The sequence below is a fragment of the Thalia democratica genome, chromosome 7 (assembly GCF_965202585.1).
Source record: "Thalia democratica chromosome 7, ktThaDemo2.hap1.1, whole genome shotgun sequence".
Taxonomy (NCBI): domain Eukaryota; kingdom Metazoa; phylum Chordata; class Thaliacea; order Salpida; family Salpidae; genus Thalia; species Thalia democratica.
The window spans coordinates 59,921,124-59,993,212 of NC_139171.1; the positions used below are offsets into that span (position 1 = coordinate 59,921,124).

The 72,089-nt window shown below is 24.6% G+C and overlaps 1 protein-coding gene across 1 annotated transcript; it reads right to left on the reverse strand.

Moving 5' to 3' along the window:
• Positions 1–23,820: 23,820 nt before the first annotated feature.
• Positions 23,821–27,738, reverse strand: LOC145841671 (uncharacterized). Its single transcript, XM_082949022.1, has 2 exons — positions 27,430–27,738; positions 23,821–26,253 (listed from the first exon to the last, which is right to left on the reverse strand). The coding sequence occupies exons 1-2, from the start codon at positions 27,736–27,738 to the stop codon at positions 24,112–24,114; spliced, it is 2,451 nt and encodes an 816-aa protein (XP_082805148.1). The 3' UTR covers positions 23,821–24,111.
• Between the last annotated feature and the right edge of the window lie 44,351 nt (positions 27,739–72,089).

Below are 72,089 nucleotides of genomic sequence, written 5' to 3' on the forward strand. Positions count from 1 at the left end.
AATTCAAAATCTGAATCCAAAAGTACAAAAACCCAATAATCCAATTACTAAAATATCCCCATAAAAGTAACATTGTAATGAAGTAGCCATTTAGTCAGGATTATTTTTTTTAATAAACCAATATCTAATTAGAATTTTTTCTAGTCTATCTACTTTAGTTTTCTTTTTACAAGTCGTTTACAAATAAAGAAATAGATCGCACACCAGAGATTTTGCTTAGTGGGCTTTATTTGGCTGCGGCCTGTACGTTGCCTAAACCAAACTTTTGACTTCTGTATTAAGTATTGTTGTGTAGTATTTAGAATATATAAAGCAACTATCTCTTTTAACTTTAAATTAAAAATCTGCTTATCAAATATAACTAAATGCAGATAATACTTGTGCCCGTTTTAGTAATTTTTCACAACTAGAGTAAAGTTTATAACTTATAAATATTTACAAGCTAATAAGCTTGCTACAAATCGGCCTTATATTGGCGTAGTGGCTCAGTAACTAATGTTAGTCGACTAACGTAAATTTATATACTATCAAATAAAAGTAACATTTGTGTGCATTAACATTACGTCAGCTGTTAGCTAAAGTACATTTGAAAAGTATGTAATTTTGATTTCATTGTATTTTGGCAGGTTTGCTAAATCTAAACGAAAAAAATTAGTTTGTTGCAATGGTTTTGAAATATACATACTTTAAACTATTTTACTTAACTTCAATAAATTTAGATACTATTTTTTATATACAACAATTGTATGTATAAAATTACTATATAGTTTTTTATTTTTCACTTAAAGTTTGATAACTGAAAAAAAAGATCTTATTTAATTTATAAAATTTAAAAAAGTTGATTTATGTTTGTTCAAATATTTGAATTTTTTTAAAACCGGTCAACTGAAATGAAATAATTTTCTATTCTAACTAAATACTTAATTTTGTGTTTTTCTACAAAAAGAAAAAGTATTAGTTTTAATGAAAGTTTTGTGAAAGACAAGAGATTGAAATATATACAAATTATAAATTAGTTAAATGCTATTAAAAATATATAAACTTTTTAAATACCAAAAATTTCAAATAAGTATAATTACTTTAGAAAAAAAAAATCTGTTGTTGAAGATCTTTTACACTTTTAGCAACTTTGTGGTGTATTAAAAAAAGCAGTTAATTTTGAAAGTGTTATTGCTTTTTTGTTGTTTAATTAAAAATAAAGTTATATTTTTAATCAACCTTACCGCTTAACTAGCTTTTGAAACTTAAATTAGGTTTTCTAAAGTTTGAAAAAAAAAACATTAAACATAATATTCAATACAACATTGAATGACATGGATATGCTCCGGTAAATGACTAAACCTTCGTAATCTTGCCTTATTGAAGTTTTTCAAGAAAATATTTTAAATTTACAGTAAAACATTCGAAAATTTTATATAAACATTTAAATGAATACTTGTCTGACAAATTTAAAGTATTGTTGAAAATTAAAACTGCTCATTGTTGTAATTAATAAATAAAACAAATTAGATGTAAAAATGTTTACTAAATACTATCAAACGCAGAAAAAACTTGCGCCCGTTTAGTAATTCTTAAAATTTCAACAATATTTTTAACTTTGAAATATTTACAAGCTAATGAGCTTGCTACAAATCGGCCTTATAATGGCGTAGTGGCTCAGTAACTTACATATGACTTGACTTTTTATGTACTAACAAGTAGAACTAATATTTGTGTTCATTTACATTACGTCAGCATTTTGGTAAAATTACATTTTTAAAGTATGTAATTTTAATTTATATTTAAATTTGCAGTTTTGCTTTGTATTTGTATAAGTTATTAATAATAAATACCTATTATATTATTGCTTATTTAGTATATTAAGTATAAACAACATTTTTAACGCGCTAATAAATAAATACACTTTTAATTAAGAATAAATTATTTTAAAAGCGAGCAAAAAAGCGAATGTTTTGCTGAAAAATAAAAACAAGCTAGATACACAAGAACTTAATTTCAATATTTTGATATCCATGCTAGCAACACTAACAATTAACTTGTATTTTTTTTATGCAAAATAATAAATCGACTTTAATTAATGCTTAAAGTAGAAAACAAATCACAAACAAATTTAAAGCATTTTAAGTTTAATCTTAGAGTTAGTTTTTATTGTGATCATAAACAAATTAAATTATAAACCTTTCAAGTGTTCATATTTACAAAACAAAGTGCAATTGAAAATGACAAGGTGCCGTAACAAATTGAAATATGTTACTAACTGCAGTAAAGGTCTAAGAAAGAATCGAAACTACAATTGTTATAAGAAATTTTTTATTTTACTTAGAATTACACTTTTACCATTACAAAAAATAAATTTAAAGTAAGCTTAGCAACTGTTTAGAAATATAAATCGAATTACAATTGCAAAAAATATCTTTTATACTTCAAATGACTACTCTTGTTTTTTTGAAGTTGTGGTGGGAAAATAAAGTTGTTTTTGACTAAATGTGGAATTTTGACTAAAGTTTTCAACACATATGATAGTTCTTTTTAATTTTAATTAGTATTAACAAACTCTGTCAGTGATTTTGCATGAAGCATCATGCTTGAGAGCAATGCATTGGTTTTACAATACTCATTTGTTACAAAAATAAAGGCTCGAGCAGTAAAATATATTTGTTATTCATTAGCCACATACGTTACAAATGTTTTGGCCAGTGTGCTAACCCTCCATTTCCAAGCAATGCCAAACACGACGTTTGCACTCAAATGTTTCATTCACATAATGTACGGTTTAAGAAATATATGCTTCAAAGATAAATAACAGTTAAAGGTCTCCAGTCATTGCTAAAGAGAATGATAGAAAATCTTTCATTCTAAGATTAAACAAGTAATAACAAAAAGCAATCAAATAAATATCTTTCAAACAAATATTTTGATCACTATGCTATTTTAGTGTTCTAAATATTTTAATGTTCTAAAAGGACAAATATAAACTACAACAGTAACCAGGTCAAAAGAAAACTATTACTAATTCTAAAACATAAACCACTTAATTAATACAGTAGACTTCCGCTTGAGTTCGCACTTTGAACGAAATCAAAAAGTGCAAACTCAGAAAATCATTATCTTTTTTTTTAGAAAATGGCAAATTTCAATATTTTATATGCAATAATTTTATGAATAAACACAAAGTCCACTAAAATATAAAATAAACATTCATTAAAAAAATAGATCTATAGAAGCTACTAAATATTATAAGTATTTTGTTTTAATAATATTTAGTTAGTAATAAACTTTATTAAAGTTGAATTTAAGAAAATATAAATTTGACTTTTTTTGAGTAAAAAGTTCGAACTCAAGAGGAAGTCTACCGTAATTAATGTTTATTCGGCATTATGCAAACCTGTTGTAGAATAAATAAATTTAATAAAATTGATATTATAAAAAAAAACTACTTAAATACAATACAAAACAGGTTTAATAAGAAATATTTTATAAAATAAAATAAAATACTTTCATAAAATAATGTTTGCTACTGAAGTCTAGTATAATGTGAAGGATGAGGTTCATGACTGCTTGCAAGTTTTCTATATCTGATTCTAGATCAATCAAATAAAGCTTCAAGTCACATCCTTTACAAATATCTAGATTAGATCTTTTGCTCAAGATGTTGATAACTGAAGTAAAAGCTTTCTCAACAAATTAGCAAAAAGGAAAAGCTAAAAACAACAATCCAACTTCCCCCCAAATGATTGGATAATTTTGCCTTAGTTTTTGTTGAGTCAAAAAGATTTCATGTCGTTCTTTGGAAAAATTTACTTTAAGTTCAAGGTCAGTTTGTAAGTCTAAGAAGGTTACCTGTAAGTCAACGTTTTCTTCAAAAAGATCTGCTTCATATAGATCCATATTTTTTTCTTTATGAAAGATTTTTTGTGTCAAATCGAAATTTTACTACCATATATGTTAAAATTGTTAAAATTTCAGGTTTTTTCAGGTTTCTAGGTAAATTGGCAATCTATACAGTTTTAAGTTTTTGTCTTACTAAGTGACTTTTCAAAAAATAATTGGAAATATCTAGTTAATAATAGATAACATAGATTTTTACATACCATTTATTATCCTAAATAGCATATATGTCAGGTTATGAAATGGTTAGGGATTCCGATCTTCTATGATCCATATAATTGTTAAATAAGAAAACATATGAATAAAAATATGTAATTAACTTAAAAATAGAAGTCATAAGCATTTAACTTTTTTTCTATATTATACAAAATCAAAATGAACTTTTTTGTATAAGTTTTACTTAAGGGTCAAATTACAATAGCAAGTTAAAATTAGTAAAATAGCAAGATAAAAAGTAAAAGTTTTATGACTGCTCAAATTTTAAAAATCGCCCCCCTTCGCTCCCTTACTAGTTATCGCCTCCCGACTCGCTAAAATATACCCAGGGGGGATATCGCCCACTTTGGGAAACCCTGTTTTAGAGTAGTGTTTATTTAATACAGAATTAAAGATTGAATTTTAAGCTTAATTTTATGAATGTATAAAACCTGACAGATATCGACAAGCTAATAACAGATTTTTATGAAAATTTGCAATCTCGCAGTTTCACGTAACTTTCACAATTTTTTTAAATCCATGCAAGTATTTGCTTATGCAGCATTTTTATATTTTTGTGCAGATCAAAAACGTTTTTGCTAAACAAAGTTACTTTGATAAACTTCAAAGTTTAAAGAAAAATTCATTTTGTTCTTTGATGCAAATTTTATATCTCAAATTATTTCCCTCAAACATAAAAAACGTTTATATTTGTAAACGATGTGATCTTTCCTCATGCAAATTTCAAAAATTAACACAACTTAGATTATAATCTTTATAATATAACTTTGTATAATCTAAAAGTTTTAAGCTAAAACATTATGAGAAAACTTTAGTAAAATTTTAAAAATTAATACCTATAAATTAAAAAAACAAAATATAGTTTTGAGAAATCCACAAATTTGTTACATATCACATTAATTCTAAACGTTTTCAGACTTATAGTTTGGCCACAGTAAGCTTATAATCTGAATAATACTTATATGTTTGTGTGTTTTAATTTTGTTAATAAAATTATATCCTTCCCATTGCAATTGACAGAAAATACTTCTAGATTACGACACGTCATATAAAATATAGAAAACAAACTGATGAACAAGATGTGTCTAAATAGAGAAAGACTGAAAATGTGTCTAAATAGAGAAAGACTAAAGATGTGTCTAAATAGAGAAAGACTGAAGATGTGTCTAAATAGAGAAAGACTGAAGATGTGTCTAAATAGAGAAAGACTGAAAATGTGTCTAAATAGAGAAAGACTGAAGATGTGTCTAAATAGAGAAAGACTGAAGATGTGTCTAAATAGAGAAAGAATGAAGATGTGTCTAAATAGAGAAAGACTGAAAATGTGTCTAAATAGAGAAAGACTAAAGATGTGTCTAAATAGAGAAAGACTGAAGATGTGTCTAAATAGAGAAAGACTGAAGATGTGTCTAAATAGAGAAAGACTAAAGATGTGTCTAAATAGAGAAAGACTAAAGATGTGTCTAAATAGAGAAAGACTGAAGATGTGTCTAAATAGAGAAAGACTGAAAATGTGTCTAAATAGAGAAAGACTAAAGATGTGTCTAAATAGAGAAAGACTAAAGATGTGTCTAAATAGAGAAAGACTGAAGATGTGTCTAAATGGAGAAAGACTGAAAATGTGTCTAAATAGAGAAAGACTGAAGATGTGTCTAAATAGAGAAAGACTGAAGATGTGTCTAAATAGAGAAAGACTGAAAATGTGTCTAAATAGAGAAAGACTAAAGATGTGTCTAAATAGAGAAAGACTGAAGATGTGTCTAAATAGAGAAAGACTGAAGATGTGTCTAAATAGAGAAAGACTGAAAATGTGTCTAAATAGAGAAAGACTAAAGATGTGTCTAAATAGAGAAAGACTGAAGATGTGTCTAAATAGAGAAAGACTGAAGATGTGTCTAAATAGAGAAAGACTAAAGATGTGTCTAAATAGAGAAAGACTAAAGATGTGTCTAAATAGAGAAAGACTGAAGATGTGTCTAAATAGAGAAAGACTGAAAATGTGTCTAAATAGAGAAAGACTAAAGATGTGTCTAAATAGAGAAAGACTAAAGATGTGTCTAAATAGAGAAAGACTGAAAATGTGTCTAAATAGAGAAAGACTAAAGATGTGTCTAAATAGAGAAAGACTAAAGATGTGTCTAAATAGAGAAAGACTGAAGATGTGTCTAAATGGAGAAAGACTGGATCAGGTATAAGAAAGGGACCAGTTACAAGGAGTAAGAGCAAGGGAGCTGATCAGAAGGTCAGAGAGGCGACCGCAGCAAAATAACGGAAAGCAGAAAGTTTTAAGAGACAAAAGCATTGGCTAAGAAGTTATTATAAATCATGCGACTTGATGGAAAAATTGTTTTAAACGTTTTTTTTTTTAATAAGTTTTATAATGACAATAAGTAGATGTTTATAGATTTAGAGCATAAAATTATTTACAAATACATCTAGTATAATAACATAAAAGTGTTAAAGGTGATAATTGAGTTTTACTTAAAACTGCGTATAGCTTGTAATAGATTTTCTGTTAATTTTTTTTTTAATTACTTTTGACGTTTATTTTTAATCTATATGCTAAGAAGATTTTTATTATAGCAGTTTTTTAATCAAATCAGACGTTGTAGATTCTAAAATTAAAATAAATTTAACTGAGAATTTCACTAAATTATTAGCATCACATTTGTTTGATTAATCCTGTTTTTATCTAGTATTTATTTACTACTGAACAAATTAATTCCCAATGAAACAAAATTAAAATAATTTTGTTTTTATACTTACTTGACAAAATTACGAAGGAAAATAGGTAGTTTAATTTTTTAAAATTGTATGAACTATACAAACAACGATTAGTGGTTTTTGATTGTTGATATACTTACAATTTAATTTTTACATTAACAGATAAGATATACATACAGTTTTTCTGCTAGAAAAGCTTTTTTTGTTAAATGTTGAACAAAACTATACTTATTTTACTGAAAACCAAATATTATAAATAGCTTTAAACTCATACTAAGTAATACTCAAATGTTATATTTATATCTCAAAAGTAAATCAGTATTTAACTTTCATTAAAAAAATATAACTATATTTTTTATTAATTTTTAGTTTTTGTAGTTTTAATTAACAATTAAGTACTTGTTTACCTGAAAATACTAAAAGATATATGTATATGAAGTTCATAACGTTATACAAACAAATAAGAGTAGTTTAGTTTATATCCAATTATGGATAATATTGAACGATTAAATTTTTGTTAGTTCTGAAGATTTTATAAATATCGTACATATACTCAACTTAAAAAGTCTATAGATAATTTGAATACATTTATAAAAAATGTAATAAATATTAAAAAAATGAGTATAATTTTTCTTTCAAAAAAATAACTTGTTATTATCCATTCTATTATGAAATTACTCAAAAAAAATGAGTAGTGAGTTTTATGCGTAATATAACAAAAGTAATATTCAAAAGGGTTGATAACACTTATTCGATTACCAGACCACAAGCTTTCGGTAGATTGAGACCGGTTTCGTCCTGATTAGGACTCATCAGTCAGTCACATGGTCTGATTATTGAATCGGTATGATTGAACCTTATTTTAAATTTGAGCTTGTCTCACGGCATACGAAAGTCCAAGCTTCTGTTCTGCTGACTTTCGCCGATATTTTTAGTAAAAAAAGTAGTATCATTTAGCTTTTTCAAAAAAAAAAAGAAAAAAAAATCATTTTCACTACTTTAAAAAAACATTCAGATAGTTTAATATACATCTTATTTACTAAATTCCAAAACATTTAAACATCTTACAAGTGATGTTTATAACAATTACTGAGAAATTTTTTTTTACATCAGGTCCTTCGATCTTTTTTATGCACCAAATCTGTTTTTTAACTATAATCTAAAGCTGATAAATTTTAATTTATTTATATTATTTCGATTATAAACAGCTAGTACGAAAATGACTATTCACAACAATAAAACTGTATAGGTATACTGAAAAGTTTCTTTGTGCAACAAATCTATGAACTAAACATTTTGAACTTTTTTTTGTTGTTCAATAAGCAGCATTATAACAAAACAAAGTATAAAGTTACTAACTAAACAGTTTGAAAAAATAAGTATAAACTTTTTTTTTTTTTTTTTTTTGTTTTGTTTTCGTCTAGTTGTAGTATTCAAATGCTTAGCTTTTTCAATTAGTTTAACAAAATTATTGCTATAATTAACATTTTAGATTAGTATTTCTTTTAGTAGTGATATAAAATCTATAAGTTTGTTTCGATTCTTACACGTTTAAAGCTTAAATACAACATAAAACTTTTTATTTATGACAAAACGACAAGGTATTCTGTGGTGTGCGACTCGATAACCGAAAGTTTTTTATGTGCTCCAGGTCCTCGGACTAAATGTTTTGAGCGCTTTTTTTGTTGTTCAATAAACAACAGGAGAACAAACCAGTTTAATTTTGTTGTAAGTTCATTTATGTTTTATACTTATTTCTGTTTGAAAGTCACGATCTAGCTTTAAAAGGTCTTACAAGTGCATATTGAATGAAATTTTTAATGCTGAGCTTAACTTGAATGGTTAGAAAATTTTTTTTTTGTTACTATACGACACAGGTCAAACAAAAAAAATATAATTTCAAACTTGCTTTTATATTTCAAAGTGCAATTATATATGACGTTTATTATTTTTAAAATATCGAATTTAATTTCAATGGTTGATAATTTTTATGTAAACAAAAACTGTAATATTAATCACTCAAGGGTAAACGTTCAAAGCTTAAAATTCAGGGTAATATCATCTACCATGAAGTTCAAGTGTGTTTTATTCACTTTTTATTAATGCACGATACAATTTAAACAAAAAAAAATAATTTCAAATTTGCTGTTGTTAATTTTCAAAGCAGTCTTGTATTTTTTCAGCTTAAGTCGAATGTTTTTTTTTTAATTTTAAGAATTTACATATGAAAAACAGTCTTTGTTTTTAGTAAAGTTTTGTTATTACTTTAAATTAGAGTTTGTTTTATACTAAATGTATTTTTATACTTAACATTTTCAAAATTTTATTGTTTTTTGACTTACTTTTAATGGCTACTTAATATTTTGTAACTTTATTATTTAATAACGTGAAACTTGTACAATTTTTCACTAACTATTTTATGTTGTTAAACAATTATTTCAATCTGTTTTAAAAATTTATAATACTTAATTCGTTTTTAATTTACGCAGTTTTAAAAAACAATAACACACATATCTATTTAAAAGCTTATCAAAACTGAGTAAAAGTATTTTTCTTTTAAAGTGAGACAATTTTTTATTATATGAAACTATTATAGCTAATCTTTTCTCAGACCATTTAAAATAAGTAAGCGTTCAATTAAGTTATATAATTTTATATGTAAAACAATATAACATAAGACGATAAAGTATTTTTTAGTAATTCGGAACGACTAAAAATATGTTAAAAACAGTGCTTTTAAGTCTAGAATTGTTGTTCTCTAATATTGTTAAAGTAATTTTCAGTACTGATGTTTCCTATTACTGAAAATATGAATTTCGAACATTTTAGCTGTGTTTGGCATTTTGTCAGCATTTTTGAACTATTTGGTTCTCTTCTTCTGGCTTTAAGGTTTAATGTTTTATGAATTCTTCATTAAAAATAATATTAATGTTTTATAAAGTAAAACTAACTTCTTTAATTGTTTTTAAATAAATTCTTTAAACAGTTTAAATATAAACAAAGAACATATAATTTTTTCTAACACTGTTTAAAACCTCAATTTTCACTAAAATTTTAGAACTACAGCATTTTAACAAAGATTGAAAGTTCACTAAAATTGTCAGTAAAATTTAAATTTGATAATAAGTTTTTGTATTTAGAACTACTAATTTGTATTAACAGTTAGATGCAACTTACTTTCTATATGATAAATACAGCATAACTTAGAAAAACATGATAAGGCCTTATAACCTTTTAATATATTGTTATAGTTACAAGATTTTAAATAATCTACGTAATCTAAATTAATGATATGGATAAATATCTAAATTTTAGAAAGAAAGTATTGTAGTGTTATAAAAAAAAAACTAGTTTAATAAGTGGAATGATAAAATTAGTGTTCTGAATGTTTATACTGTTGTTATTGTTGAAATTTTGTTATTGTTGAAATGTTCTTGTTGTTTAAATTTTGTTTTTGTTTACATTAGAGTTATGTTAAGGGTTTCCATAACGTTTTTGAACAATTAAACTGATATTTTCAACTACAATAAGAAATACTTAACAGGTTTGCCACTTCTTATGCTAGACTGACTAAACTTAGTAAACTTAAATATATGTTTGTCATTTCTTTCAGATTTTGCTGTTTAGTAATTTTCAAATAAATTAAGTCGTTTTAACTAGAAGTTTAGACAATTTTAAAAATCCTTAGTTCAAGCAGTTATTTTATAATAAAAAGTTATTAGAAATACTTTCTTTTTAGTACTTACAAACATTAATGAAGTACTAGCTAAAGTGAATAACTTAAGTGGACCATTTACTGGTTACTTTTTAAGTGCATAAAATTTTATCAGTTTAAAAGTAAACCCTATATATTTCTTACTGATTTTAAACTTTGTTTATAAGCTAGATAGACAAATTTCATAACTGATACTTCACACATTCTCAAAAAAAGAAAAGAAACTAAAAAAATTGTTAAACCAAAAGATAATATAGACTTAATTTCAAACAGTATAATAAAAAAAGTTCAAGCTGATTAAAGCTGATGTGATTACAAACAAAAGTATGAGAATCAAAGAAAGGAATATCTAACCTAAACTTAGTTTTGAAGTCTAAACCTTTAATCACTAGAAGTATATAAAACTTTTAAAACAAAAATTAACTAATTACTTTGCAAAAACACTTTAATAAGTCTGTTAAAGTACAAAAACACTGAAATAAACTTACAAAAAAAAAAAACAACTCTGAAGAAAATGTACTTTGAAATAGGCTTTAAATCTCTGGTTTTTTTAATACACTCAAAATTTGAAAGTAATAAAGGATGCCACAAAAAAATCAAAAGAAAAAACCAGTCTTTTTCAACAATAACTATATATAATTGAAAACCAATTGGTTTAGTTAATAAAGTTAATACACATCTTGCAAATGTTAAAAAAAAATGTGCAAAAAAGTGTACCAATCTAATTTTACATCATAATATAAAATATTAGTAAAAGTTTTTATTTTTTGTTGGAATGAAAAGAGGTAGAAGTTAATGATGTTATAAAAAAAAGCTTTGACTAAAACAAATCAAGGGGAAATGATAGCAAATTAATAAAAATTCTTTTAAATGTGTTTTTTTGGTAATTAGTTAAATAGTTGATCAGGAATTTTTTAGGGTAGGTAACCAAAGAGCTTAAAATTAGCAAAAATAGAATCAATATTTGGATTAAGGTCAGAAATATTATTAAGAAACTGCAGACCAATTTCAACCTTTTCTTTTTCAGCACAAAAAATTGCAAAATTTATACAAAGCTGTATTTACCTACCAAGTAAAACATCTAAAACACCCCAATTCGGTTTTAGAAAGGGCCATTTCACCACCTTAAATCTGTCTGAGTTTGATAAAACAGTTCTGTCAACGAATCAGTATATGTAGTATTATTAATTCTAAGTAATTTTTTTTATTTTTTATATTGTGGGTATAAAACATTCGCTTAACAAACTAGAATGCTATGGTGTAAGGAGAAAAATTAGTTGTTCAGATTTTTTTTGACTAAAGGTGTCTTTATATATAGGATTTTACCAGTAAGTTACAAGCTTTTTTAAAAAAACAAACTTTAAATATATATCCACTTTACAAGACATTCTCGAAATTTTTTTTAATACAAAACTTTAAAAGACATAGGCAAAATTCTCTTGCTTATCAGGGTAATAACTATGGACAGATATTTAAAATAATTTTGTAAAAGAATTAAAACCAGAGTCATTTTGAAAGTTATTAAGTTGACCTAAAGGATACCTACTCAAATAATACTTATAAAAACTAAATATTTATTTTTACAAAAGAGATTTTAATTAAAAATGTTATAGGATTACTTTGATAAGTAACTTAGAGATAGCATTTTTTAAATATGTTTATAGGGTCTTAATGGTTTTGATCCTAGATTGTAATAACTAATGTTATAAGTTTTAGCTTTTCAACTTAATATTAATTTATGTAGTTATACTTACTAAGTCTTTGATGTAGATCCTTCATAATAAAAGTTGACTAGTTAAAGTACTACTAGTATATCAACCTTTTAACATTTTTAGATAGTTTGTGTACTTTTCTTAGAAATAACTTACTATAGTAAAATTTAAGGTGTATTATATTAAAGTTTTCTGTATAAGTTTGCTAAAACTCAAAACAATAATAAATGCTTTTTCAGATATGGAACTTTACTACATAGTAGATCCAGTCCACTACGCACTGAAGTGTTTAGTTTATCTGTACAAGTTGGTATCGAAGACAAGATTGATGACAAAGTCAAAAGAATGGTTGTCAAACTTCAAGCAAAGGTTTGGTCTGAATGTAACCACAATTGAAGGCAATGATGTTGATATTGAAAATGTTAGTTTTATTTTAGAAGTTTTATAAATAAAATACAATCTTTTAGGACTACTCAGAATGTTTTAAACACTTTATTGAAACACAGCACTGGTAACCTTATTATGACATTTCAAATTCTTAGTAACTACTACTAACGACATATTGTCATTAGTACGTGGTTAGAAGTATGCTTTTCGGAAAACTTTTTTGTTTCAGTTAGAGTTTGATTAAAAGTTCATAAGTTTATAAAATCACACCTCTAGTGTACAAAATTTTGATAAGTTATTTTTTCAATTTTTGACAATTTCAAAATAGTTAAGCATTATGATTACCTTTTTTACAAAAAAAATGTTTGAAAAAAAAACAGTATTTAAGGTGTGAATTCCAATAAAGTTCTCTTAAATTAAAACAAAGTTTATTCTTCTTTGATATTTAAAAAGTTCAATGTAGTGTTTTCATGGGCGTTATTTCAAAAGAAAAGAATGTGAAGAATTTTGTATCTTATGATTATTTTTCGTAAAATTATACAAAAGGAGAAAAAGTTTAATTGTTATTCAACTAGTAAATTTTGACATCTACGTACAAATGAACAACTTAAGTCTAAGATAAATTAAAGGTTTGTATTTTTAACGACATTTTCAAGTTGATAATGTTTTTAAACTAAAAGCTTAAATACCCTTATAGTGTTTGTTTTAGTTGTTATGTTTTATATTTAAACAAATGCACAATCAAAATGTAATTTACATAAGAAAAGAATAAATTATTAAATAAGATAATTTTTTGATCAGTCATTCTAAACAAAACACCAGACTGTGTCCGTATAATATTATAAATTACTGAGATATTTTTTCTTTACCATATCTCTAGACCAAACTTTTTTGAGCCTATTTTTTGTCGTTCAAAAAGCAAAACAAAATTACATACCAGTTTAAAAAAACTGTTTTGGGTTTTCAACTTGTTAAGCGTGTCATTATGACATCTTGCAAAATTATCTAAAAGATGTAATTTTTATAGGTAGTACCACTTTTATACGTATTTCAGCTAAATAATTTATTGGTTTAGTTTTTTTTTACTTATTACATCATACTACTACACCATTGTGACTTATGTTGTTCTTACAGCTAGTATAGACGGCAACAGACCATGACTGCTCACCCATGACGACATGTAATCGCGAGCTTGGCCTCATTGTGCACTCACTTATCGGTCATCACTTCAGCATTCACTCTCCACCAAACATCACTATTGTACTATCAAATATATGTGGAAGCAATCAAAACGTGCTGAGCTCAATCGTCGTCTTGCTGCAGTCAAATTGTTGCTATTTATAAGTTATTTTATTTCAAAGCAATATCTTATCAAAATAAATAAAAAGAAATATATACAAATGTTTGTGTTTCATTTCTAGTTATAATAATAGTAGGGAAATAGTTATATGGCTAATGGTCCTTATTTTCGCTAAAACTAAATATATTTTGAGATATCAAGTTGTGCTTAGTAGCTCAAATAAATTTTTAAGCTTATTCTAAGTATTAATTACAACTTTTGACAAATTAAGTTTTAATCACTTACAAACATGTTTAGTAATTGTTAGTTTTAACAAAATAAACTTAGAAAACAGTAACTAGTAAAACGTTTAATAATGGTAAGTAATCAGTATTAAATTAAACTATACTTTTAGATATAGCTATCGTTTACTAGCTCTAATCGAAAAACTTTACCTTAAGCTTTAAGAGTTATTTTATCTTAATCATACATAATACTCCACATTTTCTAAACTAATAACTTTATTTTTCGTAAGCTAAGAAGCTGTATTACTTAATGCAAAATTATGAAGATCAAGCCATGGTCAACAAAACTAGTTTAGTTTATTTAAAAAAAAACTATGACCATTTTACTAAGAGTCGACTCTGAGAATTTTAATCAGGATATTTGTTTTTGAGTCCAGGGGAGAAAATATCTCTACCATTAGTAAAGTTTAGCTTAAGTATAAGTTACTAAAAAAGCTCTATTAGTGTTAGTTTTATTACTAAAAATAAAGTATTTCATAAAACAAAGATTCTTCATTGTAAGAAAATTAATTTATAAATTGATAAAAATGTTCAATAAACGCTCACTAGCGACGCTTAACGGAAGTATTAGAAAGCTTAAAAAAAGTTTAAGTAGTTTTTTTACATACTAACTATTTAATTTATATAAATAAAGACCATTGCACAAATTATAGTAGCTACTTAAGTTAGAGATATAAGTTTTAGTCAAAAAAAACTAACAACTGGTTACAACTAAGCTAGTAAGTACATATTTGTTTTTCATCTGAGATATAAAAGTATCATAGTATAAACTAAGGTAACAACAAAGCATTAAATAAAAGATTATTAATAATTGTTTAACTTTAAACTACGTACTAACATAAGTTTTATACTTTGATATTATTTAATTTATTTATTTTGCTTATCTAGATTTTATGTAAGTATTTACTAATATTTTGAGTTATGATATTTCTAAAGCTCGAACTTAAGTAGTAAAAACTATAAATAAAACTCAAATACTAATTCAGCTAATTAATTACAATCTTTTTTTTTTAATGGCTTAAATTTTTAGTGTTTTTTTTTAAACTAACATATTTGCTAAATTTCATGACCATCGTGAAATACAGAGTATATGAAAGCATTCCTGACAAAATGTTTCCATTCCTGGCATAAGGTTAACTTCAGATATTGCATCGATTGTCAAAAGTTACCAAATAAAACTATTTTAAAACTACTAAAAAAAAATATTTAAACTAGATTTTTTTTAGTAGTTTTAAAACAGTGCACTCTTTTAATTTTTATTTTTTGGACACTTTCAAAACTGCCAGTGCTTAAGTTTTCCAGGCAGGAACTTCAAGAATAACTTAGCCGTGTTCTATTTTTTTATTTAATGTTTTAAATTGAGGTACAGTGCTTCCTCGCTAATCCGGCCAAGTTGGGCAAGATTTTTTTGAAAATATGGCCGGATTTGCCTTTGGCCGGATAAGAACAAAGTATCGCTATTTTTACAAATTATCTACGCCTCCATCTACTTTTTTTGCCGTTTTAGCAGCTCCAATTAGTCCCAGCTTCTCCTTTTCGGCTTTAAACTTTTTGAACTTTTCTTCGCCTCTCAAAATGTCATTTAAAGTTGACTTACTAATGTAAACCGGCTCATTATAACAGCTTTAGGCACATTATTGTTTGCCATTTCGCAAACTTTTAACTTGTTTTCAATTGTTAGTTAAACGCGTTTTCGCTTTTTTGCTGTCTTATCCATTTTTTAACCAGATATGTTGATTGTAGTATATTAAAGTGTAACTTGCTTAGCAAAGACAGAAAAATTGCAAATGAATAATAAACAAGTTTGTTACAACTGAGCGGGATAAGTATGAAAAAAAACTTAAGATTATACAAATGATACTATATTATGACGTAACAATTTATTGCTTGCATACTTATAAAACGTAAATTGAATACTTTTTCGAAGTAAAATGAAATTAAACGCTAAAACCTCTAAAGTAAATAAGTCGACTTCTCGACTAAAACCGGCCGGATTAGCGAGGAACCGGATTAGCGAGGACCGAATTAGCGAGGAAGCACTGTACCTTTGGAAGCTTTTAGTTTCCAGCTTGAGCATACCTTTTTTCTCAAAATGACTAAGACTGTCTTTTAACAACAGGTGTGTATATTTTTTCTGATTTTTTTAAATTTTTTTATTTTCCTATTTCTAAAAAACAGTTTTAATAATGTTTATTTATAACATAACAAATAAAAACAAGACATCAATAGTCTTTTATAAACTTTTGAAACAAATAATTAATTATTAGGTCTGTTACTAAACAGTTTAAAATTTTTTTTGTTGTTAGTATACAGATTGATAAAGTTCAGATGACCTTAGTTCTAATAACTTTTTAAAATATATATGAATAGTTAAAATAGGGGATATTTACCTGAAAACTTTGTTTTTAAAGTAAATTTGACATGAATAGAATTACCAAAACTTCCTGGACAAAACATTAAAAAGTACCCAAGTGTTGTAAAACTCGATAACCGAAAGGTTCTTGGTCAAACAGGTCCTGGGACAAAATATTTTGAGCGTCTTTTTATTCCTTTGATAAACAGTAAACTGTTGTTAATCTTAGACTAGCCGTCGTAAGCTAAAAACGTTTAAATAGAATAAAATCATATATAACTTGTTAAATAACATAAAACTAGCTAGCTATGATGTATTTGTGAAATATTGGTTTGCTTATATAAGTAACTAAATACAATTAGTAAAAAAATAAGGTTTTCAAGAATAGTACAGCTAAAACTACAAGCTTAATTTTAAAGTTTACAGAATTAGTATACATACAATACATTAAAAACTCACAAAGAATAATAGCTCTTAATTTAGAAGTAATTTTAGTTTAATTAATGTTTTGTTATACAAAGTAAACAAAAACAACTTTACTTTGAATAAATACTGTAACTATTACATATACTTGCTAAGTGTTATAAGGAAAAGTTAGTTTTTATCGAAATACTTTTTTATAATACTATCAACTAACTAATAATCATTGTAATACTTATATTTTACTTTAAGTACTAAACATTATTTAAAAATCTACTGAAAAACGTATATTCATTAATTAAATTTTTATTATTAATTTACATCGTCTAAATATTTTTTAATCAAATTTTTTTAACAAAATTTAGCTTCAAAATACGCTTCGGACGGTGTTGGCTACCATGGAAAATAAGTAAAACGGAGCTTTAAAGTAAATATCTAATTTACTAGTAGAGGGTTAAAATTTAATTAAGGATGGCTAAGTATTTTGAATATCTACTAAAATATACAGTTTTAAGATCAGCCTTCAACTATTTGTGTATTTAAAAACAAATTATAATTAAGTAAACATTTATTTAGTAAACTTTGACATACTTTAAAAAAAAAATGGAAAAACGAATTTTATAACTCAAATTAAATTTTGGAGACTACATTTCTTAGTATTTCTTAATTGTTTATTTTAATTCTTTATTCTCAAGTGTTTTAGTACTATACTAACAGTCTTGAATTGAACGCTTTAAAGCATATTTTTTTTATCAATTATTTCTGGTATATGGTTCATGAAGGTCTTAAATAGTTTTTAGTTTTTATGTATTAAGAAAGTATGAAACAATAAACTAATAAATAATAATTTTTAGACAAAAAAGCTAATTATGTTTAGTAGTTTTAGTTGTACAGTAATGAAAAAATAACAAAATAATGTTTAATTAGATAAACTAGTAAAACTAAGCACTTAAAAAAAGCAAAAGTAGTAATAAAATTTATTAAGTAATAATAATTTAAGTCTCTTAAAACAAAATTTTACTACAAATAACAACGCAAAACTTTTATAATTTTTTAATGAAATGTATTTGTTTTAGTAAAAAGTATCATTTATTAAGATTTTAGATTTATTTTTTTTATCAAACGAAGTACTTTAGTATACAAAAAACAAAAAATTTAAATATCTAAATTAAGTAAGTTTATTTGCAGCTTAAAGTACAACTAAAAACAAATGGAACAAACAAGTTACTTGGATTTAATTGAAGTAATTTTTATTTTTGACTTATAAATATTATCTAGAGCTATATTAATATTTATTTCAATTACTAGTCATCAAAAACCAAATTTTTGTCCGTTAAAACAAACTTTTTTTACTTTTAAATGTTTTGATTAAACGTTTACTTTCTAGTAAAAATCTGAAACTAATTTTCCTTTCATATAAAAGTAGTTTTTAGTTACTTTAAAAGATTAAACTTAAAAATACTACATCAATGAATTTGAAAAGATGAAAATTAGTTCTTAAGGCTGCAAAACCACTAATTTTATTAGGCAAATCGCTATTTTATTAAATTTAATTTTCTTAAAAAATTTATTCACCAACTAAAGTTTACATCAAAAGCTAACCAGTGCCTTAAATATTTAAATTTAAAAAAACACGTAAAAGTCAAAAAAAAATATTTTTCTCAAACTTAATTTTAAATATCCTTAACTGATATACTAACATAATAGAGACAACAAGTATTTCTGAATAAACTTCAAGAAATAAAGAGTGAATTTATACAAGAGAGATGTTGCTGTAATGATGCTCTTGTGCATATAAACACTTTGTACAACGGGATGAGACACTATATGGAACCTATCTTAAGAAAAACAATTCAGACAAGAAATGATAAGAAAAAAATAATTTTAGCAGAATATATATACGTAGTGATAAACGAAATATACAGGCTTAATCGAATTTTCAAAAAATCTAAAGTAATAACCAGAAAACAATTAAAGTATTTTAAAAGAAGAAGAGAAAATATGATCACTACAAGAAATGGGTTAAGTAGGAAAAGAATGGGAATGTTCTTTCATTTTCAATCTGACTCATTTATGTTGGGTGAGATCTGCGCAATTTGTCGCGATGATTTCAAAGTAGGCATGCATCTAGTGAAGCTTGATTGCAATCATGTGTTTTGTAACGATTGCACTAATACTTGGCTTGCAAGCAACAACACATGTCCGTCTTGTAGAGACTCTTTCTAATATAAAAAAATACTTCTGGTGGTACTTTCCAGTTGCTTTCTTAGTTACCATACTATATGCTAAAGATAAAGTTCTTTTATGTTAGGGGTATTGTGTGCTTCTTGTCAAGTTGGTTTTAAAGTATGAGGGCATTCGGTCAAGTTTGATTGTAGTCATGCATTTTGTACAAGTTGTACAAGTCGGTGGTTTGCAAGTGTCAATACATGTTCATTGTGTATAAGTTTCATTAGTTGAAATATTTTTCGGTAGAACTTGGTTTTCTAATATCGACTCATGCAAAAGAGAAATTGGTTGAATTTCAAATTCCTGATCAGAAAGATTTTTGAAGGAGTACATCTGAATTTTTTTTTATTGCTACAACGTACATAACTGATGACAATAAAAAAAACCTAAACATTTTTTTTACCTGTTTTGTGATCTTTATACTAAAACTTTTGCGTATAGTGCATTAAATTTTATGTGTGTACAATATATAGCAGTAAAAAATATTTTTATAAATATATAACTATAAAATTCATTGTTTAAACTGGAGAAACATGTACGGCAGGTAGGAACTTAAGTTACAAGTTTTAAAAAATATTAAGTTGAGAAGTTATAGTTTAAGATAAAAAATTAAGTGTATTTTTTACTGGAGAAATTTATAAAGTTTTGAAGACGTTAAGTCTGTAGCAGTTTAATTTACGCTTGAATAGACATAAAAGTTCTATTAATTTACCATTTAGTTTTCTAGTAGTGTATCGTATTACTATGAAATAAAATGGTAATACTTTATTATGTAATCAGAAATTGGAACATAAGTGACCAGTATATTACAATAAGTTATACAAGACACACACTTTCAAAAACACTAAATAAATTTCGATCAATTCTCTTCAGTAGAGTACAATGATAACAAATAATAAGATTTTACACACTTATATAATAACCAAGTATTCAAGTAATCATAAAGTAGTCAAGAGATTAAAATACAAAAGCAATTAGTAAAAGTTAAAACCAAATAAGTCCATTTTCGTTATAATTGATCTACAGTAAAACTCAAAATAATAAAATGAAAACAAATCTTATAATAAACTTAAAATATATCAGAAATACTTCTGAGTGCTTATATCTAAAAAGCAAACTGTGTCACAGCTAATAATAATGCTTTAAAATAAAAATCTAAATATAACGTTTTCATCTTTTTTATTTCTATAATGTTTTAAACTGTCGCACGAAGTGTACAAAACTTTTTAGATTAAGATTGAAAATAGAATTAAGTGAAGTAGTTCTAGTTGGTTTTTAACTGATTAGTAGCAGCATGCAACGATATACACACTTATGTTTAAAGTAAAACAAATTGATTTTTGTGACCCAATTGTTTTAAGAGATAATTAAAAAATAATATTTTATTTACCACCTTATTTGTTGAAAGTTGCTAATGGAACAAACAGTTAGTAAGTATTTTTGCCTGCACTTCAGTTAGTTGAAGGTCAGTTCTAGGAGCAGTTGGAACTTTAAAATTAAAGTCGAGTTATCTTGCGCGAACACATTGCAACTGTTCCTAATACCCCGTAGCATTTTCTGCTAAGTTGTGGAAAATATTGAACTAGAAAAATATTGAACCATTTACTTTTTAGTGTGCAAGTTAAACTCTGTTTTTAAAAAAGTTTTGTTTGTGAAAGTTTTAAAATATCTAATTCATAAGTAAAGAACTTATCTACTCTTAACGCATGTTTATGATAACAATAAAAAATAGTCCACTTGGTAAAAACTATTGTAAGATGTAACTTTTCGATTAGATGTAATTAAAATATTTGTTCAAGGCATACCTTAACGTTTTTTAAGTTAAGGCATAACTCTAAGTTAGAGTACTAATTCAATGGTTTTATGTTAGATTTTTTATAGTCTAAAAAGGAATATTCTTATTAACTCAGTAAAAATATTTTAACAGATAAGAAATTTTTAGAGTAAATATTAGTTCTAAAACATAACAAAAATATTCAATACAGTTTTTTAAAAGATGAATGTAAATATAATAGTTTTTTAAGTGTCGTTCATACGTCCATAGTTTAAACTTAAAACTGGCATAACTCAAATAAAAAATAAATAAATTAAAAGTAGTTTGGCCAGAGAAAAACCTAAATAGTAATGAAACATAAAAAGTATACTAGTAATTGGGCAAAAGTTTAACATAGAAATTTTTTGAAATTGTTATGTTAAAAGCAATATGTTTGCATTTGTCTATGGACTACAACACTTTCCTGTCTCAGACAAAGTACAAATAATTTTTTAATAATGATTGCAAACAATTGTCCTGAAAAAAAATTAAAATGTATCGATGGTGGGCGACTAGATAACCGAAAAATCTTATCATACACCAGGTCATTAGACAAATTTTTATCAGCGCTGTCTTTTTGGCAACAATAATGAGTAGATCATTTCAATCAAGTTTATAGTTATTATTCTATAAATATACTATAACATATAAGAGGAGATAGTTTTTAATAAAATTGATACATTTGCATTTTTTGTTTGTGCTTTCTATCACATATCTATAAACTCTATTGTTTTGCTTTTTAAATTTTCGGTGTCTTAGTCACCCTTTATACCCTTAAGTCAAACAAGCTACAATTCATCATAATTTTTCAAGTTTTATTTTAAATCAATAAATCTATTATTTTCAGCTAGTTTGTTCTTTGCCCACGTAAGAATAAACTTGTCTTGCATGGTATTAAAAGTAGTTTATATCTTCCTCTAACTACAAGGGTAAGGAATACAAAGTAAATAAAATAGTTTGTATAAACTTTTTGAAAAACTTTTAAAATATATGTATGTACATGTTAATTTTATTTTGTAAACAAAGAAAGTAGGAAATTCTCCAAACTTTATTTAATCAAATCCATTATAGAATGTTAATGTAGTATGTTTATTACCTCTCGTTTAGTTACGTACTTTTCCTGTGAACACAATGTGCGTAGATTCGCCAGAGGTGATTGTAATTAAAAAGTTTTATCGTTATACTTTATTAATATTTTTATTATTTAACTCCTACTATTAGACTTTATAAATAGGTTTTTGGTAAAACTTTGTTCATTATAGAATCAATTTGATAGAACAACAAATGTAAAACCTCGATTTAAATCTTTAAAGTCGACTCCACCTATAAGTGACTACGATTTTATATTTTTAATTAACAAAACTAGTTTTCCTGGTAATGATTTATGGCAGACATAATTTTGAGTTAAAAAAAAATCAAAACAAATAAATAATACTTTGGGGTTCATAATAACTTGGACGCATTCATTTTTTTAAAGCAATTATGAAAGGAATAATATTATGTGAGTCAATTTGTAACTTAAACAAAGGTGAATCAACATTTTTTTCAGTAGTCTATATACAGGGTTGCCACTCTTTGGGTCAACAAAACTTCCCTGAGTAACCTTAAACTTTTCGAGTTTTTTTAAAATCCTTACAATTTTTATATCTATTAAAAAACTACAATGTTAGTTCTAAGAATATTGAAGAACTAGCCGCAAGGCTTAAAAATTTCTAAAGAAGCACTTAAAAATAAATAAAATTAACTGTTTTGAACAAAATTTTGAAACTGGATTAACTTTATCTTATTCTAGATCTAGATCTATAAAAAAAAAATTTCCTGAGATTATTTAAAAAATCTTAAAATTTCCCTGAAACTTTTAGAAAAAAACAAAATTCCACTGAGTTTAAAAAAAAGAATCAAAATTCCCTTGGAAACTACCTGAGTTTCCTGAGTGTGTGGCAACCCTGTATATATTTGTTTGAGTTTCGTACTATCAATTTTACTATTTGGATTGTAGAACAATTTTTAAAATACATTTTTTGTATTCTATTTGAATAATATTAAAAATATTTGTATTTTAATAAACGAAAGATCTCTTCGAAGTGTTTATAATAGACTGAGACTGAATTTTTTTAAAGTTCTAAACATTTTTTATTTTTGTTTAGAAATTTTGTGTACCTTAACATTTTTGTTGAAACCATTATTTTATAACTATATGACTTTTTATTCACTACTTTAATTATTATTTATAACTTAACTATTATTTAACTTATTTTAAAAATTGCTTTAAATCTTGCTACACTTAGCTATAAAAAGTAATTTTAATAGCTTTTAAGTCAGACAGTCATTATTCAAACTTCAAAATAAAAGTTACTAAAAACATTTTTACAGTCTTTTAAACAATTTTAAACAAACTTAGTTAAAAAAATAAAACACCAAGACGAAAACTATTTCTTAGTATATAATTTATTTACAAGGAAAAACACAATATAATTTATATGGCTGCGTTTAAAATTAATATAATCATTTACTGCAATTTTTCTGCTTTATATTCAAGAGGTAGAAAAAACACTTTATTCTAAAGCTATAACTATATTCTGATAAAAACTGTATAAATTTCCTAGATTCTACTAAACCATATAAAATATAAAAATCTATGATGATAAGAAGTGAAAGTTTAAAATATAAAAACAACAAAATATCAAAAAAATCTTTTCAAAACAAATAAACAACTGTTAGTAGAAGCAGCTGTAAATTTCCTAGCTTTGCATAAAACACTCATATATCGACTAAAACTTTTAAAGTACCACACATATAAGATTGTCAATATAAAAAAAAAGAGGTATATCTAGTGGCCGAAAATTATTACTCTCAATAAACTATTAACATGATTTGTATCAATAGTGTCTTTACTAACTACCGACATTAGAAAACAGCAATTAAAAAAAAATAAACTTATCAGTTAGCAACTATTGAACAGTTAGAAATTTAGAAAAATATCCGTAAAAAAAGTTTTAATAAAACACACACTGTTGAAATATTTAGAAACTGGACAAAAGCTTAAAAACGTTTATTTGAAAGAAAAGTCTCAATACCACGTGTCTCCCCTTTTCAGAGCATCGGGGGCTTCCTCCTTTGCAGGAACTTCAGATTGTTCCACAGGAGCTTCTGGAACCTTCACAGGAGCTTCTGGCATATCCACAGGAACTTCTGGCACCTTCACAGGAGCTTCTTCACAAGGAACAGGAACTTTAGGCTGGTCTTTTGACACTGCCTTGGCTGATTCTGCAGGCTTGGCTGCTTCTTCTGCGTTCTTCTTATTTTTCTTTTTCCTTCTGTTGTTCTTCTTCTTCGGCTGAATGTGCTGCTGCGCAGGAGCCACCGTTGGAAGAGCGTCTTCGGCAGCCTGTTTGTTTTTGAGATAGTTCGCCAACTTTTTCTCTGCTGCTTTTTGTGCGGCTTCTTTTGCTTTTCGTGCGGCTTCTTCTGCTTTTTGTGCGGCTTCTTCTGCTTTTCTTGCAGCTTCTTCTGCCTTTTCTTCCTCTGTTTTCTCAGTTTCAACTGAAGCTGAGTCTTTCTGGGCATTTTTGTCGTTCGGCTCATCAGAACCTCCAGCTTTCACAGCTGGTTTCTTCGCTGCGTTCTTAGCTGGCTTTTTGCCTCCAGCCTTTTCCACTGTTGGTTCAACCGACTTTTTGCCACCGTTTTGCTTTTTCACAGGAGCTTTCTGCTTTGTATCGGGAGCTTTCTTATCACCATTTGGTTTCACAGGAGCTTTCTTGTCACCATTTGGTTTCACAGGAACTTTCTTGTCACCACTTGGTTTCGCAGGAACTTTACCACCCTGATTGTCAGCCTCCTGCTTTGCTTGCTTCAAGGCCTGCTCCCTCTTTGCTTTCTCTGCAAACTTCCTCTGCACCTCCCTCTTGATCGCGAGCGCTGCTTCGGGAACTTCGGGTTCCTCCTTCTTGGGTGGCGGCACGTAAACTGGCTTCACCGGGATCCTGGTCCACCCGTCCTCCTTGTCTTTGAGAGCCTGCTCCTTCCTCTTCTGCCTGCGGGATTTCTCCGAACAGGCGGTCGAAACAACAGACTCGGTTTCGGCAATGTCAAGGGAGGAGTTCAGAGTTGAACTTGGTTCTGCTTCAAGTGGTTTTTGCACATTTGAACTTTGCTCTTTTTGTTCAGTTGTTTCTACGGCTCCAGTAGATTCTATCACTGTGGTCTGCTTATTTTCTTCAGTTGCTTCTACTGGTGAACTTTGTTGTTTTTCTTCAGCTGTTTCTGCAACTGTAGCTTCTTCTTTCACTACAGCAGTTTCTACAACTTCAGGTTGTTCTTTGTTGGTTTGTGGAGCAGCAACTTTTTCTACAGCTTTAGCTGAAGGCGCATTTTGGCTCGCAGGTTTCTCTGGGGTTTTTTCTTGTGCATTTTGGCCATCAGTTGCTTCAGTTTGTGGCTTCTTGGCTTTCTTTCTTTTGCCACAATCGTCAACGTCAACCAACACTCCAAACCTGTTGTTCGTCGCAACTCCTGCAGACGCGTTTTGCTTTTTCTTCTTTTTGTTCTTCTTTTTCTTGGGCTTCTTCTGCGTTTCTGCGGGAGCAGAGGAAGCAGTCACGCTGCTGCTGACCACTGGAACACTTTCAACAGGAGTTTCACAAGCAGGTTGAGCAATTGCTTGTGTTGGGACAACTTTTTGAGCTGCTACTTGAGGTAAGACTTCTTGAGGATCCTCTGGAATTTGTTGAGGGGCGGCTACTTGAGCTGCTTCCTGAGGCGCAACATCTTGAGCTTCTGGAACTTGGGAGACGTCCTCTGGAGCCGCTTCTTCAGCTTCTGTTCGGGAAACATCGTCGGAAACTGCTGATTGAACACTGCTGGCAGCCGACTCATCAGATTCCGCATCAACATCTGGAACTGCTTCTTCAGAAACATCAATTGGAACAAACGTCTCAATTTGCTCATCTGTTATTGTTTCATCTGATTCCGTATCGGCTGTGTGTTCATCCGCAGATGATTCCTCCGAATGTTCATTGCAAGCTGGTTCCATCAGAGCATCCGAGTCGCCGGCAGCTTGGTGGTCACCCATGCAGAACGCGACACCGTCAACCAGGTTCATGTCGACTTCTGAAGACGTGGCGTTGTCCTGCATGAGGGACAAAACTTTGCAGTTGCTGGTCATCAGCACCAGCATGGAGTGAGTGTTCCTGCCCAGCTTCCTGATAACCTTGAAAAACAAATATTATTAATGATTATACTTAAATCAAATATTTTAGTTTAAAAAATAAAAATTTATAAATATTTTATTAAAACGAGCGAGTGTTTCTACCAAGCATCCTGACAACCTTTAAATATTTTTGGTTAAACTAACACTCAATATTTTAAAATTTATAGAAATAGTTTCTAGTAAGCCTTAACATGCATTTAAAATTGCAAAATTAAGGGCATAGCCAGTAAATTACTTTTTCCACAATTTTATTATGTTGTCAAAGTCGGAGGAAACAATGGGTTCCTTATGGGAGGCACAAACTAAACAACAAAATAAGACTTTTTTACTAAAATCTAACTCAATCTTTAAGGAAATTAAGTATTTAAAAAATTCTGTCCAAACAACATTTATAAAAATTAAAAAAATAAAATTTCATGACAAAAAAACAAAAATTGATTATTTTGTTTATTTTTGGTCATAAAATGTTTATTTTTAAATTTCTTAATAATTCTTTCTGACAGATTTTTATAAATACTGAAAGGAACATTTCCTGAAAGTTTGAGGTATTTATCTCAAAAAACGTAGGAGAAGATAGATTTTTAGTTACTTGCTGTTTTAGTTTGCGCCTCCGATAAAGAATCTGATGTAGTCTTCAATCAGCTTTATTTTCAAAATTAGTTTCAGTTACAAAATTCTGTAAAAAGAATCTTGTTGCTTAGTTAAAATTCAACAAAATAAGACTAAATTGTGAAAAAGATGATTTACCTTGCCTATGCTCTTAATTCATATTTTGTAAAAAAAAAATTTAAGAAAAAAAAATATAATTAGCTTCCTACCGACTGTAAAAAATTTTTGATAAGAATTTTTTTAATAAAAGACACATTTAAAATATTTCAAATCTCTAAAACTAGACAAAGTTCAACCTCATAAAGATACTGCATGTTAAAGCATTTAGACATGTTTTTGAAAAATTAACTAACAATAAACTAGAAGATCAAAATGTTTTTTATACCAAAAATAACTTATAAACAAGACCAAACTTATAAAGATTGCTTTCAATCTTAACTCCTGCATATTGATGCACTTAGACATTAAAACTAAGCAAGAAAAATTTATATCTTTAACAAAACACCCACTCTTATAAAAATTTATTATTACAACCTAAATATTAGGAAACAATAAAACAAGACCAACCTTGTAAAGATTGCTTCCAATCTTAAATTCTTGCACGTCAATGAGCAAGCCTTCCTTGCAAGTCGGATCGGTGACGTCGACTTTGAACAGCACGAAATCTTGTTCAATCTGATCGTTGACCTTTTTGTCTTCGAACAGCATCTTGTAGAACTTCTCGCAAGCCTCTGTGTGCGTCTTGTTGTGCATGTACAGGGCGATGAGCTTCTTGTCGGGGTTTTCGGCCAGTTTCTTGGCAAACTCGGCTTTCAACAACCTGGTTTTGAGGGCAACGGGCGCGCTTCTGCTTTTGAAAAACAAGTCGAAAAACATTTTATTCTTTTTAAACAGTCTGAAAAATATTTGTAAGTTTAGATAAAAAAAAAATAAAAAAGTATGGCTAGGATAATAAGAATATTTAATACAATTCCTTTTAGTTTCATCTGATCTAAAATATCTCTCTAATATAAATAAATTATCTGGCTATCTCTCTTCTACAATACTTCAAGACTGTTGAATTCATTTTTATCTTTTCTTTTTGATTAAGGCCATCAAGGGTGGAATGGGTAAATCAATTTAATCAAGTTTAATTTAGTTGTTTAAATTATTAACTAGTTTTTACAGTTCTTTCAGAGAAATATTTCAGAGAAATTCAGAGAAATTTTTCTAGTAAAAACCTTTTATTAAGGCCATAGGGGGGGGTCCAACATTTTTTTTTACTAAAATTAACTTTGGCTTTTATATGAAAGCTTAAAGTACAAACTATAAGCCAGTTTTTACAGAATTCAAAGATATCATTTAACTTTTGATATATTTAACTTTTTGTAAAAATTTTCCAATATAAACGTATGGACCGCAAATTCTTCGGGGTCAATTTTCTCGGAAATTTTAAAATTTACTAAAAACCTATCTCCTCCTTCATTTTTTGACCTAGAGACTTCAAATTTTCAGGAAATGTTCCTTTTAATACTTTTAAAAGATCTATTGTTGGAATTTTTGAAATTTTGAAAAATAAAAATTTTATCCACAAAAAACTAAAAAAAAGGGTAGTTTTTTGACAATATTTTTTTTTTTACTCAAAATTTAAAAAATTCCTACAATAGATCTCTTTAAAGTTTAATGATACACATTCTGTAAAAATTTGAGAAAGATTACTCAAAAAATGAAGGAGGAGATAGATTTTTAGTGAAATAGTCTTTTTTCGCATTTTTAGTTTTCGCCTTCCATAAGGAACCAATAAAATGCCCTTTCTTTGATCGCTTATATCTCAAAAATTACTTTGAGTTTTTTTAAGCAGTTAAAAGTGTCTGATAGCTCAGATTAAATTCTACAAAATAAGATCAAGTTGTAAAAAACAAAGTGGACCCCCCCCTATGGCCTTAAGGCATTTATCTCCTGCTACATCTTGAAACAATTGATTATAAACTTTTCAAAATATTCAAGTTTTTAAAATATTTTAAGTTTTAAAAAAAAAATAAGTTATAAATTTAAATAAACTATTTGTTTAAGTTAACTATCTAAAAGATGAAAACAAATTAAACTTTAACTGAATTGAAATAAACAATTTCTTTTTCTAACAGATATCCAATCACTTTTTTGTTAAGGTTTGCAGTAATATTTTTCAAACTAATTTAGTTAAGGTTTAATTTTTTTGATCTATTTCCAAATGAATTCTATCAATATTACAGATAACAATTTCAAAAATTTGTTCAAAAAAAAAAAAGAAAATAATACTTAATTATCTTTTAAGTAGACAATGAAAAAACTCTGGTCCAGAGCTTGTAATAAAAACTTTTTACAAAACACAATTTTAGTTAATTTTAAATTTTATACAAATGACTTTTATCAGTAGTATGGAAAAACTATCAAAAACTATATATATATTTAGTGATTTTTTCAATAAACAATGAAAAAAACTCTTGTTCATAGGTTGTATTGAAACTAAAAAAAAAAGAACTTTAATTAATTTTATGTTTTATACATGTTGGCCAATGGTTTTATAGAAATTTCTTCAAGGTTTTCTGTTTTTCTTCCAGGTTTTTAAAGTACAAGAATTTTTGTTTTTTTTGTAGAAAACTACAATTTAAGTTAGTTTAAGTGTAATCAAAGTAAATTTTGTGCTCACCTAAAAAATATTTGGACCACCATATAAACAACTAAAGAGGGAACAAAATAGCTATGCATTTAATTGGAAAAAGATTGATGTTTATAAACAAGTTGTGTGTATCAGTAATTGAACAATTTTGTCTTTTTTAAAAATCATAGTTTAGATATTTAGAACTTTTTTTCAAAACTATTAAATCTAAGTATATTACAGTTGTGTATAAGAAATAAAACTAAAACTAAACTAATTTTGCATAATTATTTTGTTACTATTACAGGGTTGTCATTCTTTTTTCCAAAAATTCCAGGTTTTCTAAATTTCTTCCAGGTTTTTAAAAGTTAACATTTTTGGGTCTATTTTAGTTTTAAGTTAATTTCTATAAAAGAAACTGTGTTAAATAGTACAAAAACATTTAAAAGATGCTGTAAAGTTACTTTGAATGTGTTTTTTGTTAAAAAAATTTTTGATGATGACTTGTGTCAAATTGAAATTTTAGTACTGAAAATGCTAAAATTATTAAAAATTCCAGGTTTTTTTTTTAATTTCTCAAATTCCAGGTTTTTCAAGGTTATTTTTGCCTAAATTGTCGGATTCCAGGTTTTTCAGGGTTTCCAGGTAAACTGGCAACCCTGCTATTAGCTGTGCATTCACACAACTAGAACTTTATAATATTGACTAATACAAAAACTGTTTAAATTTAGTTTAAATGATTTACAACAATATTAAAAACAGTTTTGTCCAGTTTTTGATATTTTTGTATAAGAACCTATAAGATATAAAAAATTCTAGTTTAACTTGAAAACATAAAAAACTCAAATTTATCAGTTTATATGAATTAAAATATTCTATAGTAACATTATGTGTTAAGTAATACAATGAAGATTTCTTAAAAAAAACTTTGGGTAACACAACTCAATTTCAAAAACTTTCATCAGTCCATAAATTACAAGGTTATTAAAAACTGCAAGTTTTGCATTGCTTCAAACAAACAAATTATAAATAAATTTATTATCTAATTATACAAAACCACACTCCTAAAAACTCACAATAAAAAGTCTGAAAACTATTGAAATATTTCGCATAAAATATTAAGTAATTTTGACAACCATCTTGATTAAAATTTAAAGTATAATGTGAGCTATCTACAAAACAATTTAAAGAACTGCAAGCTTTTTTATCTATCTTATCACAAGGCAAACCACAGTGTCAAAGTCCAAATGTTTTGCAATCAGCAAAAGAACTCAGCTTAGTCACTTAAAGATTAAGCTTTTCAATGATTTTATTTCTAGTGTTTCTTTATTATAAACACTAAACTAATTAAGAAATCAATATTAATTGGTTTATATACTAACTTAAACTAAAAAAATGCAAATTAAAATTGTGAGCCTTGGATTAGGTTTTTGTAATTAAAACCAAATCAATAACCAAAAAAATAAAGATTAAAAATAACCGAGTTAATTAGATTAAACTATTTCTAATCAACAAAATACTAATTTTAGATGCTTTAAAGCTTAGTATTATCTTTCATCAAACAAGCCTTAATAAAAAAATAATGGCTACTTAAAAACGTAAGTTAATTAATAAACTCTGGTTTTAACTGTATTTCAGCCTTAAAACCTAATAAAAGACAAAAAAAAATTATAGAACTTATACAAATGTAATTTCCAAAAACTTTTACAAATAATTGCATAAGAATATATGACAAATAGTAAAAAAATGTTTAACTGAAATTAATTGTAAACATAAAGAAACTAATTTAATTTTCAGTTAACTCAATTTTAGAAACAATTTCATTAAAATATTATGTTTAAAAATTTAATGAATTAAAGTTGTTTAATTTTTTTTTAATTATTTCAAGCATTTAGTATTGAAACAAATAGACACATACATAAATTAACAAATCAACTGCTTATATCACATAATTCATATGTTGTTGACACAATTACAAATGTAGTCTTAAAAAAACTATAGTAAAACAGTAGGTCAAAATTTATGATTTTTCAAATACTTTTATTTTGAATTAAAAATTCAACACAACATATGCAAATAAAACTCCTGTAACCTTTTTATTACATTCTTCTTATCTTTACTAAATAAGAAAAGCTTTATGTGCAACAACTAAAAACTATCTTACTTATAAATAAATATTTTACTGGTGCAATTTATACACAAGTTTTATCTGATGCAATTTCACTTATGCTAAGTAGCTTACAATGAAATGAAAACTTTAAATAGCTCACAATGCAAAAAAGATAGTTAAGCTAGCTTAAATAGTGGTAAAACTAACATCTAGTAATTGCTTCTAATTTCATGCTAATTTGCTTAACATGATTATTTCTAACTCAATATAGTTACACTACATACAAAATTAGAAAGATTAAACATACAGTTACAAATAATTATTAACTTAAGTTTCATAAATATAATACTTTCAATAGTTGTAAAAAAATTAAGTATACACCAATAGTGATTTAAGAGTTTGTATACTGCTAAAACAAACTATACTTATAATTTACTTTTGAGATTACTTAAATACTTGTAGTTACTTAATCTTAAACAACTTCTACTTAAAAAAACAGGAATAAAAACAAATTAAATTAGTATTTATAACTCAATTTCCGAAAATTTATCAAAAGCAACAACTTAAACATTATGAAAAACTCAAATAATTATAACAATAAGTTTAAGTGGTAGTATAAATAAACATAACTTGAGAAATATCTAAATAGAAATCATAAAAAAATTATAACAGCCTAGATAATGATTTAAAATTTTTTGCATTAAACTAGGTTCAGCTTTGAAATTACAAAAGAAGTCAGAAAGGTTTTAAATTTTATTTAAACCCCCAGCTGTTTTAAAAAACTTAATTAAGATTTCTATTTGATTATCAAAACTACTACTTACTACTTATACACTTTTGCAACATAAAATTATATTTTTCAAAACTCCAATGAAAACCATCTAATTTTCATCACACAAAACAGACCAAAAAATTGAATAAATAATTTAAGCAACTGAAAAAAAGTTATATTTTTAGAAGCTTTTACAAAAACGTCATCTCCAAAAATAATACAACAAAGTTAAAGAATCTTTATAAACTATTGTACATGATTTATATATTTACTAACCAAAATAATCATAAGCTTTGTAATATATTTCAAAGTCATCAAATACTTTTAATTGAAAAATAACTTAGTTATTTAAAACTTTTGTATCCTATACAATTTAATAACTAAAACTTTCATTTTTTAGATTATTTTAGTGGTTTTATAAACACTTTATTATCTTAGTTTTTTTAAATCTTTTTCTTATAAAAATATAAAATTGTTAAAACCTCTTAGTTAAAACAGCTCTAGTGCTACTTTGAAAAACTAAAATAGTAGTTGTTCTTTTATATAGCTCTTGTAATAGTAAATAAGAAGTAGTTTTTTAAGTCTAATTTGTTTTTTTTAAACATTTATACTTTAACTTTTTCAATTTGCTTTAGGTCAATTGCTTATATAAATGAGATAGTATAAAATATTGTGTTTAACCCTTACATTTCAAACTTTAACCTTTTCTTTATTAAAACATTACTAATTTCTATGCATACAGAGACACATAATTTGTAGTGGCTTTAATACTTACAGACCATTTTAAAGTAGAAGTGGTATAACTTAGCAATCTAAAAACAATTCACCTAAAGGTAATTAAGGTAAAAAAGTAGTTTAACCTAAATTTTAATATAAGTTACAACGCCAGTAAGTAATTAAAACCATTTTACAATGAACCCAAACTCAGCTTTTAAATTAAAATTATTAAACATAATTCTTTAAAATAATTAAAATTGTTCAGTAAAGGGTGAACCCTGTACTTAGATCAGGGATCTCAAGTTTCATCTTAGCAATAAAACATTTATACTGCTTTAGAGATATTGAAGACAACATTTGTTTAATTCTGTTGGTTCTTTATTAAAAAAACAAATTAGTAAATAAATTTTCAAGAATTTTCTAACTTATTTAAAAATAACTAATTTTACTTAAAACAAACAGTGAGAGGAGTAGACAATATACAACCCACAGGCCAGCCAAGCAAAAATATCTGGCTTTTAAGATATTTTGGATTTAAAACAAGATGTGCAGAAGAAACAAATTAGGTTATTTAACAAATATCTAGAAATGACCTCCTTTTAAAACAGTACCATAGAGCTTATCAAATTTCAGGGTTGCTACACCTAAGTCAAAAAACTATACAATGATCAAAATCTGTCTTGGACAATTCTGGAGTTTTTTTAAATCATTAAAAAATATTAAATAACTTTTTCAAAATCAATAAAAATCAAGTTTTTGAACAAAATTGATCTTGAAACATTTGAATATTGAAACTGAAAAAACTATAACTCATTCAAAATCTAGAAAAAAACTGGTCTTAGATTTTCAAAAAAAAATAAAACTATCCTAAGTTAGAAAAATTAAACTGGTCTGAGTGATCCTGAATTTAAAAAAATAGCTGTCCCGTGTGCATGGCAACCTTGTATACTTGTTTGGTTTGAATAAAGTTTCATCCCAAACTGTTATCCCTACTTCTCTTTAGCAACAACTGATTCATTAGTGATTTCTGTTAAGATACAGTTTTAATTAAAGTCATCCTGATTAAATTTTCCCTATATTCACAATAAATAACTAACTATAAAAACTTGAAAACACTTTGCAATTTACAGTCCTTTTTATCTATTTAACCAAAGTTGCTTTTTTTAGAGCCAAAAAAGTCTGCCAGAATCAGCATATATTATGTTATATATTTGAAATTAAAAAAAAAAAAAATAAGCTTTAATCTGGCTTGTTAATCTATTAGTTAAAAAAGCTAGTGTGACTAATAATTACCTTGAGTTTCTAAAAAATTGAAGAAAAAGTTAAGTTTGAGACAAGAACTGAAAAAACACTGTTTATTGTCAGGGTTTCCATTCTTTTATTTTAAAAAAATTGTCTTGAGTGATTTTGAGTTTTTCAAGTCCTTAAAAAGTTTTTTTTTTTCACTGTTCAAAATTTTATTCCAAGTTCTTTAACGAAATTGGTTGAAAAATAACAAAAGATTGAAACTTAATCAAATAAATCTAGTTCAAAAAAAAAAAGGCTTGGGTCACCTTAAGTGTGTGGCTACCCTGATGAAGTATAAATAATAATGTTAATCAAGCTTAAATAGCTAAAAATACTGAAACAATAACACACAGACTTGATAAAAGGCAACATTTTAGAAAAAAAAACATTTAAAAGTCATAAAAAACAAAGCCAAAGAATTAGTAAAATATCCAAACTAGCCTGAGCTTTTCAAAATGTTTTAACTAGTCTGAGTAAGCCTGAGTTTTTTATTTTTTTTAAATATTATGAGTAAGTGGCAACACTGTTATAATACCAGGAAAATTTCTGAGAATTTGAGGTTAATTGCATATAATTTTTGGTAGAAGAAAGATTTTTGGTGAATTTTTGAAATTTTGCAATGAAAATTTATTTTCCGCACTTATGTATCTGAAACTTTTTACTAAGCTAATGAAATCTTTTTTTATAAATCTATTTAATAGTATATAATTTAAGCTTTAATATATACTTCTTTTAATTTGGACTCTCTACTACTGTCTTAATTTATAGATAAAAAAAATTAAAATGTAAAATATATGTATATTTTTTTTGATTAACCAAATAAAAACTGTTTTTAAGTTTCAAGTGCTTTTATAAAGTTTAAGATTTTTTTGCCATAACTTTTAAACCCCATCATTTTCCAAGATTTCAACTTGACTGCCACCTTGAACTGACAAACTATCAAAAATTTAGGTTTGATGTCATATAATATAAATTTTCAAATATCACAGGAACTTATCTTTATAGGAAATTTTGTTATTTTTTCTTATACCACAGCTTAATAAAAAATGGCTTGTTGACTAGTAATAATGGTGTCAATTTAGCTGCTACCGTTTTTAAAACTTTTATCAAAAAAATGTAGGCTATACTTTTTTCAAAGTCTATTTACTAACTATTTTTTAACATATTAAAATTAAACAATTTTAATATATGAAACTGTTGTATTAAAAGTGATTTTCCAAATTAATAAAATAATTAAAATATAAATATTCATTTAGCCCTGGTACAGAAAAACTTTCAAAGTTAAGGTGAGTATTCAAAAAAAAAGGGTTGCCAAAAGTTTTTTTTTCAAATTTATTCCAGGTTTTTTATGCCTAAATTTGCAAGTTATAAGTTTTCATGATTTTTTTAGGTAACCCTTAAACGATGTTGAACAACTACTGCCTCTCCAACCAACAAGCAACTTAAACTTAAACTTAAAAACTAAATAAGTAACAAAAAATGTATGTGTAACATCAGAAATTGATTAATAACTTTTTTGTGTAAAATAAAATAACAATTAATAACTGAGTAAAAAATAATTTAAACTTTGAATTTTTTTTTAATTAAGGATATATATCCCAACTAGTATGAGTTTTGCAAAAAATTAAACCAATCTTGTCTGAGTTTCCTGAGTTCTTGTTCTGAGTGTAGGTTGAGTGTGTGGCAACCCTGTCTATTCACATTAAGTAAAATTCTGAGCCAATCCATCTCGTAATTATAACAACACAATGCAATGCATACATAAAAAAAAAACATTTATGAAAACTTATATCTTTTCAGGATAATCTGAAACTAACTATTGTTTTGTTAGAGATAAGCAGTGTCATCATAGTTAGTGAAGCAATCTATGATTATAGTTGCTCACAACTACAAAATAAATTCAAACATGATGGGGAAGAAAAGAAAATTGCAAGATAGAAACTAATGGCCAAAAAACTAAAAGACACATATTGTATTTGTACACTTTGTTTTACTATTGTATGAAATTTTAAATGAGGTACTTTTCTGTGCATGTGTCAACCACTGGGTTTGCAATTTTCAACTCAAGAAAGTTTTTGTAGCTGTCAATAAAATTCATTTGCCACCAGGCCACACAATCATAAGTTTTATAGTTATTTAGATTTTAAAAATTAATTTTAAATACTTAACTATTATTGGTTAAGTAAATATCAAGTATTAAAAGTTGGGTTTTAATATTTAAACAACTTTATTCAAAAATTAAAAAAGGTTATGCTTAACTTTATGTGAGCACCAATATCAAACTGAAAACATAATATATTTGATGTATTATTTCACCATAATTTTAAGCAAAAAAATACAATACTTTGTTTCAAATAACCTATATAAATGGCATGCATAGAAAGAACTAAATTTAAATATTTGAAATTAAAACACTAAATCAATTTTATTTTACAATACCATAATCAATATAAATTTTTTTATTGATATAATCAATTTATATTGTATATAAAAGCAATAAGTTTATTAGTTTATGATATATAAGCTTAATTATATTCGTGTATTTGTAAAAGATATTTTTTTTTAGCTTAAAATTATGATATAAGACATCAATTGTATTATAATTTCAGCTTAATATTGGTGCTCACCTAAAGTTAAGCATAACCTTAAAAAATAATAATTATCAGTTAAATGATTGTACTAGACACACAGTTTTTCTTTTCATTTAAATTTACAACTGTGGTAAAACTCAAATAAAAGATGAAACTAGGTTATACTAATATATTAATCAAAAATTTCAAATACTTTTTAGGTACCAGATTTTCAAGTGTCCAAAATTAAACCCATTTAGAGAAAGTTGAATGTAGCTCAATGCTAAGCTTGATTTTAAGTCAAGTTTATTGTAGAACATTCTGCATAATTTCATCAGGCATTTCAAATTGCTGCAAAATGTACAAATTCGCTATTCAAACTTGAATTTTTATTGGACTTTGAGTAAGGGTTTTAAGAGTGTAAAGTTAAACTATTACGACTGTAACTAATGAAATAAGACACAAACTACAAAAAATAGATTATCTAAGTATATCTAAAACTGTTACCAGATCATCAGATTACGAGATTTTTTTTATTTGTCCAAATAAAAGGATTTAAATTTAAAATGGACGAAGGATAAAAACTTTTTTATTAAAACGTTTCTGTAATTGTCTAACTGAATAATTAATAAACGTATATATATTTAAAATCATAACATTAAACTCGAGTAATTTTTGTAAAAAACTGTAAGCAATTGTAAAAAAACCTGTTTGCCGGAGCAAAATACTTTGAAATTCATTTTAATAATCTTTACTAAACTTTTTTATTAAAGTAGAACCGCCATAAATAAAACATCACTATATCTAGCTGCTTTTAAATTTCTGTTTTTTGATTTGTTATTGCTTAGTTTAGACTTATTAGCTTGACATTTAAGAAAATATAGCATTAATTACTGCTGTATTTCCATTGTTGTCAAGTTCTAGCAACTATGGTGTTAAACAGAACGCAGTAAATAATATTGTACCAGTGAATAATTTATAAGAATAATTTTTTAATTAAAAATTTTACACTTGAGAAATTTTTGTAAACAATTGTATACTAATTTAGCAAGATTGGTTTGTATTATGTAAAGTTAAAGATTTAAGAGGAAGATTACTGTAACAAACATTCTAAAATAGATATTAAAATTATAACACTTAGATTTTGATTTATTTCAACAACTGTAACTATAGTAATCACATTTTAAAACTAATAGATATGTTTATTAGAAAATTTTATATTGCTATATTCTTTTTTATCTACTTCTTAAATCTGTATTATTAAAAAAATAGTAATATTAGGTTTTAAGTATAATAAAAACTTTATTTTGTTCGCATAAAAAACTTTTATTAATGTATATGAAAATTAAAAACCTAGAATTTTTGTATTTAGCTGTTAATTATCTGTAGTACATCTAGCTTAGCTGTCTTAATAAATGAAAAATTTATTTATATTACCAAAAAAATGTTATTGTTTGATTACCTCTTAAGCAATACATTAGGTCCTTAATTAAATTTTAAATTTAAGTTAATTTTTCTATTAAAACAAAAAAAATTAATTATCTTTAAGTTAAAATTGTTTCAATAAGTTAATTGTTTGTAAAACGAAATTAGTTATTGTACTTAGTTTTATTCTTTTTGATTTAAGCTACATACAAAAAGCTACATACAATCTCGATTTTTATTTGCATCATTTACCTTTAATCAGAACAAAATAATAATAAAAAATAATAATACTGTTGTATTATTATAACTTGTGGTATAGATACTAATCTAGTGCTAAACTTTTGAAAATAAAAGTAATTATGCTAAGTCTACAAAACCTTAATAAACCTATTTATCATTTTTATAAAATTCTAAAGCAACTTTTTTAATAATTGCCTTTTAATAATCATTGGTAACAAACTTTTATTTTCACAAACTTTTCATTAGCTTTTTTAAATGCAAGTCAAGTAATTAATGTAGTCTAAGATTATACTTGATTTTCAGTTTTAATACTTTAAAAAAGTAGTAAAATCTAACAAATGAAATAAAGTTTTTAGTGAATATCAAGCGCAACTTAAGTAAGTATACTTTAAAAACTTATGGATTTGATATTTTACCAAAAAAAATTATAAGATATTTCTAACAGTTTGTTTAGTAGTTTTAAACATTAATTTATTCACTTAAATTGAATGTATTAAAACTTATAAAATTATCATAAACTTATTATTATGTTAATCTTTGGCTAAGTTTTTAATCAATGATGTAAAACGCTTGGTTAAAAATTTAAACTATATAAAACTAACTTATTTAAAACATTTATAATTTTCGGTTCTAATGAGTTATTTTAAATGTTATAACAAATGTAAAAGCGCTTACTTTACTCCCTCTTATGTAAGTTTAATCTGTTATCAGTCGATAACATTTTGTAGATTACACAGTTTAGAAATCAAAAAAAAATGCTGCATTTAATAAAATGATGCTTAATAAAGTGTTTAGCTTTTACTAAATTTAAAATACTTGCTTAGAAATAATACTTTATTGAGTTAATTTTAGTTTTATGTTAGTTTTAAGATTATTCACCTGAAATTAACTTTTTCTAAGTTAACTTCCAATAATATTTTTTGTACATGTCTGTAATTATTTTATTGAATTTTATTAAGAATACCTATTGACTGCAATTGAAACTACAAAAAATTATTTTTGTGTTAATAGGTATGTTGAAAAACTATGAAAAACTAAGGTGCTAAAAAATTTTGATCTAAGGACCTGGGTGCACAAAAAGACATCCGATCATCGAGTCGCGCACCCAAATTTGTTAATGTCATCGTATATATTCAGTATATTAACTTATTGAAAATTTAAACTTCACCTAGTCTTATTAATTACTACTTACTTTATTTTTATAAAGTTATATTTTTATCTGTAAAACTTTTATATCATAATAATATTTTGTGTCGTGTTCTTTATTTTATATATAAAGTTTTAAATAACTGCATAAGCCCTAAATGATACACATACAAATCCTAAGAAGTTCAAACCTTATTTAGTTATCTTATAAACTTTGTTGCTTCTAATCTTCTATAAATTATCATTAAGAATATCTGTAAATCTAAATCCACAAACAAAGAATAAAAATAAAATCGTAAGTTTTTGATAATTGATTAATAATTAATAATGATTTTTAAAAAGTTTGAACTAATATCAAAATACTTAACCGTTTAGCTAAAGTATTATCATTTTTTAATCTAAAGAATTAAACTAAGTATTTTCAACACAAATTTAAAAGATTAGCAAACCGTTTATTTTTAAACACCTTTAGCTGAGTGGCAATAAAATATCAACAACTGAAAGAAATGAATAATAAGTTTAATTGGTCAGTTATAAGTTTGTTTTTGTATTTTTACTTTGCTGCTTAATTCTATTCTGTTTTTGAAAGGTTGTAAAATAACCTTGCGAATTTGCCGTAAAATAATACTTATCATGATACTAATGAGGTACGCATTTTGATCCCAACCAAAAGTTAGTACTTTACTTGTAATGCGTACCTTGATAGTTTTGAGATAAACATTACAGTTTGAAAAGAAATGAATACTTATACAATTTTATTAAAAAAAGTACGGTTTGGTTTAGTCAATTATTTATAGTTTTTTCTACGCAGTTATTACAAAAGTTAACATTGTTAAAATAATTGTTTTCAAATTAAATAGTTTTGAATTGTTTAAAATAAGATAAACTACACTCGCTATCCTAATGATTAGGAAACTTTGAGATCTGTTCAAGATTTTCAAAGTATTCAAACTACTAAATAGAAAGTGCGTACCTAAAAAGTACTAGTGATGATTACAGTACTTTTGACATAACTGTTATAGAAAAAGCGTACTTGATAAAAAAAAAACGTACCCAAGTAGTAGTGGTAGCTCAACGAGAATTTATATTTATTAAAACGCTACTAGGGTTAAAAAAATATAAAGTTTAATGTATTTCAATAACTTTAAATTTTTATATTAAAAAGAAAATGTAAACTTTTTTTTCTAACTAAATGATACTAGTACCAGATTTTAAGTATAGTTAGTACTTTAAAATTTAGTTGGTTTATAAAAACTTGTAGTTATATAACACCAGAAATTAAAAGTTTAGAATTATTTTAGTTGTCAGAATCTTTTGCAATATCACGTTAATAACTGCCTTAATAAGATAAAAAATATATATATTATAAACTTTTGGTGCTATGTTTGCCTTTTCAGTGAGGAAATTACATTTATTCATCCATTTCTATTTTCTTTTATTAAACTACATTTGCTTTTAGAACTGTCTCTTAATTTCTTTAAACAAGATATTTGTTTTTAAAACCAAAATATTGATCGCGTCTATTTCAGTTTATCTTAATTTATGTTAATAATAAGCTTACAAAAAGCTTCAAATAATATACTCTTTAAATGGAAGAAACTACTCGTTATCATAGATAAATCAGCTAAAGTAATAGTATTATTGCACTATCACCATTTGTGAGATTAATATAATTATATGTTTAACTTTTGAGAACAAAATAAAAATTTCAAATGTATATAAATTAAACAATTATTTCTTTTTTATGAAAAACTCATTAATCGACATTTTATTTAAAAATATATTAATAATATAAAAAAGTATCATTATAATAAACAAATAAGTTTTCATATTATACAAAATAAAGTAAAGTCATAATATTGGAAGTTTTGAATTATTTTTAAACTAAAAAGTTTAAAGTAAGCACAACTTACAAATAAATACTATGAAAAAATATTGTAGTATAGCGTAGGAAAATACATTTTCCAATTTTTTTATTAAAATCATATAACAAAAAAAAATCAAGCAACTTAGTATTTAGTAGAAACTTAAAATTTTCATTAATTAGATTAAAAAGCAGTTTTGATAAATTGAAATTGTTAAATATTGATTTCTTTCATTTAATAAGCACTAGTTAAGATTTAAATAAAAAATTTTAACCATCAAATTGATAGAATACTAGAATGTCCAGTACCAAATTTACAGTAAATTTACAGTAAGTATATTTATATATTAACAGTGAGTAACTAATTATTAAACATTACTTATTTAACACTAATTACTTTCGTTCACTTTTAATTTAATAGAAATGTTAAGGCACGACCGATGTGAAAAAAAATTCTAATACTCCCTTTTATGTGAGTTTTATCTTTTATCTATAGATAAAAATGTTCATTAACATTGCTCTAATAATAAATCTTATTATAGATGAAGCTGTATATTGTTAAACAATAATTTCTAATTATTTTAGCTTTTAACAACATTAAAAGCGTTCTTTTTTTAAACTACTGGTTCAATAATTAGTATTAAATGTTTGAAATAGTTATTCTCGATATTTTTAGCAGTGTTTCTAAAACAATACTTTTTTTATTTATTTAGTTTTTAAAACAACATTTTATTGTTAATAACTTATGAATAATAGGAATACAATTTAATGTCATTATGTTTTTATACTGAATAGTTTTTCAACTACACAGAAAATGGTTGTATTAAAAAAAACTGTTGAATTAATAAACGATAAAGTTATGCAATGAGTTTTATAAATAACTTTTACACAGTTTTACGATTTATTACCATCTATCATAAAACTGTTGATTTTATATCCCCTATAAATATGTAACTACGTTTAGCTTCTTTACGTTAAGATTATGTATGAATGTTAATTTTAAAATTTTTTAATATATTATAGTTTCACAACAAGAAAACACAACAGTTTTTAAAGAGTATTGTAATATCAATTTTAAAACTACTCTATTAAATCAGTAAAAATTTTTAATACCAAAGTTTTGAGGTAAACATTATACTTTTCACAGTAAATGATAGCTTATATAATATTTTAAAAATTAAAATTAAGGTTTGTTTTAGTATTTTTTATGTTACGCAGTTATTACATAAGTTAATGTTATTGAATAACTGTTTTCAAGTTAAAAGATTTTAAGTTGCTAAATATAAAGTAAAATAAAGTTACTATCCTACTGATAACTCACTTTTGAGTTCTCAAACTACTAAATAGTAAGTGCGTACCTAACAAGTATTAGTAATGACTAGAGTACATATTTGTTATGAAAAAAGCGTACCCAAGTAGCAATGGTAGCTCAACGAGAATATATTTTTATTAAAACTCTACTAGGGTTAAAAATACATGAAGTTTGATACACTTCAACAACTTTAGTTGTCTATATTAAAAATAAAATGTAAACTTTTTTTCAACTAAAAAATACTAGTACATACTAGATTTTAAGTATAGCTAGTATTTTATAATTTTTTTTGGAATAAAAATTTTTTTAAATATTAAATATGAGTAAATTAATTTTAGAAGTATTTATAAACATAATCTTTTGCAATATCACGTGTTAAATAACGAAAAATTGAACAACTTCGTTATAAAATCCATTGATTGTTATTTCAGTAAAAGATTTATTAACTATTTTCTTTTATTAAACTATATTTGCTTTCAGAACTGTCTCTTAATTTCTTTTAACAAAATATTTGTTTCTTAAACTTAAGTATTGAACGCGTTTATTTCAGTTTATCTTAATTTATTTTATAAAAAGCTTACAAAAAGATACAAACAATATACAGCTTGAACAGAAAAACTACTCGTTATTAGAATTAAATAACCTAAAGTTTATGGTACTACTACACTACCTCTACCTTTTAAATTAATATTGTATTTGGTTAAACTTTGGAGTAAGATTAATCATGTTAAGCCTTAATAGTTAAATTAAACGTTTATATACTTATTCTATTATCGACATTTAATTACTAATAAATCGTTTGTAAAAATATTTTTACAAAAAACTAGTTTTTTTTTACCAAAGCGAATAAAGTAAATTCATATAACCAGTGTTTTTATGGAGAATTAAGTTTTAGAAGTTTATAAAGGAACAAAAATACCAAATGTTTTGAAAAAATACTGTACTGTGGTGGGGGCAAGTATGTTTTCTTAAATTTTTTAATCAAAAAAAATTAAAACTTTATTAAAAACTTAATTCAAATAACTTTATATTCAGTAAAAAACTTTTATTTTCATAAATAAGATTATATTAGTAGTGTCGATAGAGTAAAAACTAAAATAAGTTAATTTTTAATTTTAACAAACTACAGTTTAGGTTTTAAATATGTATGTAAAATATTAAACGAAAGATAATAGACTTTAAGTCCTAAATAAAATACGGAAAATTAAATATAAAACTATTATTTTACACAAATTTATTATTTACTTTCGTTATTTAATTTCATTTTGCAAATATTGACGCATAACCAATATCTCTTATCTAAAGTGAATATAGTTTTATTACTCCCTTTTATGTAAGTTTTATCTTTTGTTGATAGATAAAAACTTATTTTCGTAAAACATTGCACTTTAGATAAACATGATTAGAAATATAATGTATTCAGTTAAACAGTAATTTTTAAACTTTTTAACTATCAATGACTTTTATAGTATACATTTTTAGAAACTAATGATTTAACTTTTTTTTTGTTCGTTTAAAAAGTTAAAAACAATTTTTTAATGTTGTTTCTATAACGGCATTCTTTATACTTATTTCGTTAAAATTTATACATTTTATTTATTCAAAATTTGTGAATAAAAAGAAATTGTTTTTATAATAATAATATTATAGAGTTTTATTAACATTTAAAAAATAGTTGTATATAGTTAGTATTAATTTTGTTTTCTTGTTTAAATAATTAAGTTTTAAGTTCTTACATTACTATTTGATAACTGTAATTTAAAGTCATGTTACAATGATTCAATTGTTTTTATAAACTAAAATTTCTAAATAACTTAATACATATCGTTACTGAACGATAAAAAATAGGCGCTCAAAATACTTGGTCCCAAAACAAGATGCACGAAAAAACTTTTGGTTATTTAGTGGCACACTACGGATACCTTTTAACGTTTTGTCTAGGACAAAATAGTTTTTAAATTGTTAAAAAAGTTGAGTTAACGTTTTAACTTTAATAATATTTTTTTTTTAATTTCAAATTTTTTGCTTGATATTTCTTCAAATATATAATACTAACTTGATAACAATCTAATAATTAAAAATATAAACAAAAAGAACTTTAGTTCTTGAAAACTTCTTCAAATGTAAAGAAGTGCAAAACAAACTGTTAAGCTATCATTTTTTGTATGTAAAACATTCAAAATTAAAACAGATGTTTGAATTTTATAATATCAAAAAAATGAAGAAACTGTTTATTTTGTAAACACCTCTAGCTAAATAGCAACAAAAAAAAAAAAAAATTAAATACTATAAAACTAGTTTAATTGAATTAGTTTTATATCGTATTTCACTCCTGCTTTCTTCGGTTTGTTTTTGAAAGGTTGTAAAGTAACCTTAAGTTTTTACTTTAAATATAATATTTATGAGGTACGTAGTACTTTGATCTTAACAAACATAAGTACTTTACTTGTAATGCGTACTTTTATAGTTTTGAGATAAGCATTACACTTTCTACACCTAACAATATCTTATGTTTTATTTTCCAAAATAAGCAAGGCTCGTTTTTTAATTATTTTACATTCACTAGATAAAAAAAAAAAGATACTATTACTCTTGATAAGATTATGAATGCGTTTTATTAAACATCATGATTCCTTTTTTTAGATCATTCAAAAAATTTAATGCGTGCTGTATTTGGTTCTATATTATATTGTACTAATTTATGTTTTAGATTAAAGTTAAATACACATTAAATTTTTGTCTATTTTTTGCTAATATTTTAAAATAATAATGGACCATAATCTAAAGACATTGCTAAAAAAAACTATTTAAGAAAAGTTTCAAAAACATCATAGCAACTAGTAGTTAAGATAACTCTAAGTAACTGCTAGAAGAATTACACATCAACAGTATATATTACAATTTTTTAAAATCTATGTTCGCTATACTATTTCTGATCACAAACGACGTTTTATTTCCCAATTAAATAAAAAAAATTTGAAAAACTATATTTTATTAGTTAAGTTAATAATTTACCAACTAAAATTTAATTTTCAGATATTAGATTTTTAAAAATACCTTAAAAGCTTTAGACAACCATAAACTTTAAAATTCACTTATATAATGATGTATATATAATTTCCTCAGTGTTTCAGTTATATTGTGGGAGTCAATGTACTTAAGATAAATTTAAACAATCATTAAGTATTGCACTTTAAATAAATATGAAAAGAATTACAATGTATCTAGTTAAACAGTAATTTTCAAACTTTTTAGCTATTTATTACTTTTGAAACATACTTTTTTAAAAACCAATAATTTAACTCTATTTGTTTTGCTAGTTCATTAAGTCAAAATTAGTTTTTTTCTCATCAATTTCTAATAACGTTTCTATAACTATATTCTTCATATTAATTTAGTTTAACTATATTACATTTTATTTATCTTAGATTTATGAACTAAAATTTTTTGTTTTTATAGTAATAAAGTTTATGCACTATTGAGTTTAATGAACACTTTAAAAAATAGTTATATATAACTAAAACTTTATATCACTTTTTATTTTTTTTTGTTTTTAGCGTTATGTTTTAATTTTACATTACTATTTAGTAATTATAATCATGTTACATTTATTCAATTGTTTTTAAAAGTAAACTTTTAAATAACTCTATAACTCTTGAATTTAAAAATTGTTGAGCTAACGTTTTAAAGCTAAATATAATTTTTATTTCTTTAAATTTCAACTTTCTTTCAATGATTGTTTTTAAGTTTGTATGAAAGTAATTTGCTCCAAAACAATTTTAATGTCTAATTTAAAACACCAGCCATATTCAAATGGCTACTAAAAATTAAGGGTTGATATAAAAAAAAGTTCAATTTCAAGTTTTTAATAGCGTAGTTTTATAATATTTAAGTAACTCAGAGTTTGTGGTTTAAATAATTTGTAAAAAAAACCATATGACTAAAACTTAAAAAAAAACTTTATTTTGAATAATAATTATATTTTTCTAAAAAAATACTTTTAGTTGATCAAATACATATTTGTCTTTATTGAGACAATTATATTAAAATATTGTTTTAGTTATACCAATTTATTAATTAGTTTTTTTATCTTTATCAAATAATAGTACAAGATACTTAAATAGGGGTAGCTGTCTAAATTTTATGAGCGTACAAAATTGCACGAGGGGACAAAATTCCACAAGGGGATAAAATTGCACGAAGACACTTTTGCACGAGCAGACAATTTTCCACGAGTTATTTTTTTTTAAGTTTTATTATTATAAATTTAGTTTTTTACTATCACTGTTACCCCTAACCCTTACGTTTGGTCGGTAAGTTATTTTATTTATTATTAAATTTATTTTTTATTTATGTTTTTAATTTTATTTTTTTATTTTTTTTTTATTTAAATTTTTTTACTATCACTGTTATCCTTAACCCTTACTCTCGGTTGGTAGATTTTTTTTCTAATTTTTCATTTATTTATTTTTTATCAGTAATTTTTTTTTAATTTTTATAATCACTATTACCCCTAATCCTTACCCTCGGTCAGTAACTTTTTTTTCTTTAATTTTCTAAATTTTTTTTTAAATATTTTTTCTGTTTATTTTTTGTATTATTCACTGACGTGCAAAATTGACCCTTGGTGCAAAATCGTCTTCGTGCAACTTTGAACCCTCGTGCAATTTTGTGCCTTCGAGCAAATTTGGCTTCGTGCAATTTTTTGCTTTTGTGCAATTTTGTTCTCGTGAACTTTATTCCCGTCGTGCAATTTTATCTTTGTGCACTTTAGACCTATTCCCCTTAATTAGATAATAAGCATATAAAACTTTCAAATTATTAGTGTTACTTTATGTAAAAATTTTTATATTTCTTCTTAAAACTAGATCAGAATTTTTTCCTTGCAACACTATTAATACTTATATTAACTTATCAATATTAGTACTACCAATCACATCTAATACCTTACTATCTATATATATATTAAGTGCTTTAAATAGTTGTTTTAATATTGTACCTGAAGATATGCTATAAAGCAGTGAAAGTGTGGTCGTACTAAATGAACTTTAGTATCTGACTATCTTACTATTATTATTATTTTAGTAATAGTTTTTGTGTATAAGTACTTTTTATAACTGCAATATTTGTTTTTACTTGTATATGTTAGAAACTATATTTATAGAAATTTCTTTATTGGTTTTAAATAATTTGCAATACAACTAGCTTAACTATGCTAATTAATAAATTTTATTTACTTATATAAAGTAATTGATTTAAATAAATTTTTAGCATCAGATTTAAATAGTTATATAATTTATTCTGTTAAACTTTGTATTATTTTTTATTTAAAAACATAACAAAAAAATTAATGATATGTTTTCTCGTAAAATAACAATTTTTACTTTAATACTTCTTAGATTAGTATATAAAAAGCTTACAAAAAGCTACAAACAGTTAAAAGTATTGACTACGACAGCTCTTTTAACTAGACAAACCTAAATAATCTGTTAGTATTTTTATACTACTTACATTTGTAGCGATAATTTAGTTTTAGTGTTAATTTTTTCAAACTAGATATTTACGTTTTACCCCCAAAATTAAAGTAAGCTTCTAAGTTTGTTTACTAAACTGCTCACTTATCAACTTTCAGAAAAGTTGTTTATACCTGTAAGTCGTTCGTAAAATATACATATATATTTACTAAAAACTAGTATGTACCAAGGGCGTGTTTTGACTGGGTTCTTGTTTCCTGTGAAACCTATAAAATATTTAAGAAAAAAAGCTTATATTACTCAACTAAAACATTATCTAATCGGATATTTTACATATTTAAGTAGATTAAGCTGTGCTTTTTTGCTAAACTTTTGAATAATTTTAATCTAACATGACGTAGCTTTAAAAGATTTTATGTTAATAAAGTAAAAACTGTATAAAAATGTTATAATTCAAAAAGATGCACATATGAAAAATGAAACTTTTGATACAAAATAAGCCAAACAAAATTCTTTAAAAATATATTTTTGAATGTTAATCCAATTCAATTGGTTTCATTTTTAACTTTAAAAACTTTCACTATATATTTCGTTTTCAAAATTATAACTTACTTTTTATTTAATTATGATGTTTAGCTAATTATTTTAACTAGAATTTATGTTTAATTAATGTTTTATTTATTAATTTATTTACATAACATTAAATGTTTTTTATTAATTTTAAGACACTTTAGTTACTAATTTTGATTAGTTCTCGTGTTCAGTGCCGTGTTAACAAATATTTTTGTAATTCATCTTAGCTACACTGTTTAATGCAAATTTCTGCATTGTCATTAATAAATGACTTAATGTATATCCTTTAATTGTTTTACTTAAGTTAAAAGAATTTTATTACTTATCAATTTTTTTCTTTTTCTTTCATCAGTATTTTTTAATGTTTGAAAGTGAAAAATAATTATGTAAATAAAAAACTTTAGATAATTATATGATAGACATTCATGAAAATTTCTAAAGTGTTTATTAAAATCTACCATACATAGTACTTTGTTTTTGAACAAAAGGTTATGCTACTCACTGAAAAAAGTTTAGACACGTTTCTGCTACTAATATTTTTTTTTATACTTCTAAGCAGAAAAAAGCATTCTAAACACAGAGTTTTTCGGCTAAATATTGCGTACTTAACTGACACTGCATATCTAAGAAATGCGTACTTAAGCGGCAAATTAAGAACAAAAAAACTTTGAACCCCCTTTGAAAAAAGTCTAGACACGCCCCTGGTATGTACTCATGCAAATTAGTAAAACGTATACTGCAGATTGTCAATAAGATTTTAGTTGTTAACTATAGACAAAAGATAAAGCTGACTATATAGTTTGTACTTTATATAGAAATAAAAAAATACCGTAATGTATGAGAAGGAAAAGTTTATATAACTGATTATACTACATAAAACATATTTATTTAGAAAACTATATGTTTTTAAAGGAGCTAAAGGTTTTTATTTACTTGACTAAATTAGTTTCGTAAAAGTAATAAAAAAGATAAATTATTTGCTAGTTTTAGATCTATAAAATATCAAACATGTGAATTTTTATTTAATGCGTGTTAAACTTTAAATAAAAAAAATACTCAGAACATAAACTTGCAACAACTAGACAAAATATAATTTCTATTTTTATGTCCGTTTTTTTGCGAATTATAACTGATATTAATCATGTAGGAATAAAAATACTTCTTTTACTCCCTCTTTTATAAACTTTATCATTTATCAGTAGATAAAAAATCACATTAGATAATTTTTGTAAAGTAAATAAAATAGAAAAAAATGCTTTTTTTAGTTTATCTACATAAAGTAGAGTTTTATACAAAGTTTTTTACAATATTTCTAAAACTTAACTCTTATTTTTTAAACGTTGTCAAATAAAGTTTTATTTGTTTAAATTCATAAACAATATAAGTTAGGTTTCTAAACTGATTAGTTTTAATTTATAATATAAAAAAATTATTAAAACATAAAAATCTATTGACAGTAATTTGTATCTTTAAAAATTCTTTCCATAAATAATGATTTTTTTATAAATTTTACAAGTTTGTTTTTTTTAATTTGTATATGTTATTTCAACTAAAAAAGATATTCTTTAAAATTTTTATTTTTATAAACTAACAATTTTTGAGTAACTTTATAAACAATTTAATAAAAAGATATAACAAAACTTTTATAAGCTAATTAAAAACTAAACTACATTGGTTTACAGTATTTTTGTTAAATCCATAACAAGAATATTATGTTAAGTTTAATTTACGAATACAAAATGAAAATAAATCCTTAAAATAAGTTTTCTTTTTCAATTGTTATGAATTTAAATGAAAAAATTATAAAAAGATTAACATTTTTGCTAACACTTTAGCTCTATTAAACTTGCAAAACTAAATTGGTACTTCCTAAACAGTTTCCAAATTATTTACAAGATGTTTTTTTTTTGTAAACATCTTTAGCGGAGAAGCAACAAAATATCAATAATACTAAGTAATATGTTACTTATTCAATTGGTTTACACTATGACCAACTTTTTACACGCGCCACAATTTTCTTCTGTATTATTTCAAAAGGTTATAAGATAACCTTAATTACAGCTTAGAATGATATCCAATCAGCAACCCATAAATTACGAGCAAAACGGCGTACCTTTATATTTTTAGACAAATCTTAAACTGTTCACACAAAATATTTAAAAGCATAAAAATTATTTATTCTACAAAAGGAGGTTAATTATATACTTTTTAAAATACTATAGTTTCCTAAAGTTTTTTATTATTATTAAGATCTTGAATTAATTCAAATAATTACAAAATTTACTTTTCACTATTTTCTGAGATTAAGTGCGTTCCTTTTTGGTTACTTTTCAGTATTAGAATATGTATTAAGCAGTAAATTAATAATTTAAAATTTGGGGTTAGTAGATATAAATTATATTTTAATGGATTATAATGTTAAACTTAACAAACTTATCATAAAAAGCTTTAGAATATCTATATTTAAAACAGGTTTTCACAATTTTTTCATAAGGTCCACTTTAAAATAACCAAAGCTATGGCCTCCTTCGGCAGGTGTTTGACAATTTTTTTGTTGCTTTGGTGTTTGATTCAATAATTTTCAAAAACAATTTCTAAACTAGGAACTTAATGATTGTTTTCAGTTAATTTTCTGTACAATGTTCAATTAAGATAATTTCTATATATTGATGAAAATATATTGATGACTTACACAAAAAGGAGTAACATAAAAGTGTTTACTCTAATAGTGTGTTAATATTTTTAATTTTAAAAAAACTAATGTAATAAGTCTAAATAACGAAACTATTTAATGCAAATTTGTTAAAAGCTTACCAAGGCTACAAACAGAAAGTTTTTTGGACTACAAACCAACAATCCAAAATCAGATAAAAAATCAACTAAAATGGTGTTATTGTACTGTTTTAATTAAATGTGCTAATATAATTTATTTTTAAACTTTTAAGAATAAGATTAACAGTGTCAATACTGCCAATTTAATGTAAAAACATGCGTATATTTTTTATAATAATAGTTCACTCATCAAAACTTTATATAGTAGTTTTTTATTACTATCAAATCCTTGTAATAATTAATTTTAATGAAAAACTTCTATGGTTTTGTATTCATGCATACAAAGTAGATTTATACGTTGCGTGTTTCTAATAAATATTTTATTTAAAAACTTAAAGAAATGAAACAAACAGTTAAATATTTTTTGTACAAAATGTAACATTTTGAATATATACTAATAGCTCACATAGCAACTCTAAAAGTTTATAAACCAAATTACATTGATTGAGTTTGAAAAATTTAAAGGTTATCATAAGTGAACTTTTAAATAAGATTAGGGTATATATTAAATGACTTATATAAGTATTAATTAGATTTTTTTTTCAAAACAAAATACTCAAGAACTAAACTAGAAAATAGTTTACTTAATTTTGTTTAATTTTACTCTAATATTATTTATTCCCTTCTCTTTATTGTCATATTAAAAACATTTATATGTACTATGTATGTGAAAAAAACTATTTTACTCCCATTTATTTATAAGTTTTATCTTTTATTATTGCATGTCAAATATGTTGATTAAAAAAAAACTGAAAATAAAGCTGTTTACTTTTGCTATAAGTAGTAAAAAGTACTTCTTTAATTATATAATTATTTATGGATTTTGAAATACTTAAAACTCCCATTTTATAAATCCATTTTCATTGTAAATTAATTTCTGCTAAAATAATTAAAACACATTTTCTATTTCTAAATTTTAATAAGATTTCTGAAACCAAATTTTTTATACTTTATTTATTTTAATACAAAATAGTTTATTTTTTAGTTATTTAGAAAGTATTATTTCAATCAAGTCTCCATAAACATGTGCTGTATAATTTTTTTCAAAATAACTTTTAAAAAATTTAATGTTTATCTCTTACAGGTTGTTATTATAATTTTCAATCTAACTGTAGTTTAAAGAGAAAGGCTAATCTAATCAGAACTCTGTGTCATCGTGCTGACTTAATTGATCAAAACCAACAAACAGTTGCTTCCTGTTTTATCATTAAAAGTCGCTTTTAGATTGATAACTGCAAGCTTTTCTGTTGTAAATGACTGTTGAGTCCTAATAAGGACAAAACTGGTTTCAGTCAACCAAATTCTTGTGGTCCAATGATCGAATCGGTATGATCAAACTTTATGTAACTTAAGAATATAAAATTGAAAAAAAGCTGAATAGTCCTATGTTCATTACATAGTTGATGTGACAAATTGTATTAAATTAATACATAAAAGAAATTGAAGACTCTTTTAGAGATTAATAATAATTTCTACCTATAATTTTTAAATTAAAGCAATAAATTAATTTAATTTGGAAGAACTAATTTGATTGAACTAAAAGCAAAAATTCATTTATAATCAACAAAAAATATATAATAGATATAATTTTATCCTATATGTAAAGCAAAACATAAATCAATATAGACAGGTTAATTTTCTTGAACAAAAATGTAAGGTTAAATTACAACCTTTATGAAAAACTTGTAAATAACAAACAGCTTTGATATAAAAAACGATTTATATGTGATCATTAACATATATAGTAATATATAGCATAGTATTTTTTAATTTTCTCGCTAACCAGCAAGAGGTTTTTACAAAATAAACGATTTGCTTATCGTTTGGATATTATGTAACAAATATTTGATTAATTTTATTAATTTTGGAATGAAATAATATTAGCCAAAGAGTTTAGTAATTTTGTGTTCTAGGAGTTCTAATTTTACATTATGTTGTGAACTTTGTTTTATAAGTACTGACTGTAGTGAGAAATATTGACCAAGATAAATAATTTGGATAATTTAACTTTTTTAAAAAGCTAACTTAACTCGTAAGTTTTAGAAAGTTTATAAGTAGAAATTTAAAATACATTATAAAAATCCTTAAAACGAAAAAGTAAGAGTTTCTAATAATTACTTAGAAAAAGTTCATTAAATATGTTCTAGCTTTATTTTGCTTTCAAACATTTAGAATAGGTTAAAAACTGATAACATTTTTCGTATTTTAAACAATTAAACAAACAAGATTAACTATAAAATTAAATGATTTTTTTTCTTCCTTTTTAACTTATTATTTTCAAACATAAAAAAGTTATAATTAAATTGCTTTTTTAACTTTAATTTGCAAAATTAAATTATTCTTCGATTGAAAACACAAATAACAAAGTTCTTTATGCATGACAGATAAACAAAGTTTATAATTTTAAAAGCTTACAAAAAGTTAAAAAAAATGTTTTTAGAAACTAAAAAAACTATTTAGTAGATTTTCATGAAGTAATTTAATTATTAAAACATGTTGATAAAGGTAATGGGTAAATAAAACAAACTTACTTTTTTTAAAAACGTTTTCTTGTCATCCTAACTTTTTTTTGACTTTTTATTAAATCTAGTATAACATTTATTATATTTTCAATTAACACTTTTTACAGCCAAAATTTTTTAACAATTTTTTGTTATAGCAGATGTGTAGTTATGTTTTATACGGATTTATACGGAAGTAATCATATATGTTCAAATAAGTTATTAATAATTATTGAAATATTAATAAAACTGATTTAATAAAATAAGGTTCTCTTTTTAAATAAAACTTTTGTGGACGTTTGTTTTTAGTCAAGTTTTTTGTTATTTTAATTTTATAACTTTTTGGAGCAAAATATTTTAGATCTTTTGTTTTAAATAGTAAATACTAAACCAATTAGTTTACAATTCTTAGGTTTTGATAAGCTACTTTATCTAATGTTCTAATTCCTAAAAATTATAAAACTTTATAATATTATTTTTTTTGATGGTACTACTGAAAACACCAGTCATCTTCAAATAACTATGTATGTTTATGTGAAAAAGTACATGTATACATACTTACAGATAACCTTTCATATAATTGTGATAAAATTTATAATATTTAAGTGAATAAGTGTTTCTGGGTTCGTATAAAAGTTGAATTTTAAAACTAGATACAGATAATTACCAAATACAGATACTTGTATAAAACTAAGTTATAAATTAATAAACTTTGATTCTTAAAATAAAGTAGAACTTAAATTTAGAAATGACAAACGTACTTAACAAAACTTTTTGATTTCCTATTTAGTATTTCATTATAATCATAAACGTAAAACCTGTGTAAAAAAATCTATTTTACTCCTTTTAAGTAACTTTTATCTTTTATCAATAGATAACAAATATGTAAATGGAAAATTGCACGTACAGTACATAAATCCGAAAAACTGTTTTGCTTAGTTAGTGAATTTTTAGTTTATGTTTATAAATATGTAAATATATATACATAATGACATGTTTGTTGTATGGTATAAAGTTCAAAGCTTAAAACATCACATACATTACATACTTTTATAAATGAAACTTAAAATGATCTTTTAAACCTTTGAATTATCAAAAACTAGTAGTTTTTGTTATTAAGTCTTTTTATTTCAATGAATGCATATTCATGGTATATTTTTTAAGGCATACCTAAAACTCATTGCTGTTTACATAGCTATAGATAATCTTAAAGAGACTTTTTCACCTTAAAATTACTATATTATTTTTCTACTAGAATTTTCACACAAAAATTTTATGTAATGTCTTTTCTTTTATACTTAAAAGAAAACTAAAAAACGATGTTTTTAATTTAACGTATAGCTTTTATTAACAAAGAACTTTGTATTTATTAAACTGAATAAAAATTATTAAAAAGAAGGCTTTTCATTAAAATAGCTACAGATAAGGTTTTATGAAACATGTAAAAAACTTAGTTGTAAAATAATAAACTCAAAGTCTAATATTAAACAACCATAAAATAAACTAGTTTTATGATCTGTAATAATTTTTATTTATTGACTCACTATAAAAAGTAAAACACAAACATTGTGAATATAACTGTATTACTCACATTAGGAAATTTTATTGATATTCAATCCATAAAAACAAATTTATTAAAAACTGTACAGTAAATAAAACTGAACACGTAGTTATTTTTGATATTTTTTATTTATTAAATGTGTTTATTTCAGCTTATAAGTTTAGTTACTACTGCTAAGATAAACAATTATAAGAAAAAAACAAAGTTAAACAAAATAGCACAGTTTTTGTACTAGCTTATTAACTTTTAACATAGCTTCTTTAACTAATTAAAATTAACTAAACTATCTAAAATATTTCTTTTTTAGTATTTTTTTAAGAATTCTTTTTGTCTAAAACTTATTTATAATTTAAACTATGTAATAAAGTTTTTATTAAATATATACATGTATTATCTTAAGTATAAAGACTTATTTGCAAAAACTACTTGTAATCGTACTTACTTACTAAAACAAATTAAAAAGAAATTAAAAAGAAATTTAAGAAAAACGCTAAAAAACCAAATGAGTAATATAAAACTTAAGATATTTAAATTTTTATGTCAAACCTCATTACTTATTTTGTTTATGTTTTAATCAAAATTTAGTTTTGATGTTTTAAAAACAATGTCTTATAATTATTGTGTAAAGTAAGGATCTAAAAACTATATTGTCTTTAAAACTAGATACTTCTAAAAGACTTCACAAGACCTAAATAAAAACCAATTTAAAATAATATATAACTACATAGTTAATGTTTTTTTTTTAAATTGAACTTTAAAAAGTTTCTCAACACAGACCATTTATTATAATACTTGTAAGCTAAATATACTATTCTTACTTTTTTTATATTCTTTTCGGAAGTTCGGCAGGTGTAAAATAATAAAAAAATACTAAACGCTTTTTAAACACTATACCATCTAAAAAATACCAAAATTGTATTAAATGCTTCTCATATATCTTTTATAAACTAAAAAGTCGTTACTTTGGAAACACCTCTAGCCGAGTACAAAAAAATAATTTGAAAATCACTATTGTTACTACTTGTTTAAATGTTTAATTTTAACTAACCGCTTTGGTTTACTTTCTGAAACGTTAGTATAATTTTTGAAAGACTATAAAGTCTTTTTACGTTTTCGCTTTAATTATCAAGTAGAGTTCCTCATAAGGTACGCACTTTCATCAAGATAAGTTAGATTAGCTGACCTATCAGTTTTTAAAAAAATGTTAAACTTTTGACATCGAATAGAAGCTTATTTAACTGTAGCGGGGGATTTCTGGAATGATACAAATTAAATCGACTATGTGTAAAACTTTAGTTTAACAAAAAGTAAATTTATATTTCTAAAGCTTTGAAAAATTAAATTAAACATGGTAGATTATTTTGTTAAATTATAAGACATTCTAAATCACAAATAGAATAATCGAAACATAAACTTACCATAACTTCTTTACAGAATTTATTTTTACTAACAACACTTAACAAACGTTATTGTTAAACTAATATGCTAATAATTCTTTTACTCCTTTTATATTTTATCAGTAGATAAAAATCTTTTCATGTAATACTATATAGTTAAACTATATTTACAAATAGTTTAACTGAATAGAAGTACTTGGATTATCCAACTTATCTTTTTAAGTTTTGATTTGTAAACTAAAGTCAAAGGGTTTAGTTGATTTACAAAACTTAATACTCAAACAAAAGATCAAAAGTTATGTATTTTACTTTTATCTCTTTTATTTATTTATAAAAAGAGTACAAATACAATTTGTCTTGGGAATATTGAGCTAAAAACTTATAGCTTTGAATCAATCATTTTAGAGAAAGTATAAGAAATTATATTTTAGGGCTTATGCAGTCACTTGTAAAACTTTAATAAAAAACTTAAACTATATAAGAACATGACTGAAAACAATGGTGATCGAATGTAATTAGCTAAAAAACTTAAGCTTATTATGTAGGAATAAAAAAAATAATAGTGAGTTTTTTGATTTAGTTGTTGATAAATATCTTTTATAACAAACGTATAACAGCAAAGAAACAATGATTTTAACTAACATAATTTATATATTACATAAGTTTTAGACAAATAAAACGCCCTAATAAAAATATTTTTATTCTAAAAGTGTTATAGAAAATATTGTTGGAAAAAGCATTTTTTTGTACTAAAAAACATATATGAATAAATACATGTCGAAACAATAGTTTTTAAACGTTAATTTGAAAAGCTATAGATTAAATTGAACCTATTAGTTTAATGCTCCACTGAATTTTAGTATTTTTAAATGAACATATTTTTATCGATTAAAAAAAAATAAAAGTTGCATAAAAGGGAAATAAGCATTATTACATTTGTTATGCAGGAGTGTTTTAAATGAATCAATAAAGAGTAAAAAGTGTTGTTATGTATAAGAAATATTGTAAATTTTTTATTTCAAATATTCTATTTATAACATTACGTTTATAGATTTAATTTAGGTGTTATACAATTATGAGATTACCTTACATTACATGGAGATTAAAAAAATGTAAATTTTTTCAGTAAAATTTTTCAACACAAAGAATAAAATTTAATTTTTAAAAGATAAGAAATTCAAAAAATAGTAAAGTTTTTTTTTTTGTTGAGTATAGAAAAAAAGCACTTTCACGCTACATTATGGTGGTTTTTGTTATTATATTTTTTATTTAAAATTAATTTTGCTTTAAACTATTTTGTATTTTCTACAAATAAAAACAATAGTAAAATGTTAAACTAAATTTTTACTACATTTGCATTGAAATAAAGCATACTAGTTTTTAGGGAAAACAAAAAAGATGAATTGTGTAAGAATTGCTAAAAGATTATGAAAAGTATTTATAAAAAAAAAAACTGATGAGTAAGCAGTTTGTTTATAAATATTAAAAATTTAAGTATTTAATTTGTAGTTAAAATAAATAATTTTGTTCTTAAACTTACACCATTTAGTCTATATTAGTGTCACAAGCTTTATAGTTAATTTTTTAGGTTCACGGTTTTTTTTTATGTTTTTTGTGTAAGTTTTACTATTTGCATACTTAATTTACAAATAATTAAAATAAATTTTTATATCATAAAAATGGAGTGATTGTAGTTATTTATTAAAATAACTTGTTTAAAAAATAAGTTGATACACATGATATTTAAAAGAAACGAATTTTATAAACTAAACAAGAATTAAAATTATGTTGTATTTTATTTGAAAATTATACTTAACCATTAGAAAAAAATATTTAAAAAACAAAAAAGTCAAAATATTAACAAACCTAAAACACAGATTTAAAGACACTTAGCTGTCTAAGCATGTCTAAACTTATGTTTAAGACAGTTTGATAGACAAAATTACTAATCAGGTTGGATGTTTTTTCAAAACAATTATCTTGTAACTTTATTATTAGAGAATATCCCCAAGACTTGATTTAAAAGGATGGTACAAAATATCTATGCAATATGTAATATAATACTGTCAAGAGTAGTACTCTTTGAATAACAACATAAAAAAAAATTCGTTACATGACAGTAGATATTATAAATTTATCAGCTCTCAAATAGCTACAAAAACTCAAGTTACAGCAATCAAAACAGTTTCTTTCCTATTACAATACAAGTAAACATATGTGTTCATTAAAACTATTAAAGTTTGTGGAAATAATTTAACTATTATAAATATTTTCTCTTAGTAAACAATTTTTTTATGTACTTGTAATTATTTAGTTTTCCTAGATATTTTTGAGATATAAAATTTTTACGTTCAGACTTAGTTTAAAATTTTTTTAAATGGTTAATACTAATTGCACTAAACTAGCAATTTGAGGTCATGAAAAAGTATCAAACTATACTATTTGGGTTAATAATCTATCATCGTGTAGTTTTTAAATCTCTTTGTTATTAGAATTCTTTCTGTAGTATTTAAAAAAAAATTTAAAATTCAGCCATCATCAGGTGGCTACCAAACAAAATATAACTAACAAACTGTTAAGTCTATATGTCTTATATAACAAGTATTCTTACGATATTCAATTAAATGAGTGTTCTCGGATACCTTTATGTACTACAAATTTCTTTTTAAGATTTATAAACATTAATTAAAAGGTATATTATTTTAATATAATTAATTTTAGTATTTTTTGTAAACCTTTAAATTTATTTATTTAACAGGATTTTTAATTGCGCCAGCTTGTTAATCAAGTTAGAAATTTTTGTTTTCATTATCAGAAATTGTACAAGTTAAGTATTTTAAATCTAAAAATTCAATCACTTAAACTTAATAACTTTTTTCACTTTAACTTATTTTTTATAATTCTTACTAAATCTAAATTAAAAAGAAATTGAAACACTAGATTTTATCTATTTAATTTAAAAACTAAAAAATAAAATAATGCGTCACTTAAACCTATTCTAGCGGAATATAACATTTAAATTAGTATTAATAGTAACTCTCAAATTTTAGAAACTAAACTACGTTAGTTGTGTAGAAAAATTTAAAAGATCACCTAAAGTTAATTTTAGATATTAAAAATACAAATAGAGTTTTAAATGACCAAGATAAACAATAGAAAAATTTTGGTCGTAAACAGAACGTCCAAACGATAAACTAAAAACAAATATTTTTTAAATTGTTTATTTGTTTTTTATTTGTTTTATTACAAGTATTCACGCAATATTAATATGAAAATAGTTATTTTACTCAAATTTATGTAAGTTTTTTCTCTTATCATTAAATAACAAGTATGTTAATGAAACAATAAACAATGAATAAAACCTAAAAGAAATGTTGCTTTATTATGTAAAACGTAGTTTTGAAACTTTTTAATTAATTGTCGATTTTGTTATTTTTTTAACAATTGTTTGATAAGTTTAAATTGTATATTTATTTTTAATTTAATAACTTAAAATGGTTCTTTTAAACTGAATATTGTTTGGTAAAATTTATAAAATTAATCTTTTTGAATAAGAAACAACTTGTTTCTTTAAAACATATGTATAATAAATGAGATATTATTAAAGTTATCATGTGATGTACTATATTAATTTTTCAAAAAAAAAATGTCAATAATTTAATGCTTTCAAATACTTGCTAATTAATTTTTTTCACTTTTCTATAAATAAAACCGAAAAGTAATGTTGCTATATTATGTTAGGGGACACGTTCAAAATCCACCCACTCAAATTCGAGAACCGCTTACTGATCGAGAGTAAGGGTTAGGGCTAACAGTGATAGTGATAATTAAATAAAAGTTCAACGAAGAAATTAAAATAAATATATAAAAAAACTTGTTAATAAAAAGTATATAAAAAAAAATTGGTTGGATTTTAAACGCGGGTGAATTTTGAACGCGGGTGGATTTTGATAGTATACCATCCATAGTGTATGACTCTAAAAGGTAGCACCTGTACTGAACGTTTTGAGCACTTGTCGTTCAATAAAAAATTTAACTTATCTAAAGTGATTCTAAAATAAAGAAAATAAATTTAAAAGTTAACATTAAAAAAAAATTCACAGCACATTTTTTACCACTTTTATTATGATCGATCATTCCAAGCGCTAACTGGTTTTTTATAATGATTTTTTTTATTATAAAAAGTGAATTTAATTAATCTCAAAATTGCTTGTTGATCTAAGATCTACATATGATACTGTTTTTTTTCACCAACTGTTTGTGTAGAGAAAATCAGTTATATGTAAAAAGTAAATATACTATTTATTGCTACAAATTTTTAAAGGAAAGTTTTTAGAAAAAAAAAGATAAATGTCGTAGTATTACGCCTTACTTAAACTTTAAAAAAAGTGTTAGCTGTTTTGTTTTAATATTATCCTTTAAAACTTTGACGGTGAATAAAACACAATTAGAGCTGCCTCAGATGAAATTAATATCTGTTTTTTTATTAATTTATAAATAAGAATTAAAATTTATCAGAAAGTACCATATTTTTCAGTATTTTATTTTATTCATATCAAAGCAGATGGCTGTAAATTATAGTTTACAGTGTGATAAATTTCCAGTTCTGTATCAGAATAGACACTGCATCCAAAAAGACCAAAGTATTTTTGTTTGTCGCAGAAATACTGGTTATGGTTTTGACAAACTAATTGAGCTTAAGGGATTGAAGTCAGGTAACTTTCAGGAAATACCTTTTTTGGAACGAAGAAAAGAGTTTAGAAAGACCGTAATCGACTCTGAAGTCTTTCTTGTTGGTGGTTGTAAAGAAACCTACATTGGCTACTTAGATTATACTGAAATTTACTCTAAAAAAAACAAAAAATGGAGAGTCTCAGCTGATTGGCCCAGAGCTCTGTTTGGCTTCTGTGTCACTTCTTTTAGACGCAAGCTGTTCGTTATTGGTGGAAGCAACTTTGGTTTTCCGAACTACACCAACGCTTGTTTGTTGTATGATGCAAAACAAGATAAGTGGAGCTACGTAGCAAGTATGAATGCTAGAAGATTTGCTGCAGCTTGTACGGTTTTCGAAGGCAAAATTGTTGTATCCGGTGGGATTTGTGACCACCAAAGACTGAAATCAGTTGAAGCTTATGACTACTACGAAAACAAGTGGAACAGGCTACCAGACATGCTGGAAGAAAGAAAACACCATTCTTTGGTGAGCATGGGCAACAAGATGTTTGTTATGAGTCAGGGCTTCAATAAAAAGTGCGAGATGTTCGATAGTGTTTCTAGGAAACTTAATTTGATCTCCTCGTTTTCTAAAACTCGTCCGTTTGTTGAAGTGGAGCAAGACGCTTATTGCGTTGGTAACAGCGTTGTTGTGTTCAGTTCATATAAAAACAGTTTTGTTGCTTACGACCTTGAAAAAAGTGAGTGGTTTTTGAAGCCCGTCAATTTTTAATTGTAGCTTCGTATGTCTAAATGAACAAATTATATTTAGTTTCGGTCAAACTTGAAAAATTTTTGTTAAGAAACATTGTTTGTGTTTAAATGTGCAATTGTTGAGTTTTTATTGCTATTGTATAATAAAAAAAATTCGAGTTAAAAACTGTTTCTAACTACTATTAATTGTTTTTTTTTTACTGTTTATTTTTTATTTACCTTTTTCTTCAACAGTTTCAACTAAAAAAAAATGTTTTAACAACGTTAAATGTTTTTTAAATTGATGTTCACAACTGCATGGTTTCATTTTAAAATTTGTTAGTTTTTAAAGCCTTTAAGTTTGCTAAGTTGAATATTATTTAAAAACTATGTTTGGTACAGTAATCAATTACAAGTAAATGCTTCGAGATATCTAAGAATATTTTTAGAAAATAACCTATGTTAAAAGAAGCCATTATCTGAGGAAAATTTAAATATGACTTTACACTGTCGTAATTACTTAAATACGAATACAGTTGAAATATTATATTAGTGTAAATAGCTTATGCGTATTTAACTTATCGGAAATTTTATAGAAATATTAAAAGAAAAAACTTTAAAGAAAAATACACTAAAAACGTTTTAAATGAGATATGCTTTATTAATAGGTTAATTAAATAAGTTAATAAGTTTCGAAATGAATGTCGACTTTGAGAACTATTTTTTTTTTATTTGAACTATTTTAGTTGAAATTATATTCTCAGCAACTTAACATTTTAACCTGGTCTTGAAAGTTTTAAGCAACTACATTTAAAACTTTCGCAATAAAATTTCTAAACCTTCATAATACTTTTCATCCATAGCAAACTGTTCTGTTTTTTTCACATTCTGACATAAATGTTATGTTGCCTTTTTATGATTTTAAATTGTTAGTTGTATATTTTAATTAAGTTTGTTGTTCGAACAAAATAAAGCATCTTTTTGGCTGTCTTTCTGTGATATACTTCGTATTCATTTACGATTATAAAAACTTTTCTAAAGCTGACAGCACATTGGTTACATGACAATTTAAATTCGAATTCTTTAAAAAAACTTTAAGAGACCATACCTCAAAAAGTGATATACTTGAAAAATGAAATAAAAAGTTTGATTGTAGGTCTTATGTATATATTCTGGCCATTTTTTTTGCAAAATTTTAAGTATTTATTAAGACATTCGAAAAATACTAAAAAAAAAATTTTTTTAACTTATTTTAGCCGTATCTCAATAAATTAAAAAAAGGGTTGTAGATATTTACAAGACCTACATGCATATATTTTTTTTTTTCAAACTGTACATTACTGTATAAGTTAAGTTGCTTCAAAAATTCTTTCAAGAATTTGAATTGTCGGAGTTTGAGTTGTTTGAATTTGAATTGTCGTGTAACCAAGCACATTGAATTTAAACGTTTTATGTAGAAGTTCAAACCATGAATGATCTTTTAGTGACTTGTGTAAACAGTAAATATCGCTGTTTGATATTTAGTAGAATTTATCTACTTTAAGAATCACTACTCGTAACTTCTAAAAACTTATCTGTTGGAAACCTGGATATACATTAAATGGTCGTCCTAGTTCAGTATTTTAAAGCTGTACATGTACTTTTTAACTCTGGGAACAAAATCAACTGAAAAGTGTATTTTCATGTTACGAGTTTTAATCTACATCTTCTATAGACTAGACTTTTGGATGTTTAACATTACTATTCTTTTATTTTCAAAATTGGTTGGAGCTGACTTTTCACATTTTTCATCATTATAACTCGCAGCCTTCATATGAACTTCATGTAATTTTTAATTTAACTTTGGAAACTGTTTGTGGTGCTTAGTTTTTTTTTCATACTTGTTTATAAATTCTTACTTAATTTTGGTGTTATTAAGTTTTTGTTTAACCACAAGTTTTTAAACTATAAGTTCAATACTATGGGGTTTCTTTTTTATTATTTAATATTTAAATAACTTCAATTTATTTTGTGCAAAAACTTTTTTCCAGAAATATTTATAAAAACTGATGATTTTCCAATCTAAGAGCGAAACATTGTTTTGTTGATAAAAAATTGTAAAAACAAACAGAAAAATCTCCTTACAGCTATTTAATTCGAGAAATTTGAATTGTTTGATTTAAAACAAATTACAATACAAAGTTACTTAAAATTATTAATAAAAATGTACTTTTAACAAGTTGATTAATTTAGCATCTCTAAAATTGTTTTGAAAATTTTAAACGTAGTTGCTCACTACTTTTGAGACAAGGTTAAAAGATGAGTTGCTGGGAATAATGTTATAACTAAAAATATTTTTTTTAGATTTAAAACTCGATCAACTTGTCTACAAAAACAAAAATCTAAAAAGAAGGGGCTAAAGATAAAATCCAAACTTGAAATAATTTAAGAACAAGAGTGAAGTTTCTTTTCATCACCTAGGAAAAGAAAATTAGCTGAACTAGAAATACATTATGGCTTCAATTACAAATCATTATTATTTAGAAGTGTATTTCCTGTGTTATATTTAAATAGTACCGCCTTGTATACAATAAATAACTATGATGAATAAATCAAAAAAAAAATAGAACAAAACTGCTTAAAATTCCAACAACCAGTAATTTTATTGAAAAACTAAATAGGTCATAATTATAAGGATTTTCAAAAAAATAATTTAGATCAACCGAAAAAAACAATTTTATCAACCGACGACGTCTATAAGAATCTTCTCTAAAAACCTGTTTTAGAGAAGCTGTTGCTTTCAAAGCGCTAAAACAAAACAGACCTTACGGTTGAATTTACTTCTGGGGTTGGAACAGTCCACAAACGGTCATAACCACTTTAAAATACAGATTCTTAAAAGAAAATTAACTGTGCCTCGATCAAGCAACATACAAAGTTGCTGAAATGAGAAAGTACAACATTCAAAACTGGATGTAATCAATTGAAGTAAAAAGAGTGGTGTTTATCCGAAAAAAAATGGATGAAAGTTTCAGTCAACTGCAAAGAAAAAGTAAATTTGTCGAAAAAGCTGATGCTTCCAAGATTTTACATCAACATAACTCTCATTAACAGCAAAAACAACAATAAAATGAGAAGGAGCAAATAAAAAAAAAAAATGTGTTTGACATGCTGACAATCATTAAAAAATAAAGAAATATATAAACTTAAAACGTACAAAGAGCTACAGTAAAAATACATTTGGTCTACTGCACAAAGAGAAGAACTTTAATGAGGGTTACATTACAATTTTTGATAAGAAAATTTCCTTTAATTCAGATAAGTGTTACGTTTGATTTTTTTTGAATTTTATGAGCAATTATGAAAAAAAAACAGACCTAAACATATTCTCATTCAGACTATGAAAGTCACTGAGAATATGTATCACTAGGATTAAACTGAGAAAAGTTTCCATGACGTATATTTTTACAATATGAAGTCACAATACTGATGATGTAAATAAAAACTGAGGATATTAAAATCTGACAAGCGCTTACTAATAAACATCACACTGATCTTTAAAAACTCATAATAATAAAATTAACCGAAGTTAATAAAGTTAAAATCCAGTCATTTTGTAAATCATAAAGACTAAAATTTCGTAAAAAATGTTTGCAAGTAGCTTTGTACGTTTCTGCAAATTTGCAGAAAAGTATATTTGTGTGCGAAAAAACTTGCTTTTATTTCAGCTCAAGAAGACTCCTTTTAGTATTCATTTATACTTAGTAATGCACTCCTAAGAAGTAATTTTGACATATACGTTCTCTTTAGCACTATTAGTGTAGTAAAAATTTAACGAATTAATTACATTTAAATTGTATACATTTAGTGCGTTAAAGATTTAACTTGTCGAGAAGCTGCATTGAAAAATTAATTCTAATGAAAGCTGTAGCTTTTACTTCAAAAGTCAAAATCATACAATTACATTTTACAAATATTTGCCTAATTCAATGTTTTCTTTTGACTACATTAAATGTTTAATTTTGAAAACAGTTTATATGTTTTTGAGTTAAATTGTGATTTTCTTATACTTATTATCAATGAAAGTTTTATTGGTTTACACAACTGGCAACACATAAATAGTCATAGGGGGTGTGGAGAAAAACAAATTGCCTTGTATACAGTTATCACTCATACTTGAACATAACATTTATGAAGTATCAACATAACTGCATACTTTCATATTAAATTTTATAACATTAAAGGTAGGTTAAATTGCTGTGTTCCCGCTAGGACGTTATAACGCGTCATTTTAGATGTTTAAATTTTTGCAGATTTGTAACTTTTTTGAGCTAGCTACGCCCCTGCTCCCTATTATGAAAGTTTTAAATTTTATCAATATACAAAAACACGGTTTTAAAACATTGTACTGTACATTGAAAAGAACTCGAAAAGAATTGTTTTACTAATCAGCAAAAGTTATCAGAATTAATCAACTAAAGTAATAGTGTTATAGCACTTATACCATTTGATATATTAATAAAATTTTAAAATGCAGTTTTTAAAAACAAAATAAATTGTTTCAACCCTTAAAAATAGTTAATGTTTATTAATTATTTTTTTAATTGCTCACTTGTCAACTTTTTATACAAAAAGTATTTTTACAAATAAATCATACGTAAAAAAGTATATTTTTACTATATAATATTATATTTTTGTTGAAAAGAATTATAATATCAATAAAATGAAATTAAAAATTGAACAAAGGTTATAAAAAATTCGAGCTTCAATGTAAAATCAATTAAAGTTATTAGTAAAGTTCAAAATGTCTTGTATAATATTTATTATACTATAGTCGTTTTACAGCAGAATATCATAATTAAAGTTAATAGTACTGTTCTTAAACTTTACACTATTTCTTTTAATTAAAGAAAAATAAGCTTTCTTAAAATCTTAAGCTGTGAAAATGAAGTGGTATTTTCTAACATGTACAAACTTTTTAATAATGATTCATTACAATGTTTAATAACGCTAACTTGAAACTTATAGCTATCTACACAGCTAGAGGTGTTCTGAAATCAATTTATTCTTTTGAAAACTACTAAACTGTTTTTTACTATACTTTTCATTTAAACTTTTAATCTTAATTTTTTTTTTAGTTAGAATAGTTCAGTTAATAAGTTTAATAAAAAGTAATAGTTTTATTGATTTATGTTCATCAAAAAGTATGATTTTTAATTATACGTGTAAATTTTTAGCTACAGAAGTTTTTGTGTTTATAAAACCAAAAAAAATTATTAACAATTAAGTTTTCAATTTAAATGCTAAAAATATAGGGCTTTAATTAATTACATAAAATACTTAATTGAAGATAGATAAATTTAATACTCAAACAAAAAACAAATTTTAAAACTGCACTTAACTCTTTCTTTTGCTTTTTTACAAATACTGACGCGCAGCGAATACTTTTAGTTTAAGTCTATTGTTAACTTAGTTTTGTTAGTCCCTTTTATGTAAGTTTTATCTTTTATCAATAGGTAACAAAAGTGCTACTTAAACAATTCACCATAAATAAATTTGAAAACATAGTTGTTCTTATTAAAAGTAAGTTTTAATAGAATTTAATTATTTGAAGCTTTTAAAAAAAGTAAATATATTTACTGACTTAATTATTATTTTCCATAAAAAGTAACATTTAACAAAATAGCGCAGTTTAAAAGTTAGTTTTTAAAATTAAAGTAAGATTTTTTGAATTAGCAAAAATAAACTAAATATAACAAAAACTCTTAATTTTGTTTGTATTTTCTTAAACTTTTGAAAGTTTAAGCAATGTATTAACTTTTAAAGTCGTCATAAGTAGTTAGCTTTAAAAACTTGAAATAGATAGATACAAACTAGGAATGCTGTTTACTTTGTATTTACTATCTAAGTAGCAAATAATATAAACATTACCTAGTAGTAGCTTAATAGGTTTTTCAATGGTCAGTTACACTTTTCATTTACTTCTACAACACTAAGCTTTACTATGTAAAAGCCAACTGTTAGTCTTTTTAAACTGTAAAGCCACATTACTTTTTGCTTCGAATGTTCAGTAGAGTATTTGGTAAGTTACAAAATTTGATACCAAGCAAAAGTAAGTACGTTAGGTAATCTGACCTTACAGTTTGGAAACTTTTTACACCGAACAGAAGCTAGTACAACTGTAGCGTAACAAGTATAGTTTCTGAAATTTTAATTAATTAAATGAAACTGCTGTATTGAAAAATTTTAAACTTTATTCAAAAATTAATTTTTGTTTTTACATACTTTAAACAAGATTTTAACAAAATATGTAAAGTAAACATTAAATCATAAATAGATTAATCAAAGAGAAATTAACATAGCTATTTCAAAGAAATCTACTTATATTTATGTAAATAAATTTTAACAAATAACTTAATTAATAATTTTAATATACTTCTTTTACTCAATTTTATGTATGTTTTATACTTTGTATTATTGACAGATCAAATTATGTTTATTGAATATTGTACAGTAAGGTGCAACGAAAACATGTGGCGTATTCAATAAAACAGTTGTTTCTGATCTCTATTTTAATTTTACTATCAAGTACTTCGTTAAAAAAAACTGTTTCATTAAAAATATTTCAAATGAAATATTAATTTATAGTTTTTCAATATAACAATTAATTTTATCATAGTAATTTTTCAATAATGTTTCTCAAACAAAACTGCTTTTGTGTTATCACCGTTCATTAATAAGCAATATCTTTGTACAAAATTATGTATAAATAATTTAATATTGCTAAAATTACCATATATTTTAACTAAAAAAATTTATTAAAGTATATTTTTTTATTTAATTAATACATTCAGCCATTTCTTCTATTTTTACTTAAACATTTGGTTTTTACATTATTATACTTTTTTTTGATAATAATTTTCGCTGCAATGTATAAGCATTTTTTTTAACTATAAATTTCGAAATAACTTTATAAGCCCTTATGTATAAAAATTGAAAATTGAAACAAAATCACATAAAAATGCAAACTTTCATTATTTTTACTAGTTATTTCTCAATAACTTTATATTAGAATCTTGGTAAAATCAAAACACAAACAGGAATTTAAAAAAAAATCTTTTAAATGAACTTTTATTTTCTAGTAGTAGTAAAACATTTTAGATTAAAAAATTTTATCTAGTTAACATTTTATCATTTAAACTTAAAGGAACTATTTTATTTCTTCTACTAACACAAAGATTATTAAAATGTTTCATTCGTAAACATCTCTGGTAAAAACAAAATACTAACAATACAAATGATATAGTATCAGTATAAATGGTTGAGTAATCAATAATTACTTGATTTAGTGATTACCTGAACTTTTTCTCTTTCTTTTAAATGTAGTAACGTTACGTTTTCGACTGTTTACTTGTAATCCGTAAATTTATTGTTTTGAGGTAAACATTAAAAATTAAACATCATGGTTTAAAATAATAAAAAAAAAAGGTTTTTTGCTATTAGTTTTATTTTACACTGTTAATACTAAATTTAACGTTACTAGAAAAAAAAATATTTTACTCAAACAATACAAGCTACAGTTTTAACCTCCATATACTTACTAAAGAATACTTAGTTTGATCTATTTCAAAACCTATATTTGTTTATGATAACTACAAAATTAATATATATTTTTTTAAAATAAAAAAAATACTTAAACTAGAATGTAAGTAAAGACAGTACTTTATAATTTTGTTTGTAAAATTACTTTAAGTATTAAAAAAATATTTTTTTATAAGGATATAATTTTTAAAGGTCATAATATATTTACTTAAAATGTTATAATATTTCGCAACATCATATTCCTCAAAAACAAAACAATATTCTATTTTTTATATAATTTCTCTGCTACTATTGCATTTTAAACAAACCAATTAGATTAATACTTAATACTTTTAGTAAAACTATAAATACTTTACGAACTGTAAATTTTCTTTGTAAGACCAAAACAGTGATCGTGTTTTTTATTAGTTTATTTTTATTTAGTTTTTGAAAAGCTTAAAAAAGCTACAAACTTTACAAGCCGCAATTTGTTATCCAGCCTAGTTAAAGATTAACTATCAAAAATATAAGTATTATTGTACTACTACCATTTGCGGGATTGATGTAATTTTAGTTTTAAACTTTTGAGAAAAAAATGAAATGTTTCAAGGCTACATAATTAAATTAAATGTTTATATGTTTTCTTTAAAATGTTTATTCATCAAAAATTTATATTAAGACATTTTAATACAAATAAATCGTACATAAAAACCACTTTACTAAATACTAGTATGTTTTGTACTAATGCTAAAATAAAAACTTTTTATATTTGGTATTATTAATGAGTGATAGAGGACCTGAAGGATCATTATATAAACTAAATATTACTTTTAAAGGCTAACATTGCTAATACATTCTAACTTGTATCTCTCTGTAATATTAACCTAAGTACTGTTCAAAAGGTTTTAAAATTTGTTACACAATACAACATATACAAAGCAACTACACACTATAAAGAATACATAACATAATAGTCGATTAAATAATACTCAGCTTAAAAAAATTAACAGGTGACTTTAGCTCACCATTCTACCAAAAGCAACGTTTGTTCAAAGTTATCATACTTAAGCATTGAGAAATTAATCTTTTTTTTCAATTTCTTCTCTTATATAATTAAAAAAGCAGTGAAGCATGCGATATTGCTACAAGTTTTAAATTTTGAAAATTTAAGAAATGAACACTACTTACATTTTCTTTTGTATTAATGAAACAACTCTTTGAAAAATACTGAAGTGTAGCGTGGGAATGAATAATTTCGGAAAATTTTATTTAAAACTAAAAGAAAAACTTTGATGACTTAATGTTTAGTATTCCTGCCTGATGTAACTATTCCTGCCTGATGAGTCCTAATAAGGACAAAACCGGTCGTAGGATTGTCTCGGATGCTGTTGTTGCTGATCTTGCGGTAAAGTTCATTGTTTATTAATGTTTAGTAGTAACGTTAAAGTACCGTTAACTAAGTAATTTTGATTGTAATGAAAAAAAATAAAATGTGATTTTATATTTTGATACCAACAGCTAAAGTTTGAATTAAATAAGTAAAGTATTTAATTTACTATCGTTATCTATCAGTTCATAAGCGAAACCGATGTGGAAATGATTCTATTACTCCCTTTTATGTGAGCTTTATCTTCTATTTATAGATAAAAAAATGTATTTATTAAACACTGCACTAATGATAAATCTGATTATGAATAAACTTGTATTTAATTAACAAGTACTTTTTAAATTTTTTAGCTGTTAGTAACTTTTAGAGCATCCTTTTTTAAAATTACTGGTTTAACAATTAAATTCAGATACTCGTTTATTAACTTTTAAATACTATTTTTTACAACTATATAGTAGTGTTTGTAAAAAAAAATA

Coding starts and splice junctions, on each gene's coding strand:
- LOC145841671 (XM_082949022.1), bottom strand. CDS start 27,738: ATGTTTTTCGACTTGTTTTTCAAAAGCAGAAGCGCGCCCGTTGCCCTC. Junction 26,254..27,429: donor TTGGAAGCAATCTTTACAAG/GTTGGTCTTGTT, acceptor TTGTTTTTCAAG/GTTATCAGGAAGCTGGGCAG.